Source organism: Paramormyrops kingsleyae, chromosome 8 (assembly GCF_048594095.1).
Source record: "Paramormyrops kingsleyae isolate MSU_618 chromosome 8, PKINGS_0.4, whole genome shotgun sequence".
NCBI classification, from domain to species: Eukaryota; Metazoa; Chordata; class Actinopteri; order Osteoglossiformes; family Mormyridae; genus Paramormyrops; species Paramormyrops kingsleyae.
In genome coordinates, this window is record NC_132804.1 from 35,804,265 (window position 1) to 35,876,353 (window position 72,089).

A 72,089-nucleotide genomic window follows, 5' to 3' on the forward strand; every position below is an offset into this window, starting at 1 on the left:
TGAAAAGCATGTCTGTTGCCAAGACTACAGCTCGTGTCTTGAGCCGTACATACTTTGACCCCAGCCACCTGGGGTCATACGGGGTGCCTCCAGACTGCAGAGAGCCGTGGAGGATGATACGGGGAAAAAAGTGGCTACCGATGATATCAGAGAGTGGCTGTCTACGCAAGACAGTTATACTTTACATAAGCCGGCTAAAAAGAATAGTGTTTGTACCGAGAGCCATGTATCAGTGGCAGGCCGATTTATGTGACATGCAAGGGCTGGCCACGTACAACGACGAGTTAAAATACCTCCTTACGGTTATTGATGTTTTTTCTAAAAAGGCCTACGCGCGTGCGATAAGAAACAAGACGGGTGTGGCCGTAACGGAGGCCTTTCATTCTATTTTAATCGAGGGGGGTGTGCCCCTCAAGTTACAGACGGATGCCGGTAAGGAGTTTTTAAATGGGACTTTTCAGAAACTTTTAAAAAGTCATAAAATCACCCATTTCACCACGGGTAGTGAACTAAAAGCTTCAGTCGTAGAGAGATTTAACCGAACGTTAAAAGAGAGGATGTACAGGTACTTTACGCCTAAAAACACTCGACGATACGTGGATGTGTTAGACGATCTAATAAAGGGGTACAACCAGTCATTTCACAGCGCTATTAAAATGAAACCTTCCGAGGTCATGACCGATAATGCTCATCTAGTATTTGATAATCTATACGGTCCTCTGAAGAAGAAAAAAAGCAGACGGCCAAGTTTTAAGTTTAACATAGGGGACACTGTGAAAGTCTCCAAGCACAGTCAGATATTTGACAAAAAGTACGAGCAGACATTTACTGACAAGTACTTTGTCATATGCGAACTTGTACCCAGATTGCCGCCGGTGTATAAATTGAGGGATGTGCGCGGTGAAATACTCGAGGGGACATTCTATGAAGCTGAGCTGCAGAAAGTCAAAATATCTCCGAAACGTGCGTTCAAGGTCGAGAAGGTTATAGGCTCAAAGAACGACGAAAAGGGGAAAAAGTGGATTTTAGTACGCTGGCAGGGTTGGCCCTCGAGGTTTGATTCATGGATACAGCGGTCGGACTTGATACGGATTTAATTTTTTATTTTTAAAAGAAAAGGAAAAAAAAATGGAGGATCGCCCCTCTTTTTACCTCACGCTACCGTCAAACTCTTGTCTCTCCATCTTCCCCGATAACCAGAGTTCGGATTACACCGTGATGCTCTCGCGACCTATAGAGCTACGGGGGCCTTACGGAGTAGGACTGGCTGAAATCATGTATTGTTACACGTGGCGAAATATTACATACCCCGAAAATACTTTTGAATTGCGGAGGTGGAGGCAAAAAGAGACGCCGATCCTCTAGTGGATTTGCCTTACCTGTTCCCTCTGAAAATTAAAGTCGGATATTATGAATCCGTTTCACAGATTGTGTCAGAAATCAACGCTTCATTAAAAAAATTAGGTACGGATGTTTTCTTCGCATACAACGAGATTACGCGAAGGGTTAATATAACCGGACATCAGAAATACAAGATCAAATTTAAACCTACTTTGGCCTACATGCTGGGCTTTGAGCCGGGTGGCTGGTATAACGTAGGAGGTACCATGCCAACCTCACCCTACCCGGCCGACATTCACGCGGGATTCTATAATATGTACGTCTACTGTAACATCGTGGATCTGCAGCACGTGGGGGAATTTGTAGTGCCGCTCCTGAAAACCGTTAAAATAGACGGTGGGTTCAGCGACGTAGTCACTTTGCTGTTCCACAAGCTGCACTACGTACCGGTGAACAAGCAGAGCCTCCAGAATTTGCATATTGAGATAAAGAACGATCAGAATACTCTGATTAATTTCTTCTACAGAAAAACGATCGTCAAGCTACACTTTCGCCCTGTGCCAAAGATCCCCGTTTAAAAAAGAGAGAAAGCGGAGGGGGTGGGGGAGCATGGTGTACCACAATTCGCAGAGATTTATTCAGTATTACACCAGTCTAGCTCACCGCCTCTCGGCCGAATGCACCAAATCTGAGCTGGACCTGTTTGCGGCTCCTATGACGCAATTATCCATAGATCAGACCAATTATGTAGAAATCGACCCATTAAATTCCATTACCGATCAGGATGTTTTGGATTTCATAATACCGGGGTCGAGCAATTTCTATCTGGACCTCAACTCTACATTGCTATATCTAAGGCTCAGGATCATTAGGGCGGACGGCGCCCCCCTGGTTGACGCTGACCCCTGCGGTATTATACAGTACCCACTAAACTATATTCTCTCAGCTGGACGTGAGTCTGAACGACGTCCTGATCAGTTCCTCATCGGCCACGCACCCCTATAGGTCATTCATAGAGACGCTGCTCAATTTTTCTACGGATACGCTAGAGAGTCAGTTTTCGGCAGGGCTCTGGTACAAAGACGTCGGAGCCGACTTGGATAGCGTGGACATCACCCCCCAGGCCCTAACGTGGGGTTGCAGAAGTGAGTTGCCTTCTGTAGAAACTCTTGGGAATTCTCTTTGATAGGCCCTATACACGCTGATATTTTTTTCAGCGAACGAATGCTGTTAAACAATGTGGATATACGCTTAAAGTTTGTAAAGGCTAAAAGCGATTTTAGTCTCGTGTAGAAATGACGCCGATTATGAACTGAAAATACTGAGGGCCAGCCTGTTTGTGAAAAAAGTGGACGTCTCCCCGGTGGTGTCACTGGGTCACTCGGCCGCTCTCATGAAAGCAAACGCCCTGTACCCTATAAGCAGGGCCCTTTAAAGGCCATAAACGATATTCAGGGGAGGAATCACGCGGCGTGTGAGGGGTACCCACAAGCGGAGAGTCGTCCGTACTAAATTTTGCACGTCTCTTGTGCTTCTTTTTCACAGGAGGGGAGGAGGGTGGCGGGGGACCCCTCGCCGTGGCGTTTCCACCGCCGTAATCTTTAAGATGGCTTAGGGCTTTCCTAGCTTGAATGTTACCGACGGTCGTGAGGGGGATGTTTAATTCGGATATTACGTTTAAAAAGGGTTCCAAGCCTTTAGGATATCCGACGGCCTGGGATTTCGGCTGGGATAAAGTTTTCATCAAATCCAAAATATGGGAACCTTCAATGGGTCTATCTCTGATGATGAGTTCACCCGACTGGGTCCAACGTACTGCCCCGTCGGAATCGAGCAGTTTCTGCATGATGTCCCCCACGTCCTTTCTAGCCCTGGGCGCCACTTGCTGGACAACTTCCTGTACAGATTTGTCCCTAGTCGCACCGCCGGGCTGTCTCTCCTCCTCCTCCCCCGGCACATCTCTCTTTTCCTCATCCGTTTTTTCTTTCCGCTCGGTAAGGATAATTTCTCGCCCCTGATTTTCCTCTTTTCGGACTAAATTCAGATACCTCTGTAGCAATTGGTTGTATCTCTTTACTTTTTCGTGCGAGTTCATACCCGGCTGATTTAATAAACTGTGCATCTGGTTTTCAAGTTCACCCAGGGCCGATTCCCCGATGGTGGTATGCGGGGTCGCCCTCTGGGTCAGCATACGGAGTTGTTGGGGGTTCAACAGGAACATTTTTTTTACCTCGCTCATGCTGGTGGTGGAAAAAACAAAAAAAGCTAGTTAGCCGTCTTACTGGTGAACAGGCTTGTGATGAATGGCAGAGCCACTGACAGCAGCGGTAATAAAAATCCTCCTTTCTGAAGCACGGCCTTATGTTTCCTCGCGACGCTGTTTTTCTTACAGGCGAAAAGCTTAATCAGCCTTTTCTGCTTCTTAAGCTTATTAAATTGAGCTACGGATAAAGGCATACGACCTCTTATAAGATTGAGACAGATTTCGGAGAGAGCCAAAATTATGTTATTAGATGGGTCCGATAGAATCTTTTTACGTTTCACCCCCCTCATCCTCTGTAAAACTTTAAGGGTCGGCAGGTGTTTCCTGAGATGCTCGGACATGGCTCAGTAATGTTAAATCAATCAATCAATGGCTCGCTGGTACAAAGAAGACGAGGAGCGACCCTGGTAATAAACCGGTCCTGAGTCGGAACTCTTCTGGGCACGTGGCTCTTAAATCGACCAATAAATACCCGTGCGCGGGTCGGGTTGCCTCTTCATAGGCATCTAGAAAAAACTTTTTCTGCCAAGGAAACATTTGCTGAGCTAAAACTTTGATTTGCATTCTGTCCCGCACATTCTTAAACAGACAATAATAAGTAGTATTTAGGGCTATAGTCCTACTGTACTTGCCCTGATGAAATACGTTCTGCACTAGGTATATGACCGAGATTTGACGGTGACGTCTGAACCTCGTGAACGCTTCTGCCACGAGTTTATTTTCGGACGCACTGTCCATCAAATCATCGATGATTATCAAGGAGCCGGAGGGGAACCGCTCCTCATCTTCCCAGCTTTTAGGCAGCCCTTGTATAAATTCAATTTCGCTGATCCAATCACGCAATTCATCATAAAGCGGCTGATGGGAAGCGTAACACCACACAATTTTTTTAACGGGTGCCCCTATGAAACAGTGACTTTGATTTAAAAGCAATTCTTTAGTAAAATAGGTTTTCCCCAAAGAACTTGCCCCTGCGATTATCGCCGTAAACGGCAATTCTAAACAGTGATCAAAGTCGACCTCTCTCACGCCGCTACCCATCATCTTCCAAAAAACACTGATGAAACGGTAAACACTACCCTAATCTTTTAAATCTTTTCCACAAACACACACAATCCCAAAATGCGTGTGTAAAAGTTTTTATAAACTCTTGTGATAAATGTACAAAACATTTTCATACAAGTTACATTTTAAAACAAATGTACATCTTTGAAAACAAAACTTTCATTTCAAAACATCTTACTTTCATGATACATTTAAAAAACATCTTACTTTGAAAAACTTTCATTTTAAAACATCTTTGAAAAAAAATGTTACATTTTAAAACAAATGTACATCTTTGAAAAAACTTTAATTTTAAAAACATCTTACTTTCATGATACATTAACAAATTCATTTGATTAAATATTTTTAAAGACACCCACAACACCCTTTTGCGATGCTGCTAGTTTTTACATTTCAGTACCCAAAAGGCAGAGTTTCCCCACTAGTCAACAGTCTGCGTTTGTCGTAGACGACCCTGACTTTTTTATCGAGAGGCCTATTAAACAGGCGAAAACTTTTCATGTCGCGTTTGATTTTGTTGTAGTGCGTCATTATAGGGGGATCATTCCTACATCCACCGATGTAATTTTCAATCAATCCGATCATACTGTCAAAGTTTACCTTTTGACAGGTTTCGTAATTTAGAGTTATACCCTTACATTTCAACTGTGTTTTCCCGTTGTTGAGTCGGTAACAGAAAATTTTTGGCCCGAGCGCACCCCACGAAGCGATGTATTCGTCGGGGGCTAATTCGGACGTGAGCTCCCCCAGGTAATTGCCTAATGTCGGCTCATATTCACCCGGCCTGCTTATGTACACGATGCTGTCTGTGTCATGATACAGGACCCGCCGGCCCAATTTTTCCAGTTCTTTGTAAAGCGTCAACCGCCCCCACGCGGTAGTTTGACAGGCTATGAATACGTTAGTCTTTCCGGGCGGCACTTTGTAGGAAGACTTGTAACGCCAGCGGATGAGGGCGACCTCGTCGTTGACAAACGCGAAACTGGAAATCTCATACAGCTCCGAGCATAAAAAATTAAAAAACACCCCCGGGTCAGACACTATAGATGTCTGGAGCATGTTGTTCCTCTGCGCCAGTTTACCACACAGAGAGTTAAGCAGAAGCTTGGCCACCTTATCGGGCTCCAATTGGGTCCCCTCGCGCTCGAGATAGTTTTTAATGTAGTCCCTGCGACCCGCGTCATCAGTCGCGTCGTCGGGGTACCCCGAAGCCTGTTGCTTCACTTTGAGAAAGGTTTTAATGTAGCCTCTATAACAGGTCGCCGCTGGTCTGGGGAAAATGCCACACTTTGTGCACCTTCAAGACCGAATAACCCCTGTCTAAAGCCAGATTGAGCTCCACAGAGACCCACACACCGGTCAGCGCACGCTCTGCATCAGAATGACCACAGACCCCCTCTTGCCTGTTCTCGATCGCACACGTCCTGCACAGTGTAAACACGAGTTTCCCATTTGGCAGTCTGCTGGGTAGGACGGGGAAAAACAGCTCGCACGGGAGGTTCACCGTGGCTTTGATCAGACCAAAGTATTCATTCAGAGGTTTAAAATTTGAATGAATGATTACCGGGTGCCCCACGGGGAATTCACATTTAGCCAGAGTGAACGGGTACAGCGACATGAAATCCACGTAGCGGACGTGCTCTTCCCCCATGACGTCGTAACGCAGGCGAATCGCCGACTTCCGACCCCCAAACAGCGCTTCTCGCGGCCTAAGGGGGTCAGGGGGCTGAAAGTCTGACAGGAAATGCTGCACTTGTGGGTCGTGAGTTTTAGCGTGAGCCCATTCGTGTTCCCAGATGGATTCTACGTTCATATTAAACTCTTGGCGCAACGCCTCAAGTTTTTCCCTTATTTTAACGTACAGGGCACCGAAGGTCAGGGGGCAGACATCGTGTTCATTGTTGCACGTAGGACAGCCATGAAACTGGCAGCCTAGAAACTTGAAAGCCCATTTCTCTCCCTCTATCTCCGCGTATCCATCTACGTGAAAGCGCCCCACGCGCACTTCACCCCCGCGCAGCGCGTGTCGAATTTCTATGCCACACGTGCGGCCCACGAATTCCAGCCACTGGATCGAGACGTTGGAATAACTTTTGTATTGCCTCCTGTAATCCCATACGTCCGGGATCGCGATCGTATCTCTGGGCAGGAAATTTGTCCTGTAAACCAGCAACGCGGCTGAAGCGATGGTCGCCGTGGAGAAGGGATCGCAACCCGTGAGCGTTTTAAACTCCCGCAGGAAGCGCAAGCAGCCCTCTCTCAGAATCTCCACGTCGTTCTTACAGTAAGCGATCATCTCTTTGTGAAAATTAAAGGTCTGATGCTTTACACCGTCGTACCATCGATAAAACTTTCGCATCTGAGTTGAGCATCCCATTGCATCGGGGATTTTTCTCAACGGCATGCTTAGAAAGGAGTGACTGTCGATGTACCTTTGCTCAAACACGCTGTCCACGATGAGAATTATTTTATTCCCCTGTGACACCACATGCGGTTCCACCCCTTCCTTCACTATAGCGTTCAGTATTATGTAATTATCAAACGCCTTTCCATAGTGACTAATGAAACACGTCCCTGTATAGTAGGGCGTCCTGAAATGTCTGAGGAAGTGCAGCGCACAGTCAGGCCCCTCGGCGGTCATTTTCTCATTCTGATTGGAGATGGCACACACGTAAACGGGGATATGGGTACCCGAGCTCTGGGATGTTTCAAAGTCAAAAAACACATATTTGGGGGGCTTTTTACTGCCCTCACCGCTTTGGGCGACCCGTTTCCCTTTGTTAGGCTTCTCCGGTGGATTTAAATAGCAGAGATGTGGGGTGGATATGTCGGATTCTGTTGACTGCAACTTAGCCTCGCATATATTACATTTTACTGTTTTACACGAGTGCGGTTTTGGGTTCTCGGGACTTAGGTAGTAGTTGAGCCCGCAAGCTTTGCATTTTCTGAACTTGTCACAGGGGCTAGCAATCTCCCCCCTAACGGGGCAGACCCTCGGCGTACGGTGACGCTCGAAGCACATGTTATTTAAGCATCTGAGATTACACCGCTTACACACTATCCCCGGTGTGGTTTCACCTTCTCTACAATTAGTCTGACAGACGTTGCAGAATTTTTTGCAGCAATGAGAGTGAGGCGAGTCGTACCCTTTGAAACAGCTTGTGCAAACGTAGCTGGCCCCTAAGAAGCCCTTGACGCTTTTAATGGCGTAAAAATGCTGGTTGTGTAAAAAGAAATACACCACCCGTCTACTGCCGGTAGGTGTGGGTGTCTGGTAAATCTGGAGATTGTTTGAATACGGTTGTTGATAATACACCACTGCTTTGCAATCAATGAATTTCTCAAAATTGATTATGTCATTTAAACAGACAGCATGATCGTGGGTGAAACCCGCTTTCTCCTGTAACTCCAGGCCGAGCTTTTCACCCTCGGCGTCAGTGAGGTTTCCGTGGAGCAGATGCGCCAAGTTAATGGCGAAACACGCTCTGCTGTCGTTTTGAATGATAAACATGTGTTTGGCTTTTTTAGAAATTATTTCTGAAGCTAGCATGGTCTGTAGTTCTGTTTCACTCAAGAAAGGCTGCCAGACGGCTAGCCCAGAGGGCTGGAATATAATCCGCGCATGCGCGAGTTCTGAGGTAGACCTATAACAAAACATTACTTACATGTGAGTGTGCACGTCACTGGATATAACTGTGAGCGTGGCACACGATCGTCCTCTTTTAATCCCTCACGCGATCTGATAAGGTAAGACTTGATCTCTGCTAGCGAGGTGCCTATTGACAGTCTACTGTCTGAGAGCCGGTAACTGTTGTTACTCCTCTCCAGGCTATAGTTCGCTACTTTGATCGCACTACCTTATAAGTTAGCTATCGCCGCTTAGTAAGGTAAAGTTCATTCTCCCGTAACGGAGGATATTTTGCTCGGCTATTCGGTGCGTACATGTCTCCTCGAACGGAGATCTAATGGTACGTTTCTGCGTAAGTTGATTTATGTTTTTGGACGTTTTTGCATAGAAGGGAGAAAAGACAACCCAGAAGCGTTTTCTGGCTGTGTCTCTTGAAATTGCTGCTGGCACCATGTCTGGTGCCATTATGTGGCTTGCTGGTACCGCTGTGGGGCTAATTCTCCCGTAGAGTGGACTGCCGCGATTCTCACTCTGTCGAGTGAGTCATTCGCCTGGCTTGTTAGCCCATTTGACAAAGAAGAGAACCTAGAGAAATCTCTCTGGCTGCATCTCTTGTCACTCTTGTTGCTAGCACCACACCTGGTGCCATTGTGTGGCGTGCTGGTACAGTCTCTGGTACCATTGCATTGTAGCTCTGTTGGTACCATATCTGGTACCATTCTAGCGGTGCTACTGGCTTAATATCTGGAATCATTCTGCATTCAGATATATATATATATATATACATTATATGAAGAATTGTTGTTTGCCATTAGGCTATCATGCCTGGATTTCACAACTGCTCTAACTGCAAAAGCAGAATGCCAGTGGAAGATGGTCATACTCTTTGTGTGACATGTCTGGGCCCGGAGCATGCGATTGCTTCGAAGGCAGACCCTTCCAGCTGCCCAAACTGTCTTCCTTTCTCTGCACGTACTCTATTGAGTAGGGTAAATAAAGTTAGGGGGGACAAGGTGTCTACATCTTCCCGGGAGTCGTCCGAGATGAGTTCACAGCCGCCGTCTCAGCCCGCTTCTCAGGAGTCGCGTGCCCACGAAGTGACGGGCACTGATCCGCCAACTTCAGGCAAAAAACACAGAAAGAGGAAACATGAGGCCTATGGCGCTCTCGCCAATACAATGGCCTCTCTGGTGAAAGAGGTTTCATCTTTGGCATCTAGCCAGCAGTGGATGATGCAGCAACTCACTGACACACAGTCCCATCAGGGCACTCTGGTGAAGCATCTTCATCTCGGCAGCTGGTTTCCCAGGCTGCTGATGATGACGCGGAGCTGCTATCAGTGATGGCATCTGGTAACCTGGATGGTGAATATATGGGCGACTTAGCAACATCTCCTCACCCTTCTGATCTGAGCTCAGGTCATGGCTCTTCCCTGCGGTCTGCTCCACCTGAGACATCTGGTGCTCTCTCTGGGGACGAATTCTTTGCCCTGATGTGTAGGGCCACTAAACATCTCCATGTACTGTAGATATGCCTACGGCAACTGAAACCCAGCCTTCTCGGTTCGATAGGAAGAGAGAGGCAATGAATAAGCCATGTTCTCTCCCTGTTCTCCCAGACTTTGCTAGAGAAATGACATCCGTATGGGAGCACCCGGAGGTAGCTAACCCGCCTATGAGACAGTGGGCGCAGTTTGCCTACATCCAGGGATGTTGCGGATGAGATAGGTTTTGGTGCTTATCCGGCGATGGATGACTCTATTGCTGCTCTCGTTCTCCCTCCCACAGCTCTTGTGGGGAAGGATCCTTCATGCCCAAATAAACAGTGTCGCGCCACTGATAAATGGTTAAAGAAAACGTTCTACAATACAGCCTTCGGAGCACGCCTCATGAACACAACATCCGTGCTCACGCCGTATCAAATGGAGCTCATTGATGACCTCTCTGCTGCTCCCGCTCAGGAAGTGGTAGAGGAGCTAAGAAAGGTATCTGAGATCCTGGTGCACCTCGCCAGGGGTGCGGCGCACTCCAGTGGAAGGTCCATTGCATCACTGTGGATGGCTCAGTCAAAGCTTCCTGAGCTGGACAGGAACACGCTCATGAAGCTGCCTCTTACCCCTGGTTTCACCTTTGGCCCTGGAGCGGTTGACATGCTTCGCCGGGCCAAGGAATCTAGGGAATCCAAGAGGGAATGGGAACAGTTGATGCCAAGACCTCCGCCACCAAAACGCCAACGACCAGGCTGGGGCTATACACATAACCCCACATTGCCCTCTTCAAGGGGCCGTCCCAATATGCCGGTGAATGTGCAGAGACAACCTGTGCATGCCTCTGCTACGGTAAGCCGCCGCCCTGGGACTCTTGCTAGGCCTCGACAGCGTGGCAGCCACAGACCTCGCGCTGCTCATCCGACTGCTCCGCAGCCCTCTTCCTGACATTCGAGGGGCTCATCCTCATGCCTTCTCCCACACTCAGATACTGGTGTGGGAAACTTGTTCTCCCGGTCCTTGGGTACTTTCAACAATAAAGTTTGGTTACCGGCTGCAGTTCAGGCGCCGTCCGCCCTTGTTCAAGGGCACTTTGGTTTCTCAACAGCCAGACCCAAAGCAGCAGCTGGCCCTCCAAGAGGAGATAAACACTCTGTTAATGAAAGGGGCAATAAGGGAGGTAAATCACAGCGAACGGCTGAGTGGCTTTTATTCGAGCTATTTTCTGGTTCCAAAACGGGATGGTGGGTTTCGCCCAATACTGGACCTGAGGCCACTGAACCTTTACTTAAGACCACTGCGTTTCAAGATGTTATCACTGACGCAGATCCTTCAGTCTATCCAGGCGGGGGATTGGTTCACAAGCATAGACCTCAGAGATGCCTACTTTCACATCTCAGTCCACCCCGATCATCGACAATTTCTCTGGTTTGCGCTAAAGGACAGAGCCTTCGAGTTCAATGTTCTTCCCTTTGGCCTGTCTCTATCGCCACGCACTTTTACAAAGTGCATGGACGCAGCCTTGAGCCCGCTGCGCCAGAAGGGCATCAGGGTGCTCAATTATTTGGACGACTGGCTGATATGTTCGCCGTCGAGACAGCAAGCGGTGCTGGTCACATCGGTGGTGGTAGACCACTTACAGCAGTTGGGCCTGTCTCTCAATTCAGAGAAGGGCCAGCTGACTCCATCGCAACAAATCACCTTCCTTGGAGTAAAGCTGGACTCGGCTGCCATGTTAGCAGGTCTTTCAGACCACTGAGTTGTCAACCTACGGCATTGCCTCTCACAGTTTCTGGGACGGAGCAGTGTTCGGGCCTACCAGTGTCAAAGGCTTTTGGGCCTAATGGCTGCTGCTTCCCAGGTGGTGCGCCTTGGCCTTCTACACATGAGGCCAGTGCAGAAATGGTATCTGTCCAGGACGCTCCACCCTGTGTGGGACAGGAACAAATATGTCGCTCTAACACCTGTGTGCTTAAGAGCTCTCCGATGGTGGAACATGTCCCGGAATCTGTACACAGGTGTGCGGTTAGGCAGAATCTACACTGCCCGCTTTGGTTCTCCTTAAGCCAAGACGACGCACCTCTAGGGGTGGACGCTCTGGCACACGAATGGCCCAAGGGTCTTCTGTATGCCTTCCCCCCCCTTTCCCTGATTCCAGCGGTGCTGGAGAAGACAAGGAGGGAGAACCTGGATGTTCTGTTGGTGGCTCCACACCGCCCTCAGGCGACTTGGTTTGCGGAAGTTCAGATCCTCCTTTCAGGCAAGCCGTGGCAAATCCCGCTGAGAGAGGATCTATTGTCTCAAGCAGGGGGGGAGCTGTGGCACCCGACACCATCCGTTCTCAATCTGTGGGTTTGGCCGTTGAGAGGGACACTCTCCTCGCTCAAGGGTTATCCATTGCAGTGGTAAAGACTTTGCAGTGCGCTAGGGCCCCGTCGACAAGGGCACTATATTCTTACAGATGGGAAGTTTTCAAGGCTTGGTGTGAACAGTGGCATGAGCGCCCCCGGTCCTGCCCCCTGAGTTCAGTTCTGGAGTTTTTACAGGAACGGTTGGACCAGGGCAAGTCCCCTTCAACTTTGAAGGTCTTTCTTGCAGCGATATCAGCTTGCCATGAGAGAGTGGATGGGAAGGCACTCGGTGCTAACCCCTTGTCTATTCAGTTCATAAAAGGGGTTCAACGGCTTCGCCCCAGGAGGCTTCCCTCTGTGCCTGCATGGCAACTTAATGTTGTCCTTGATGCACTGCTGAAGCCTCCATTTGAGCCCATTGCAAACATTGACCTCAAGTGGCTTTCTCAGAAGGTGGCTTTCTTGCTGGCCATCACCTCGGCCAAGCGCGTTGGGGAGCTTCATGCACTGTCTGTGCATGCTGATTGCTTCCGTGTGAACCCGGATGGGGCTGGCGTTGTGCTACGTCCTAACCCGGCTTTCATGCCTAAGGTTCTTTCGGTGCGGAACCTGAATCAGGTGATTGTTTTGGACCCTTTTCACCCTCCTCCCTTTGAGTCAGAGGAGGATCGGACACTTCATGCTCTGTGTCCTGTGCGGGCTCTCCTCTGTTATGTTGATCGAACAAAAAGTTTTCGTTTGACAGATCAGCTCTTTGTCTGCTATGGTGCTGGGCAGAGGGGTAAGGCCCTTTCTAAACAGGCTGTCACACTGGGTAGTTGACACTATAGAGCAGGCTTACCAGCTTTCTGGTCTCCCATCTCCAGTGGCCACGGTTGCACACTCTACCCGGGGCGTTGCTACTTCTTGGGCTCTCCTTAAAGGGGTCCCCTTGCAGGATATTTGCCAGGCAGCCTGTTGGTCCTCGCCTTTGACCTTTGCACGGTTTTACAACCTGAATGTGGTATCTCCTTTGTCCTTCGGGAATGCTGTCTTGAGTTCCTGAGTTCAATCCTACGAAGTTTCATCTGACTTCATACAGTTAGCCAATTCAGTCTTGTTGGCATGTTTGTATTTCAATGAAGGTCTTGAAGGCACTTTGTGTATTGTGTTGTTTGTACATCTGCTGAAATGATTGTCCTCCGCGACGTTGGGGTATACATATATTCCAGCCCTCTGGGCTAGCCGTCTGGCAGCCTTTCTTGAGTGAAACAGAACGTTGGGTTACGGTTGTAACCTTGGTTCTGTGAAGGAAAGAAAGGCTGCCAGACTTAGTCGTCGCTCTGGTCTTCGCGTTCAGGATTTTATGAGGACGATCGTGTGCCACGCTCACAGTTATATCCAGTGACGTGCACACTCACATGTAAGTAATGTTTTGTTATAGGTCTACCTCAGAACTCGCGCATGCGCGGATTATATTCCAGCCCTCTGGGCTAGCCGTCTGGCAGCCTTTCTTTCCTTCACAGAACCAAGGTTACAACCGTAACCCAACGTTTTCGTTTGTTCCCACTGCCGCCGCATGGGATATTTATTACATCTACGATTACTTCTAGGTTGGAATCGTTTAAAATCTCTTGATTAGACTGAACCAGGCGATCCAGCAGTTGCTGCAAGTCTGTCAGTTCCCCCTCCCCATACCGTACAATTTGTGACAGCTCGTCGTTTAAAAAGTCACCGCACAGGGTGACCTGTATATAAGCTCCCCATGCGGCGTAAGGTATCGCCTCATTCACAATATTTTGAAACCCCCTGATTACATTTTCGTAGTACTCGCGGAAATTGGCTTTGTTTCTAGGTTGTGGAATATTTAGAATCCGCCTAATCTGTACATTATTGAATCTGCAGCGATGCACGACCCCGTCAGGCTGGGGATCCAAGTCACCACCACCTTCCTGTTCAACATCGGCATTTTCAAATTGCCCCAGTCCCGAGTCATTTTCAATCTCCTCGGCATTGAGAAGAAATTCTACGTCTGACAAGGCTTCCCACAATTCCCACATGCGGCCTCGTTGTCGGGCAGCACCGCTTCTGGTTCAAAGCTCCTTTCATTTAACATGCTTATTAATGTCTCAAACGATGGTAGGAAACAGGGCTCTTGGGCCGTCGCTTCACCAGACGCTGCGGGTGGCGAGTCGTGTTGAGCAAAGTAAACCGCATAATTTTCATCATTATTAGCATTGTTGATGTTGTCTATTTCATTTAATAGCGCTTCGGGTATAGGAGGGGGTGTTGCTCCGTCCATACAGTACCTGCTGATTCAGGTCTTGCGTAGATTTTCTCTTGACCGGTCCGCGCCGTCTCTCTTGTACATAAAAAACAGAGAATACCTATTATTAGAATAAGTTATTTTTAATGTATAGCGTTTATCACATGTATAAAAGAAATAATATACTCACTATATGCAGTTTTCTATCCGCAGCGTCTCCCGTAAAAAAAAAAAAAAGATAGTTATTTTAATGTATAGCGTTTATCATAAAACGTGTATAAAAGAAATAATATAGGGGAGACCGGGTATGGTTGTAACACATTTTGCTTTACCACCTATAACTCACTGAATTTTTGAGCTAGAGTTTTGAAACTTTTATATACAGTAGCCACATTTGCTTGCTACAAACTGCACCAAGTCAAACCTCTGCAAGAATTGTGAGTTCATGACAAATACATGGTGCTCCTTTGTTACAACCTGCCCCACTACCGGGGTAGGATGTAACACATGCTGTGGTAAGCTACACTGGGAAGATCACTGGACCCCTGGTCTCTCAGCTTCTGCAGTGATTTGCAGTATCTGCTCACTGTGCTCAGTGTTACATGGCAGATCCCATGTGCCTTCGCAGCTGACCTGACTGACTTGCCCTTCCTCGTGACCTCATCAGATGCTTTTTTTAAAACACTGGCAGACACACCTCTTTCAGTCTTTCTTTTTCACTGTCTAGACATTCTGTAAAATTATTAAAATCAAGAAAGTGTCCTTAGTTGTACTTAAGGGGATGGTTGTCACACTTTTTAAAGATGTGTTACAACCCACCCCACCCCTCTTAGCTATTGTTTAACTAGCTGTAATAGGATAGTGGTTTGAAATTAGCAGGGGAAAAATACATCACAGTTTACCTGAGAAACTACAATTTAATCTTATTTAAGTCATATGATTTTATCTGCAATAGTATAAATGCTAAACAAAATATAGTCTTGGTTAAAAAAATTACTTTCTTACCTCAAAATCTGTTTTTTCTGCATGTACCTGTTTCCAGCCTTGATATCCATCATGTGGGTTTAGGGAGGGAGTATGTAAACACTGAAATGATCACATAACTCTCATCCTATTCCTGATTGCTGGAATTGGTGGTGTTACGACTCTCCCCATGTTACAACCATACCCGGTCTCCCCTACTCACTATATGCAAGTCCCGTGTAGTTTTCTCTTTCCAGTGGGGTACTTGTGTCTCTTTTACCAAAGGAGGGAAACCCTGCTTGGCCTAATAAAAATTTCTGCGGTTGGTTACTTCTTAGCATTCTTTAAGGAGAAACATACGGCCTGTCAAGGTTTATCTGATTTTCTTAAGTCTATTTCGATGTACGTTTTTTCTTTTCACTGCGCAGACAATGTACATAACGGGCGAGTCGGGGAAAAACAAAAACTTCAAACAAAATTTACTGTAAGACAAAATGTCCAATTTGATGTGTGGCCCAAATTACAGTTTGACCGGGATTTGACCTAGGCTGATGTAATACAACGGCTGCATGACGAAAAACACAAACTTGAAAACCACTACCACACAAGGCCAAACTGTTGCTGCTGCTGCAGGGGGTGTCAACACACACCCCCAAACTGCCGCTAAGTGTTCATTGGAGGAGGATAGCGTCAGACCCATTTTCCCAGACCATTCTCACAGGGTTTCTTTCAGTCTCGCGCAGCACAACTCTCAGCTCACAGCTCTCCAGCATCGCTCTCTTGCGGATTCTCCAAAGCCCGGGACCTTCCCAAGGTACCGCTCCACAGGCGCCCCCTCCGAGTCCTTTGCGGATTCTCCAAAGCCCGGGACCTTCCCAAGGTACCGCTCCGCAGGCACCGTACGCTCACACTCCATCAGGTAACCGACCCGCTCAGCCCCCGTGCTCAGCTCCGTCCTCGGCAGCCTCGTAGCACGGGGCTATTCCCACAAAAAAACCACACTGATAAGCACACAATTCACTCTCCTCAAAATACAATAATAATAAATAATAAAAATAGTGAATAAATAATTAAAAATAAAATAATAAATATTATAATAATAATAAATAATTAATAAACAATAAAAATATTAATTAATAATTAAACCTCTCCCAACGTCACTAGTCGTGACGTCACCTGGCTTACAGCCCAGACCTGTCATTTTTTTGATTTATGTTACCTTTAATTAACACTAGTTGCGTCACATGGCTCACTTCAAAGACCTGTCATTTTTGATTTATGTGACCTTTGTGACCTTTGACCGAAACTGTCATTTTGACAAAAGCGGCATTCTCCATCTCTCTTCCATGTATATACACTCACCTAAAGGATTATTAGGAACACGTGTTCAATTTTTCATTAATGCAATTATCTAATCAAACAATCACATGGCAGTTGCTTCAATGCATTTAGGGGTGTGGTCCTGGTCAAGACAATCTCCTGAACTCCAAACTGAATGTCAGAATGGGAAAGAAAGGTGATTTAAGCAATTTTGAGCGTGGCATGGTTGTTGGTGCCAGACGGGCCGGTCTGAGTATTTTACAATCTGCTCAGTTACTGGGATTTTCACGCACAACCATTTCTAGGGTTTACAAAGAATGGTGTGCAAAGGGAAAAACATCCAGTATGCAGCAGTCCTGTGGGCGAAAATGCCTTGTTGATGCTAGAGGTCAGAGGAGAATGGGCCGACTGATTCAAGCTGATAGAAGAGCAACTTTGACTGAAATAACCACTTGTTACAAGCGAGGTATGCAGCAAAGCATTTGTGAAGCCACAACACGCACAACCTTGAGGCGGATGGGCTACAACAGCAGAAGACCCCACCGGGTACCACTCATCTCCACTACAAATAGGAAAAAGAGGCTACAATTTGCTCACCAAAATTGGACAGTTGAAGACTGGAAAAATGTTGCCTGGTCTGATGAGTCTCGATTTCTGTTGAGACATTGAAATGGTAGAGTCAGAATTTGGCGTAAACAGAATGAGAACATGGATCCATCATGCCTTGTTACCACTGTGCAGGCTGGTGGTGGTGGTGGTGTAATGGTGTAGGGGATGTTTTCTTGGCAGTCTTTAGGCCCCTTAGTGCCAATTGGGCATCGTTTAAATGCCACGGCCTACCTGAGCATTGTTTCTCACCATGTCCATCCCTTTATGACCACCATGTACCCATCCTCTGATGGCTACTTCCAGCAGGATAATGCACCATGTCACAAAGCTCGAATCATTTCAAATTGGTTTCTTGAACATGACAATGAGTTCACTGTACTAAAATGGCCCCCACAGTCACCAGATCTCAACCCAATAGAGCATCTTTGGGATGTGGTGGAACGGGAGCTTCGTGCCCTGGATGTGCATCCCACAAATCTCCATCAACTGCAAGATGCTATCCTATCAATATGGGCCAACATTTCTAAAGAATGTTTTCAGCACCTTGTTGAATCAATGCCACGTAGAATTAAGGCAGTTCTGAAGGCGAAAGGGGGTCAAACACCGTATTAGTATGGTGTTCCTAATAATCCTTTAGGTGAGTGTATATTTATATATTAACTCCTCATCTCTCAAAGTCTGGCACCAACCACCAAAGCAAATTCCTTGTATGTGTGAACATACTTGGCAATAAACTCGATTCTTATTTGATCTTCTGATTGGCATGGAACTGGGTGATTCACGAGGGATCCAAAATGTCAGAGGCCAGAACCCAGCATCATTCCTTGGGGCAATATCCCTCCCAATCCACGAGATATTGTAAACCTCCTCAGCAGCGGCGGGAGTCAAGGAGGGATTTCCCGGTAAATGCTTCGCCGACGGCCAGGAGGATTGGGGGAGGCGGATCTCGAATATCAGAGGGGGCGTGAGTTAGACTGCAGAGATCGAATTTATCGACGGCATCAACGGCAAAAGCCGCCGTGCCTTAGCAATTTGCCGTGCTGCCCTGAATATTTACAAGTTCTTGCCGACAGATACTTGCAGTGCCCTCTTCCTCAGTTGCCTTTGTGCCCTATTGTGTATGTTTAGATCATAATAAAGTCAATAAACTTATGAAATCAAGAACAAGTTCTTCCGTTTTTTACTTCTCTGTCGCCATGTCCATGATGTCTGGGTTGATAAGCGCATCCCATAATTTTACGTTAGTCACGCCTCCATGGTTAAATTATTCAGAGCAGCTATTCTAGCCGATGCTTACCTCCCTCCGAAACTAATAGCTACATGTTCATAGAATAGGGAGGGTGAGAAGTTTTAGAAGTTCTTTTGAAAATAACCACATTTTTTAGGTAATTTCCCAATTATACCGCATCTATTGTTATGGAAATTATCTGTCATTACTTGACGTTGTAATAATTTATAATAGACTGTAATAATTCATAGGAGATTGAAATAATTGATACCAGATGTGCATTGAATTGAAGTGAAAACGGAGAAGGAGTTAGAGCATAAACTGTACTGTCCTGCATCTGCTGTCACGGGACAGTTCATAGTGGCTCGCGGAAGTGTTGCGGGACAGTTCGTAGTGGTTTGCGGAAGTGTTGCGGGACAGTTCGTAGTGGCTCGCGGAAGTGTTGCGGGACAGTTCGTAGTGGCTCGGGACAGTCGGTCTAGTTAGTTTTAAAAAGTTAGTTGGCTTGAACATGGTCACTCATGCATTATTTTGAAGTTCTGTTAGTCATGTTAGTGTTCAATGTCTCAGTAAAAAAAAATGTTCATTAAATTAAAGTTTTTATCACTGACAATAGCTGGTTCTGTTTTTTTTCATAAAACATTTCGTCATTACTGAGTAGGTGAATGAAGGCAACAGCATCTTTTTTTCAATAGCTAGTCTAACACTATTTCACAGGGTGCTAATGCATTTATTGCCCTTGAAAATGTCAGAATGCTAAATATTTCATGTGTCCGGCTATATACCTTTTTGCCTCAGTGCCCTGGCCAGTAATTGTTGATTGCCTTGGTGCCCTCCGAACCTACGGGAAAATGCCTTAGTGCCCTCCTATATTTGAGGGGATAAAAGGCAAACATTGCTGTGCCCCCCGAACAAAGTAATTCTACCCCTGAGACTGTAGTGAACATGTTTCAGGAGAGATACATGGAAGACTGGGTGGATGCGGTACAACCTGGGGAGCTGCAGACGGTAGGAAACAGGACCTACTCGGGCTGTCACCTTAATTGGACCGATGTACTTTGGGCCAAGCTTACGACCTCGGGGTAGTTGGAGATGTCGCATCAATAACCATACGCGATCCCCTAGATTATACACCGGTGCTGGGTGCCGTCGTCTGTCTGCTTCTGCTTTGGTCAGCGCAGCTACCGATGCGCCAGGCTCCACACTCGATCGCACCGCCTATACCACTGCCCCACAGCAGGGACCTCTGTAGGGGAGGGATTCCATGGAAACAGAGGAGGTTGCAAACCCAGCACACATTAAAAAGGTGTTAACCCCGTGGTAGGGTTAACCAGGGAATTCTGGGTGTACTACGCCTACAGGTATGGCAGATAACGGGACCATTCTTGTGGCTGTGAGGAGCAGAGGGTTCGTAAGACCTTACTGATCTCCTGATTCAGTTGCTCAGCCTGTCCGTTTGCCTGGGGGTGATAAGCCGTGGTCAGACTTACCCAGATGTTCATTTTGGAGCAGAGAGCCCAGAATGCTCGGGAGGTGACCTGGGGTTCTCGATCTGAAACAATGTCTTCAGGTAAGCCGTAGTAACTGGACATCCACCGGAAGAGCAGCTCTCCAAGCTCTAGAGTGGATGCCAACTTGGAGAGGGGAATGAGACGACACATTTTCAAAAAGTGATCAACTGTGGTCAGGATGGAAGTATGTTGACATGAAGGTGGCAGGTCTGTAATGAAGTCCATTGTTAAGTGAGACCAAGGTCATGAGGGAACCGGTAGCGGGTGAAGCAGTCCACACGGGGGCTGAGTCAATGATTTGCTTTGAGTATAAATGGGGCAGGATAAGACATAATGTTCGGTCTCTTGTCTCCAACTGGGCCACCAATAGTCTTTGGCTACGAGACGAGTCGTCACATCCACATCGGGATGTCCAGAAACTAGGGAGGTGTGGACCCATTGGAGGACGGAATTTCTCAATTGGGAAGGTACATATATGCGTCCATGCGGTCAGTCTGATGGGGGGGCTTGTTCCTCATTGTGCTGTTTGAGCTGGTGCTCCAGATCCCACTGAATAGGTCAGACGAAGCAGGTGGGAGGTAGAACCGGAGTTGGATCCTCGGACACTTTGTGATGAGGAAAGCATTGGGATAGAGCATCCGCCTTCACGTTCTTAGACTTGGGAATGAAGGACACCTGGAAATGAATCCGGGTGAAGAACAGAGCCCATCTGGCTTGACGGGAATTGATACGTGTAGCAGACTGCAGGTACTGTAGATTACAATGGTCGGTAAGCACTCAGAATGGGTGTTTCGCTCCCTGTAGCTAATGTCACCACTATCCTAAGGCATTTTTTATGGCTAGTAATTTGTGACTCCCAACGTCATAATTGCACTTGGCAGGGAAAAGTTTCTTGGAGAGAAAAGCACAGGGATGAGTTTTACCTGACTGGGGGTCTCTTTGTGAAAGCACGGCTCTGATCCCGATCTCGGAGGCGTCTACTTCAATAATGAAGGGTTCTTCTGGGTCTGGCTGTCTTATAACTGGAGTCATGCAGAACCTCTCCTTCAACTAGGAGAAGGCGTGCAACACCGCCTCTGACCAGACAAGCTTCTTCACCCCTCCTCTCAGAAGGTTAGTCAAGGGAGCTGCCACCATACTAATTCCCCTAATGAAGCGGCGGTAGAAATTTGCGAACCCCAAACATCTCTGAAGTTCCTTAATAGTTCTGGGTTGTGGCCACTCGAGGATGCCCTTGATCTTACCTGGGTCCATGGCCACCTCTCCTGGCCGGATGTGGTAGCCCAGAAAGTGAATGGACGTGTGGTGGAACACTTCTCTCCCTTGACGTAAAGGTGGTGATCAGCTAATCTCTGAAGAACCTGTCAAACGTGTGTGACATGTTGGGCAGCATTGTATGAATAGATGAGGATGTCATCGATGTAGGTAATTACAAATCGATTCAACATATCCTGGAAGATACCATTGATAAAGGCCTGGAAAATAGATGAACTGTTAGCCAAACCATAAGGCATCACGAGGTATGCGTACTGACCGGTATTGGTTAGGAAATATGTCTTCCATTTATCTCCCTCTTCGGACGAGATTGTAGGTACTCCGGCAGTCTAACTTAGAGAAGATTTTGGCTTGTCGAAGCTGTTCCAGAGCTGAGGGGATAAGAGGGAGAGGTTCTCATCGTCTTTTTGTGATAGCATTGAGAGCTCGGTAGTCGATACATAGGCTTTTACCTTTTTAAAGTGCCTATACTCCTCGGGGATTGCCGAGAGATCCTCCAGAAGTAGACTTTTTAGGGACAACACTCAACACGGGAGAGACAGGCAGGAATTGAAACAGTTCGGGGACCAAGCTTGGATTTCTCCGGTTCTCCACCCTATCCAAGGATCATGTTCCCTTAACCAGGAGAACCCAAAAATTATGGGATCTCTTGGAGAAGAAATAACTAAAAATCAGATAGTTTCACTATGGGACTCTGAAGTCAGAGGTTCTCCATCTATGCCCCGTACACACAAGGCTTGTTGTAGTGATTCTATCGGGAGGTTGTTTGTCAGGGCGAATTCTCTATCAATGAAATTCCCGGCTGCTCCTGAATCCACCAAGGCGGGGCTGTGAACCCTGCAGTTCTCCCAAATAAGCTCCCCTGGGACTACCATCTGGGTCTGGGTTAAGGAGGGAAGAGGAAGGGTTCTTACCTGTGTCTCTCCAGAACTGCGTCGAGGTGGTTAGATTGGGTAGTTTTGAAGAACGTGTCTCGTCTTTCCACAATAAACACATAAACCCTTTTGCATCCTGCGTTCTCGTTCTTCCGCGGACAGGGGTGCTTGTCCCACTGCCATAGGCTCCGGATCCTCCGGGCATGATGGAGGGGTTGCCAGTGCCTTTTCAGAATGGGGAGATGGCCGTCGCTGTTCTCGGATAATGGTGTCGAGGGTGATGGACAGCTTTACGTACTCATCAAATGTACGCGTGGCTCCTCGGCAGGCTAGGGCTGCTTGCAGCTCCGGTCGGAGGGTGTGTCGGTAGATTACTTGGAGGTAGTCTGTAGGCCAACACAGTCCGGCGGCCAGAGTACGGAATTCCAGGGAAAAGTCTGAGGCTGTTTGGTTTTCTTGCCGCAGGTCGAGGAGTCGGTCACCAAGGCTTCGTTCAACGGTGATGTGATCAAAGATCGCTCTAAAGGCTTCTTGGAAATCACTGGATGATCGTAGTATGGAACTCTGCTCTGCTCATAGAGCCGTGGCCCATGTCAAGGCTCACCCTCCAAGGAGGGATATAACAAAATGTACACGGTCCTTCTCTGGGTGGTGGGTGATGTACAACCCACACTGCATGAGAAAAGAGTCAGAAAAGAGTCCGGCTAGAGTCGGAATTGCCCTCATAATGGTGGGGAAGGGCTACAGGAACCAGCGATTGGGGTGGTGAGCTTGGCAGGGGAACGGGAGAAGCCTGTGCCTGAAGGAGCAGCCTGACTATCTCCGTCATAGACCGGACCTGTTCCTGCAGTTAGCTCACCTGCTCCTGCATTTCCATTGTTGCGGCGAGGTATTCTGTTATCACAGAATACTTGGGGAAGTTCAAACAGCCTCTATTGGGGATATCCAGAATGAAGTCCAAACAACAAGCGGGGTTCAAGCCAGAAGCCAAAAGGTAAACCGAAGGAGGAGTGGTAGAGCCAGGTGCAGCTGAGTCGGGGAGCCAGGAGGTCAGTCCGATGACAAAGATGGGATGCACAAGCAGCAGCCATGGGGGAAGATCAGGACTGGGATGGATGGGAGCAGGAAGGTTCAGGAGGCGCAGGAAGAGGGAGTAGGGAGAGTTGGGCGGAGTGGAGCTGAAACAAAGACACAGGAGTAAAGCACTCGGAAATTGCATGACAAACAATACCTCACATTGAGTGATCTTTGTGCGGGGTTTAAGTAGCTAAGTGGGCATGTCACTGATTAGTTGCTGCCACACCACCTGCCGGTATGACAATATTAAACATGATTATATTTTTTCTTACATATGACATATTCTTCAATCTAGGGTGAGAAATGGTGAAGAATGGTTCATAAAAATATAACAATGTCACATTCCAAGACACAAAGGAGACAGGAGCAGGCATAAGGACAAACCACTAAGTAATTTATTGAAAGGAATAGGATCAAGGCAAACTAAACATACCGTGTGGGGTAAAACGAAAGGCACAACTAGCTAAAGGGAAGGCAGTGGAGACTGGACTGGGGAGTACATGACTGGGAGGCACTCATATATCACTAATGAGGGAGTAGACGAGGGGCAGCTGGAGTAAGGCATACAAGAGCTGAAATGAGAGGTAAGACAAATTAGCAACAGGTTTGGCTCTTTAGAGCCACATTAGGGAAAGAACAAGGGTGCAGGAATGCAGGACATGACAGTACCCCCACACCCCCACCCCAACACGCGCACTCCAAGTGCACAACGCAGACCAGGGAGGGGAACCTCAGGGACCAAACAGGCTAAGGAACAAGAGGGACCCAAAACCAGGGCAAATGACAGACAAAACACAGGACCAGACATGGCAGAACAGGGCCAAACATCACATAGGGACCCACACACAAGACATGTGACTAAACAGGACCCAGGATGGACAAGGGAGTAGGGAAAATCGACACAAACAGGGCCAGGGACTGCAAGGACAGCAAACAAGACAGACATTGAGACAAGAACAAGGCTGACAGGTGGAGGGACAACCAGGACAGGACACCAGGATGAGACCAGACAGGACAGGATGAGACATCAGACAAGCACCCACACAAGACAAGACCGAGCAGATGACCAACATGATGAGATGCTGGGTGGGTGTAGGCAGGATCAGGGAATAGCAGGGCAAGACAGGGGACGAAAGACAGCACAGAAACCATGGAACACAACAAGGACCAGAACTGGAAGGACAAGTGAAGGGTCACCATAGTCTGAAATAGAAAACCAGGGGAAGGTATGGCTGGGCCTGAGAGGCACTGTGGGAGCTACATGGCAGGGAAAAGGGGGTTCTGCAGGGAAATGGGGTGCCACTGGGCAAAGGAGCGCTGCTGGGACCACAGGGCAGGAAGCTGAGCAAAAAGGGGAAACTAAAGGGTGAGAATAGGGAAGGGACAGGAACAGGAGGGGTCCAAGGGGCCTGTGGGAAGGAGGGACCTGAGGGACCACCTCAGCAGCCACAGATGGTGTGCCCCATCTTCCTCTCTGGGAGACCGAGACACAGCCGGCCTTTCTGTTGGACCACCATTAACATCAGAGTTGATCCTGGGACAGGGGTGGTTCCGGTTCGGGATGGGATTTAGGGTCCAAGGTGTGAGACTCAGGGTCAGACCCAAAGGGCCCCACTCTAGGTCCTTAAGTGAGATCTCCTCTGGGTCCACTCTTTCAGAGTCAGGGTTCCAGGTCCAGGACTGACAGTGGTCAGGATGTCAGGTGCAGGTGAGGGACAGGGTGCTGAGACAGGGGCCGACAGGTGAAACCAGACATGGGTTGAGATTGGTGTACACTTCCTACATCAGATCAGGATCTACGGGTACCTCTGGGGACAGTTGGAGCACCTCCGGGGATGGGCAGAGCTCAGACGGGACCTCAGGAGAAAAACGGGTTTACTGATGTCAGGTGGAGCTCAACTGGGATGGCATCGTGGATGGAGATGAACCGGGGTCAGAGCAGGAGCTGGCGAGGTGAGCAATGGCCACAGGAGAGCAGGCAGATAAACAGGTCAGATCCAGTGAGACGGCAGCCACAGGTGAGCAGCAGGCAGCAGCCAATGTGGCGACGCCCGCAGGCGAGCAGCAGGCTGGAGCTAACATGGTGATGGCCGCTGGCAGGCAGTGCCCTGCTGGTACACCAACAGGCGACCAGAACTTGAATGGCGCTTCTGGAGACAAGCAGAGCAGAACCGGTGCTTCCAGGGACAAGCAAAGCGGAACCGGGGCTTCCAGGAACACACAGAGCAGAGCACTCTTGGGAAGGCGGCGGCCTTACCAGGGTCAGACATTAGTGGCCGAGCCGCCTCTTCTGTGCAGGGTGTGGGCTCAGGCCTACCTCTTAGTCTCCGCTGTCTGGAACTGGAAGTAACGGAGGGCTTCAGGTAGCCAGTGGGCAGTTTGCCAGGCAACTATGGGGATCCAGCAGGCAGATCAGTGGGCGGCAGCTGGGAACCAGCAGGCAGATCAGCGGCCTTCTCCTCCCTGAGGGCCCCGAGGACTTCCTGGATTGCCATCACCTCCCTGGTATCTGCTTCTGAGGTGAGGTATCTGCTTCCCTGGTATCTGCTTCCATTAGGTCATCTTCGGATATTTTGGAGGTGGGCCATTCTTTCTCTCGAGAGGTAAGCTGCTGGCTGGGCGAGCACCGCCAGGTATGCCTGGAATGCATAGCAGTGATCGGTTGTAACCTTGGGAAAAGGGCGGGGCTTGAACACCTCAGGACACAGGTGGGGATCGGACAACTCAGGACACTGGCGGGACTGAGACACCTTGGCGCTAGGAGAGGGAACTTTGAGTGCTTCAGGAAGCAAGAGACATTCGGACAATTAAGGAAGCGGGGTGAAGGAAGCCTTACCGGTATCAAGCACAGACCCAGTCCGCTGATTGTACCTCAGATGTCGGTGGCGGGAGCTCGGGGAGCATCGATGTGTGTCTGCCAGAGTGTCAGGGACGAGCAGCCAGGCTTCCACCCACTTCTCAGTGTCAAACAGGTAGTTCTCCACCAGCTCCATCTCCTTTGTCTCTGCTGTATAAACAAGCTCCCATAGCCAATCCTCCAGCTGCTCGAGTGCATCCTCCAGCTCCAGATTGCTTCCGTCTCTCATCCTTTGGTGCAGGTCCTGACACCTGCCCTAGAGAGCACACCAGGTAGGAGTGGGACACCTCACCTGGAGCACTACTGGAGATGCTGTCCTGGATGGAAGTTGGAGCTGGGACAGGTTCAGGATGAGTTTGGCAGGGATCACACCGGGAACAGGTGGAGGAAACATCAGGTCAAGGCAGTTGGATGCCCGCACTGGATCAGCCTGCCTCCACAGTCTCTGCTTCCTATGGCGGGCACTGGTAGAAAGTGCCAGGGTGGCAGCGGGCATCTCCCCTTCTCACTGCAGGAAACTGATGGGCGTGTCCGTTGTGGTTTGAGCTACCTCGTGCACAATCAGCGCTAGCACCTCCATCAACACGCGCTGGATTCCCACCGCCTCCTGGGGGTCTGCACCTGGGGCGAGTCCTGCAAGCCGCCTCACTCGCCGACTGGAAAAGTGCTGCCGCCTCTGGGTTCCTCCAGACTGTGGGGTTAGTATTATGCAAAATGCACCCTTCTCAGAGAAACATCCTTATATATTTCTATATATAGCCATGGCCAAAAGTTTTGAGATTTACACAAATATTGATTTTCACAAAGTCTGATGCCTTAGTTTTTATGATGGCAATTTGCATATACTCCAGAATAGTATGAAGAGTGATCAGATGAATTGTAATTAATTTGCCATGAAAATGAACTTAATCCCAAAAAAAACATTTCCACTGCATTTGAGCCCTGCCACAGAAGGACCTGATGACATCATTTCAGTGATTTTCTTGTTAAAATAGGTGAGAGCGTTAACGGGCTGGAAATCACGCTGTTATGCTGATTGAGTTATAATAGCAGACTGGATGCTTTAAAACAAGGGTGGTGCTTGAAATAATTGTTCTTCCTCTGTTAACAATGGTTACCTGTAAGGAAACGTGCAGTCATCATTGCTTTGCACAAAAAGGGTTTCACAAGCCAGGATATTGCTGCTAGTAAGATTGTACCTAAATCAACCATTTATCAAATAATGAAAAACTTCAAGGAGAGAGGTTCAATTGTGCCCAAGAAAATCTTGCAAGCGTCAGGACTGTGTCATGCCCTGATAGTCCACTTCTCTCGCGTGCCACGCCCCCTCATTAACCTCATGTGGATTCCCCGTGTTTATCAGCTGTTTCCGGTTACTGTCATTAGTGCAATGTATTTATTTTGTTTCCCCAGTCCGGTCATTGTAATGTCGATCTGTGTGTTGACTACTCCTTCGTGTTTTATCGCTCATTAAACCACATATTCCCCTTATCCTACGTCTCCTCGCCTCTGCTTCCCTGGTCATCATGTGACAGAATGACCGGACTCGCAAAACAGGTAACCCCCCTGACCGAGGACGCTCACCTCGGTCTGGTGGATGAAATCACCCACTGGATCGCCCAGCCCGAAGTCCAGGAGGATCCCCTGCTTCAGACTATAGCCAGCCGGAGCAGAGACGTGTTAGAGACGATGTCCCTACCCGGTGACGCGCACCTCGCAGGGGAAGTACGGAATAACTTGAGGCGGCTAAGAAGTGGGGTGGCTGAAGCAAAAATGCTGAAGGTAGCCCTTGCCAGCGGACTGCCTTTTGGTCCGCTCTCTGAGCTGCCAGAGGTACCCCAAATGCCGCTGCCCGCTGCAGGAAGGCAGCAAAAGAAAAATCGGAAGAAAAGCGGACAGTAAGATGTGCAGGAGGTATGTCTGGGGGCTGTTTCTTTCTCCGTTGCTGCCTTTGCTGGGTATCGGGAGGACCCCCTTCCTGTTCTGAACCTAGCAGTGTTTGCTGCTACAACCCAGGCCCCTGTGCAGCCCCCTCAGCTCCCCGCGGCCTCTGCAGTGTCCCCTGCGGCTCCAACGGCCCCTGCAGTGTCCCAGTCAGCTCCTGCTCTGGCGCCCCCTTCTGAGGAGCTGGTCTGCCCGCAGCTGCACCCACGCCCGAGGTCCAGGCTCCGCCGCCCATGCCCGAGGTCCCGGCTCCGCCCACGCCCGAGGTCCCAGCCCTGGCTCCGCCCACGCCCGAGGTCCCAGCCCTGGCTCCGCCCACGCCCGAGGTCTCAGCCCTGGCTCCGCCCATGCCAGAGGTCCCAGCCCTGGCTCCGCTCATGCCACGCCAGTCGGCTCCAGACTCCTCGACCCCGGAGGCCAGCCCGCCTACCCAGGAGGGTCCAGTCTTCCCGGTCCCTGCTCCCTCGGCCCCAGTCTCCCCGGTCCCTGCTCCCTCGGCCCCAGTCTCCCCGGTCCCTGCTCCCTCGGCTCCAGTCTCCGAGGTGGTCCCTGACGACCTGACCCCCGCTCCTTCCTCCACAATGCAGTTGGAGGAGGAGCTGGAGTGGGACCCCTCGGGGATCACCCTGACTGTGCCCCCCCAGGGGGTCACCCCAAACACCTGCACCTCATCGAGGTGGTTCATGATGAGGTGGGTTCCCGCTTCTCGGTCTCCCGGAAAGGGAGGGGACACCGACGGTCTCATCCAGGGCTCCTGGGCAGCCGGCCACGGCCCGACCGCCACCGTCCCCTCGACGGCCTGCGGGTCCCTCACCCACGGCTCTCCCCACGGCTCTCTCCTTGCCACCTCCAACAGCCCCTTTACCTGCATCCTTGCCACCCTCAGCCCCTGTTCCGGCCCCGCAGAGACCTGCTTCCCCAGTGCGCCCTACTTCTCGTCCCCTGAAGGTCCCCGCTGCTCCACGTTGCCCCTTGCCCTTAGATCCCTTGGCCCCTGTGTTCACTCCCCGTCCTGTGCCACCGTCATTCCCTTCTAGTTCCTTTGTGCCCTCCATGTTTGCTCCTCATCCCTCCGTGCCATTGCTCCACTCTGGTCCCTTCAGGCCCTCCATGTGTCCCCTCGGCCCTCAGTGCCTTCGTCTTTGATTGGTCCCTTTGTGCCTCCTATGTCTCTTCCGTGTCCTTCTGAGCCTTTACTCCCCTCTGGTTCCTTTGTGCCCCCTGTGGTTCCACCTCGTCCCTCGGTGTCCTCTAGTCCCTTTGTGGCCCCAAGTTTTCTCCTCGTCCTTTTGTGTCTTTGTCCCCTTTTGGTTCCTTTGTGCCTCCTGTGTGTCCTTCCCCTCCATTTGTGCCCACGCCCCCTGTTCGTCCCTGTGTGCCCCCTGGTGTGGTCCCTCCATTGTCCCCTTTAGTGTCCCCGGGTCCCATGTTTCTGTCATTGGTGTCTTTGTGTTTGTCTGCGTTGCCCGTGATTTGTGGCTTATTGTTTGAGTTGTCCACCTTGTGCCAGTTCTGTGTGTCCATACTGTTCCTTGTGCCCCGTTGAGGTTGTTGTTCTTTTTTGTCTACCCAGGTACCATCGTGTCCCCGGTCCCCATCGCTCTGCTCCCCTTAGGCGCATCCCAGAGTGTGTGGCTTTTGGGGGGGGGTCCTGTCATGCCCCGATCGTCCACTCCTCTCGTGTGCCACGCCCCCTCGTTAACCTCATGTGGATTCCCCGTGTTTATCAGCTGTTTCCGGTTACTGTCATTAGTGAAATGTATTTAGTCCGCCTTTCAGTGTTATTGTAATGTCGATCTGTGTGTTGCCTACTCCTTCGTGTTTTATCGCTCATTAAACCCCGTATTTCCCTTATCCCACGTCTCCTCGCCTCTGCTTCCCTGGTCATTGTGTGACAGATCGTCTCCTAAAGTTGATTCAGCTGCAGGATCGGGGCACCACCATTGCAGAGCTTGCGCAGGAATGGCAGCAGACAGGTGTGAGTGTATCTGTACACACAGTTGGCAAAAACTTTTGGACGATGGCCTGGTGTCAAGAAGGGCAGCAAAGAAGCCACTTCTCTCCGAGAAAAACATCAGGCATAGACTGATATTTTGCAAAAGAGGGATTGGACTGCTGAGAACTAGGGTAAAGTCATTTTCTCTGATGCATCCCCTTTCCAATTTTTTGGGGTATCCGGAAAAAAGATTGTCCAGATAAGAAAAGGTACTACCAGTCCTGTGTCATGCCCACATTACAGCATGGTAAGACAATTCATGTGTGGGGTTGTTTCTCAGCCAAGGGACTGGGCTCACTCACAATTCTACCAAAGAACACAGCCATGAATAAAGAATGGTACCAAAACTTCCTCTGAGAGAACTTCTCCGAACTATCCAAGAACAGTTTAGTGACGAACAATGCCTTTTCCAGCATGATGGATAAGGCAAAAGTGATAACTAAGTGGCTTGGGGAATAAAACATCGACATTTTAGGTCCATGGCCAGGAAACTCCCCAGTCAGGATTTGGCCCTGAAGATGATTGACAGCTTGCCAGGGCAAATTGCAGAGGTCTTGAAAAAGAAGGGCCAGCACTGCAAATATTGACTCTTTGCATAAACTTAATGTAATTGTCAATAAAAGCCTTTGACACATATGAAATGCTTGTAATTATACTTCAGTATACCATAGAAACATCTGAACAAAAAATTCTACTAACACTGAAGCATCAAACTTTGTGAAAACCAATACTTAAGTCATTCACAAAAGTTTTGGCCACAACTGTACTAGTGTTATAAATTTTTTTATATAATTATATGAATTGTTCACATGCATTTATTCACATTGTTTCTAAATGTATGATACATTTCATTTTGTTACATATTCAACTTTCTAAAAACTGCATATTGCGTTTGGCCGTATAGAGGCTCGTGACTTAATACAACCATAAAGAGCATATAGTGAAAAATGCACTTAAGTGCCACTAAGTCAGGAACACACTCAGTTTGAAATTAGATTTCTCACATTAACAAATGAATTGACTATCCGAAATATACTGTGTATTATGTCTGTTTATGGCCGCATAGATGTACACATTTTTTAGGCACAAGGTGCTACTCCAACATTTTCTTCAAGGTTGGAAAGTCTGCTATGGATTATTTTATCAAGTGGCCCAAGGTGTTCCTGACTGTAGAGCAGTGACCCCAGCCAAGAAGCTCATGGAGGAGCTATTTCTGCCGCTTTGGTGTGCCAGAATGCATAGAGACCAGGGGCGGAACTTCAGGATGCAGGTGTTTGGTGAGGTCTGTAAGTGGCTTTGTGAAGACCTGTACCATTGCTATTCACCCACAAAGTGATGACTAGTGGAGTGGTTTATTCACACACTCACTGTGCAGCTTGCTATTCTTGTCGCCAACCACCAGTGCGACTGGGACCTTCACCTGCAGCTGGTCCTGTGGTTATACTGAGTGGCGGTGCAAAAGAGCACTTGGTGCATGCTGGCTGCGGTTATTACTTGAGTGGAAGCTGTGCACGCCATAGGAACGGGGTGGAAACCTCCACATGCCACCCTCCCCCAGAGCAGCAGGTACTGAAGTCGGGTATGGAATACATGTGGTACCTCTGAGAGTGTCAGCGGGATATGCACAAGCTGGCCTGACAGCACCAGAATGAAGTGATTGCCTGGTAGAAGCTCCTACAAAACAGGAGGCTGTAGGCAGAAACTTAACATCAGAGACCTGGTTTTGGTATACTGCCCTATTCAAAAAAAGGGGTGGTTGCCCAAACTGGACAGTTACTGGAGGGGACCGGAGAAGATCCTTGAGCACCTCTCCGATGTTGTCTACCACCTACAGCTACCTGAGTGATAAAAGGCTGTGGTCCTGCACAGGGATCACCTGGCACAGAATCACCCCTTGGCCTGAACCAACCCCCCTGCAGCAGCTGACGACAAGGATATGCTGGAAGACAAAGGTATGATGGGGACTCTGGAGACTGTGACATGCCAGTCGCAGTGGCAGCACTGGCCTCCACAGCATTTACGGTACTTTGTGTTGGACTTGAGGGATGGCTGAGCCCTAAGGTGAGAGCAATGTGATGCTGCGGGACCTTGCATCATACTATCACTGTAAATAACTGTAAGTAATGTGTGTAATTGTGTATTTTTATTGTAAATAGAAAATGTTGTCACATTGTGTTTAAATGTTGAATGTAATGTGTTTACTGTGGTGTGCTTCAATTTGTGTGGTATCACCCAAGTTGAGTTCTTCAGTGTTCCTTTCACCAGCCTCAAAGAAATGGATAAACAGACCCATAGTTATATCTTTTTCCTTTTGATTAATTTACAAAGTTCATTTTATGATACCACAGTTTGATTGGTGAACATTTGGTGGTACTTTCAACTGATCATGTATACTGTAAGTACATTGACAAAATATAATTTTCTATTTTCAGTTGAGTATTGAAAGTGATTAGCTATATATTACATTGTACTTTTAATTTAATATAAATTCCATACATTTTCCAACTACTTATCCAACCCAGTCTTGCAGAGTAATTATTTTTCTGTACACATTGAGGAATTTGAATCTTGACACCTGTTTTCATGTGGATCATTGTTTTTTCTTGGAAACTGATATCAGCATAAAGTTTAGCAAACTTTTTGGTGCAAATATGACATTTTCATTATTTTATGTATATATCAATTTTTATATCAGACAGCCTTTCGTTACAATCTGACGTTGAAAAGATTTTTCAAATAAGTTTTATTTTGTGTAATATTTACATCAGCTGTCAAAAGGCATATTTTTCTATATATATATAAATATATATATATATATCTACACTTTCAGAATGTAATAGGTGTAAAAAAATTCATAACAATCTCAAACTATATGGGAATTAGAGTTTTCATACTCTGTTTCACCTCGAGTAAAATATCACACTTTTCCTGTTGTTTATACAAATTTATTTTGCAATTCTGTAAGCTTGGCCATTGAAAAACTGCAATGTGTGTAAATAACTAAACTCAGTAATTGTTTTTAAGGAGACTACCTCAGTCATTAGGTTTTTGACATATGCACATTTGGATGCTATTCTCAAACACAATACTTCCAGAAGCATTCAGAGGCATTTCCTCTCTTCCTAAATTGCCTCCTGGTTCCTAGGAAATGGGCGAAGGGGTTCAGTCTGCTTTGATTCTTGAAAACAACCTAAAAAGACAGAATTTAGACCTAGGTATACAACTCTTGTCCAATAGCAACAATGGATTTACTTGCACTTACGAATGAATTTTACCTTCTTTACTGCTCCCTCTGGAAGAATTCCAGCTGCTAGGAGACCTAAGGGGAAACATCATATAGGTTTGGCACAGGGAAGGTAGTGTTTAAAGCATTTACAATTAGCAGCAACTATTATTGTTATCATCGTGTAGCATAGAATAGTGATACTTTATTGATCCCTGTGGGGAAATTGTCTTTTTGCATACCCCATCCTGGTCTCCATGGGGCACACAGACCGGTGAGAGCTATTTTTGAGGTCACAGCACAGGGTCAGCCAGTATGCAGCACCCTTGGAGCTGGGGGTTAAGGGCCTTGCTCATGGGCATCAGTTTACCACCCTCATGATTTAAACCAGTGACCTTCCAATCATTGGCACAAGTTCTGAACCATTGAGCCAAACGCTATCCCCTCTAGCATGTTACCTATTGCCTCCACGACCCCCCCCCCCCCCCCCCCCCTCCGAAAAAACCCCCCAAGATATCTTGCCTAACCTGCTACCTGTGACACCCTTACTACCTGTGATGTCCTTCTGGCCTGCCTGCACTCCTACCTGTGACGTTTCTCCTGCCTACTTTGCTGCTGTACCACCGTTCTTCCTCCCGTCAGAAGCAGCACCATCACCTGCCTGTCATCATCATCTGCCCTCTACATTTAGACTCAAATACAGTGGTACCTTGGTATATGGCCGCTTTGGAATAAGTCCAACTTGGTATACGTCCTATTTGGATGCAAAAAATTTTGCCTGATGTACGACCTTTGTTTGGAATACGACTCATGTGCTAGAACTTGTATGGGTCAAAATGAGTCATGACACCGTGAGCTACCCTTGTTTACCTCTCTCAAGACAAAGCCATGACTGCCCACGAGCGTCAGTACGCCAGTTGCTACCATTCAGTGAACAACCCACGCTATAATTCTCTTTTCATTTATTTCTTCTAATTGCTTTTGTATTTATGTATTTTACTATTAAGCACTATTTAAATTATTTTATATAACCCCAACTATCATGCCCCGCTCGTCCGCTACTTCCGTGCACCATATCCCCTTATCTACCTTGTGTGGAATCCCGGTGTTTACCAGGTGTTTCTTGTTGCTGTCATTAGTCCAATGTATTTAAGTCTGCGTTTAGGTATGTTTTCCCCAGTCCGGTCATTAACGTCTAACGACCATTTTACGGTGTATTGCGTTTGTTCGCCTGATTTTCTGGCTCCTGTGCTGCTTCCCCTTTCCGTGCCCGAGCAAGTACAGGACATCATCAATGTATAATATAATGTGGGTGGTGGTGGCTTAATAGTTAGGGAAGAACACTTATAATTGAAAGATTGCAGGTTTGAATCCCCAACCAACAAGGTGCTACTGAGGCACCCTGAACAAGATACCACCCCCAAGCACTACTCCCCAGGTTCTGAATTAGCTGCCCCCTGCTATGTAACAACGTCACATATGGGTTAAATGCAGAGGACACATTTCATTGTGTGCTGTGGTGTGTCAACAATGATCATTGATTGCAACTGATTTGATGTAAGTCCAACGATCTGGAACGGATTAAGGACGTATACTGAGGTTTACTGTATTAAAATTTTGACTCTGTAAATGAGGATTTTGTCATGTTGTTCATTTGACTTCCTCTGCTGGCCCCTGAAGGATGAGCCCCCCCTTTGAATCTGGTCCCTATCAATGTTTCTTCCTTCCTGGGAGTTTTTCCTTGCCACTGTCATCTCTGGTTTGCTCACTGGAGGCGGGGGAGATGTTTGAGACAATGTAATGTGAAAATGCACTATATAAATAAAGTTCAATTGAATTGAAAATTGAATTACTGTAAATTTACTCTAGGGTCGTCACCTAATTTTTTTTTCAGTTAGATGGGTGCAAAGTTAATATAAGTCAATTGAAATTGAAGTTAGGTTTTTTTTTATTTTTAAAAATCAAAATCCAGATGTTGTGTCTCTCTATTCCTTCCCTAATATGCTCACAGGGAGAAGCAGTTATGGATACAAAAATTTTTCCAAAATTAAAGACAGAGGCTGGTCATTATTTTAATATGTGTTCATCCTGTCCAGGTTATTCTCCTTAGCCTTGTGTCCTATGCTGCCTAGGAACGACGCTTGGAAGATAAATAGATGTTGTGTTATTTTGTCAGTTACATAAGAACATAAGAACTATACAAACGAGAGGAGGCCATTCGGCCCATCGAGCTCGCTTGGGGAGAACTTAACTAATAGCTCAGAGTTGTTAAAATCTTATCTAGCTCTGATTTAAAGGAACCCAAGGATTCAGCTTGCACTACGTTATCAGGAAGACTATTCCATACTCTGACTACACGCTGTGTAAAGAAGTGCTTCCTTAAATCCAGTTTGAAATGTTCTCCCGCTAATTTCCACCTATGGCCACAAGTTCTTGTATTTGAACTAATGCTGAAGTAACTATTCGGTTGAACAGCATCCAAACCTGTTAGAATCTTATAGACCTGGATCATGTCCCCCCTCAGTCTCCTTTGCTTGAGGCTGAACAGATTTAGCTCAAATAACCTTTCCTCGTATAACATTCCTCTAAGACCAGGAATCATTCTTGTGGCCCTACGCTGCACCTTTTCTAAGGCTGCTATGTCCTTTTTAAGATATGGTGACCAAACCTGTACACGATATTCTAGGTGAGGTCTCACCAAGGAATTGTATAATCTTAGCATTACCTCCCTTGACTTAAACTCCACACACCTGGAGATATACCCCAACATCCTATTGGCCTTTTTTATTGCTTCCCCGCACTGGCGAGAATGAGACATGGAAGCATCAACATACATACCGAGATCTTTCTCGTAATCAGCTACCTTTATATCAGTAGGTCCCATAAAATACCTGTACTTTATATTTCTGCTCCCTACATGGAGTACCTTACATTTGTCTATGTTAAATTTCATCTGCCAGGTGTCAGCCCAGTCACTAATTAAATTAACTACATGTCTTCTACCAGTGTGTTATTGCCAGTACAGTCATTTATGCAGTGATGTGTTGGGGCAATGGCATCTATATGGTATTTAATATTTATACAATTAACAGAGGCCTAGTGATTTACAATGAATACATTGAGGGGGTGACCTTGGCTGACCCTGTGCTTTTACCCTCCATGCTTGCTCTCAACTGTATGTGTGTCTCAGGGAGAGCAGGATGGGGTAGGTCAAAAGAGAACTTCTCCACAGGGATTAATAAAGTATCAATAATAATAATTACAATAACTCCATCTCAAACCTGGGGACTGTTTCATGAAGCAGGATTTCTTGCTTAGCTGGATTACTTGTTGGATTTAAGGTAGTCTGGGCTAAATGTAAGGGAATGGGAAAAAAAGTCCATTTAGTCAAGACTAAATCCAAGAACTTCTGGCTAAGCAAGAAATCCTCCTTCATGGAATACCCCACAAATCTGATAAAATAACACCAGTGTTACTGTCTCATGTGGTGACGCAAAAATTCTCTTTAGTTACCAAATTTGCACTTCAGGCACTGAGGCACCAAAAATTATGGAGAAGAAAAAGGTTCTGAAAGATGTTTCTGAATTTTTATGAATTATGTAATGAAAAACATTTTGTTTCAGTTAATCATTATACTACTTAATCTAGCACTCTGGTATTACTTCATGTTCCATTTATCTGATTAAGACAGATTGACAATACTTTCATAGAGTTCTCTTTTTCAATTACTGACTAAAATCTTACTACTTCATATTAGCCAGCAATGTAATGATGAGTAATTTAATAACCTCTCTGGTGGAAAACAGATTTAAAATTCATAACATGGTTTCCAGGACCAGGATTGGGTGATCTTGTATTACACCTTGATACCTGCTCCCTCTTTTACACATCTTATATAAAGTGATTAATTACTGTACTTGGATTTTTCCTAAAGCTTTGCACCACAAATTTTGTAATTATTTTTACACCTTATGCTAAAAACTCAACCTGCTTGTTCAGTTCCAAATTAAAGCTTTTTTATTTGAGGGAAGGTCTTACCATCTTTGCTGAACTCCCCTGTCTCCATTGCAGGGTAGCTCAAGTACATGCCACTCGGAGACAAGTAGGCCTGGTAAGTGAGAGGCAATTCATCATGACTAGCTGTTTGGCCTTCCTCTAGTGATCCTGCAACAAGATCCATTTATAGTCAGAAATTGCCCATATAACTGACGGATCTAGTTCTTGACTCTGCACCATCTATAAATTCAACAGTGCATTAACTTATCATAATACATGATACAAGATTGCAATCAATTAATTTTATTTAGCACAAAGGAGTATTATAAAGATATTACATTACCTGCACATACCAAAAATATACTTAATCTGTCTTTATTCTGCTGCACAGAAAATTGCACAGGAGATGCACCAAAGTCTCATTTTTCATGGCCATAGTCCCTAGCAACTATAACCTTTGAGACCGCATGTTAATCTGCGACACCAAATCTGTGAAATGGCTCTCTGAAGGGAGTCAAACAATGAAATTCACTTACCCGAAGGTAACTTTTGCCTCCTAGAGTAGTAACTCACCTGGCAGGGAGTAGGACATCTCAGCAGAATCTACAATTGGGTGTGAGAGAAGGGGACCAGAAGCAATAAGCAGAAGAGTCCAGGACAGAAGCATTTTGCACATCATTTCTGATGGGGGAGAGCCGAGCAGTGTTTCTTTTGAGATTGACTGGCAGGAGGTTTAAGTCAACTTTGCTCTCTTTGCTTCTGCCTTTTGCTTTATATACAGATTTGTCCTGGGTGTGACACATTTCCTGACCCCCACCACCTGTCATCTCCTTTAAATCTTGTCTTGGTAATATATTGAGCCCAAGCACCCAGGATGGATAAATGGGTGTAACCATAAAAAGAGAATCTTGTGTGCTTCTCTGTGCGTCAGGAGTGGAATAGGGTTATATAATACTAGCTATAATTCAGATCTTTACTGAGCTCATAAATTGAATGAACTCAGGTGTGCAAACTGTTGCAGCATTATTATACAGGGTGGTTATTTGGATAGCATTTCAACAACATTTCAGATTCAACAGTTCAGCTGTTTTACTGTGTCTGTAGATGTTTAACAGAATACACAGTATAGAGAGTATATGTAAAGATTCATGAACATATTTACATATTCTTATTTATATATTTACATATCTTTATGGGAATTTTTGACCATTCTTCCAGGAAAGCATTTGTAAGGTCAGGCACTGATGTGGTACGAGAAGGCCTGGCTCGCAGTCTCTGCTTGAATTCATCTCAAAGGTGTTGTATCGGGTTGAGGTCAGGGCTCTGTGCAGACCAGTCAAGTTCCTCCATACTAGACTTGCTCATCCATGTCCTTCTGGACCTTGGTTTGTGCACTGGTGCGCAGTCATGTTGGAACAGGATGGGGCCATCCCCAAACTGTTCCCAAAAACTTGCTAGCATGAAATTGTCCAAAATGGCTTTGAATGCTGCGGCATTAACAGTTCCTTTCATTGTAACTAAGGGGCCAATCCCAATTCAGATCTTTACTGAGCTCATAAATTGAATGAACTCAGGTGTGCAAACAACCCGACACCATAATCCCCCCTTCACCAAACTTTACACTTGGTACAATGCAGTCAGGCAAGTACCGTTCTCCTGGCAACCACCAGACCCAGACTCATCCATTGGATTTCCAGACAGAGAAGCATGATTCATCACTCCAGACAACATGTCTCCACTGCTCTAGGGTCCAGTGGTGGCATGCTTTACACCACTGCATCCGATGCTTTGCATTGCACTTGGTGATGTAAGGCTTGGATGCAGCTACTCAGCCAAGGAAACCCATTCCCTGAAGTTGTCTATGCACTAGGGGTGTAACGGTTCATATGGATGTATTGAACCGTTTCGGTTTTGCATGTTCTGTTCGGTCCACTTGCGTACCGTTTCGGTTATATTTTATGCATTTTTTCTCATTAAATCTATTACTAGCGCGATCTAAGCACCCCATGCGGAACTAAAGTCTTGGGTGAGTTTCCGCACATACGCCTCTGAGTGTCGGACACTGGATGAGGGGGAGGCGCGCCAGTAGCTCGCAGGCGTGACAAATGGGGTTATGGCAAATGCAAGCGAGAAGCCTGAGCTGGAAGACCCTCCCAGCTCATTACATTCTCCTGTCTGGGAACACTTTGGCTTCCCCGTTAAAGTTACCGATGGACAATGGCAAGTGGATAAATCCAAAGTTGTTTGTCGACATTGTTCCACCACGGAGATCAGGTACGCTGCAGGAAACACGTCTAATATGTTAACGCACTTAAAACGGCACAATCCATCTGTGAATGTTTCCTCTACAAGAAAGAAAACCAGCTTGGTGCAAACACCGATAACTTCAGCTTTTAAACAACCTCTAGCAAGCAACTCTGACCAAAAGCAATAACAAATGGTATTGGAGTCTTCATAGCTACGGGATTACGTCCATATTCAGTTGTTGAGAACGCTGGCTTTAAGTATATGATTAAAGGTCTTGAGCCTCACTACGAAATACTATGACGTCCTCACTTTAGTCAGAAAGTTGTACTAGCACTTTATGAAAAAACTAGAAGTGATGTCGTCAGCGAGCTATCGCGTGTACCCTCTCTTTCACTTATGACAGATAGTTGGACTTCACGCGCAACAGAGAGCTATTTAACAGTAACTGTCCACTACATTTCGCCACAATGGGAGATGAGGAATCACGTTCTGCAAACGAGACCTGTTTATGAACAGCACACTAGCACAAATCTTGCAGAGCACCTGAAGGAGGCTGTGAATGAATGGAAGCTGGAGAGACCTGGGACCACAACTCCTGTAACCACAGACAATGCTAAAAACATTGTCAATGCTGTAAAAGAAGCAGGACTGGGCCCTCAGATTGGTTGTTTTGCACACACCATTAATCTAGCCTCTCAAAAAGTAACAAGCATCAACCAGATATCTAGATTATTGGGAAAAGTAAGAAAGATTGTGACATTTTTTCACAAAAGCACCATAGCAGCGCACATCCTGGAAAGCAAACAAGAAATGCTGAATATTCCAAAGCATTCTCTCATTCAAGATGTCCCCACATGATGGAATTCAAGTTATGACATGCTTCAGAGATACCTTGAACAGCAAGCAGCTATGTATTCAGCACTAACTGAGAAACCTCTCAAGAACAAAGATATATACACACTCAATGACGAAGAAGTGGCAATGGCAGAGGAAGTGATTGAAGCACTTAAACCTCTAAAAACAATCACAACCCTGATGAGCACTGAATCCAGAGCGTCTGTGTCCATGATAATCCCCTTGAAAACTACTGTTCTCCACTCTATGGCACCAAAACAAGAAGACAGTTCTGCTGTGAGAGAGGTCAAGCTAGCAGTCACAAGAAGCCTGCAGGAAAGATACTCTGTGTGCTATGACTTTTTGCACAAATGGACAGCCCTGGACCCCCGATTCAAAGCCTTGCCTCACATAGAAGATAATGAGGGACAGAAGATATTCAGCGACATCATAACAGAAATGATGACAACCACAGAAGAAGAGGTATTAAATTATGATCTAATACCCTTTTTATTTTTAATTACATTATTAATTAGCCCCAAAACATTACTTTTTCTTTTGCAGACTGAGGATGCCACAGAGATAGGAGCTGGATCTTCATCATCTCCAGAGGCATCATCCACCAGATCACCTCCAGCTTAGAAGTCTGTAATGACTGAACTTTTTGGTGAACTTTTCCAGAGACAGGTGGGAAGTAGTAAACCAATCCTTTTGGAGCAGGTCCAAGAAGAAGTCAGTAAGTACAGAGCTTCAGGGTGCCTTTCCCTTGAAGCTGATCCTCTTCTTTGGTGGAAAGGCAATGAGGCTACATACCCACACATAGCAAAACTCACAAAGCGTTACCTCTGTATTCCAGCTACCTCTGTTGCTAGTGAGCGGGTCTTCTCCACTGCTGGAGATATTGTCACTGCAACCAGATCTGTGCTTTCTGCGGAAAATGTGGATAAATTAATCTTTCTAGACAAAAACTTTAAGCTTGAATAGTTTTATTTGTCATATTCAGGCTGTTGCTGCTATGTGTTCAAAGTTTACATTTGTTACTTGTTTATTTATAATTTTAAAAAAAAAATTAAATTGTTAAAATAGTTTTAAAAACTCAGAGTCTAATTTATTTGAAATATCACACAAATGGGTCGCTTTAATTTATTTATACAAATTCTACTGTTTGTATTTTTTTTTTAAATAAAAGCATTTAAAGTAATTTATTTCCTGCCTTTTTTGTACCGAAAATTGACCGAACCAAGCACCTCAAGAAAGTGAACCGAACCGAAATTACATTTTAGTGTACCGTTACACCCCTACTATGCACTGTTCTTGAGCTAATCTGAATGCCACATGAAGTTTGGAGGTGTGTAGCTATTAAATCTGCAGACAGTTTGCGATTTCTGCACACTGTGTGCCTCAGCATGCTTCCACTTTGTTATAATATCACTAACAGTTGACCGTGGAATATTTAGTAGTGAGGAAATTTCACAAATGGACTAATTGTATAGGTGGCATCCTATCATAGTACCATGGTTGAATTCACTGAGCTCCTGAGAGTGACCCATTCTTTCGCAAAATGTTTGTAGAAGCAGTCTGCATGCCTAGGTGCTTTATTTTATACACCTGTGGTTAATTCAATGATATGGAGGGGTGTCCCAATATTTATGGCAATATAGTGTATTTTAACCATCGCAAGATATATAAATATATAAGTGGACTCCCAATAATGGGCGCAGGATGTGCTTTCACAACTCACAGGATTTCATTATGATGGGCAATAGAATTCTTAAACTTAAATTTAAATGTTTCTGAATTTCACATACAAAAAATTTATACATTTTGGTCACAGGGGGTGCTTACACACCTATTGTCACGTTCGGGAGCCGGAAAGCAGGCGAATTGCAGCCAGGACTTCAGGTAAACGAGAGGGAGGAGGGAGCAGGAGGGGACCACCCAGGGGCCAAGGGAACGGGACGAGGGAGTGACGGAGGGGACACGGAGGGAGCAGGAGGGAACACCGGTGCAGGCAGGCAGAAGGGGGAAGCCGCGGCTGGCGGAGGCGTAGCCGGAGCCGGGGAAGGCACTGTCCGACGCCAAGCCGGAGCAGGGGGGCCCGGAGGCGGCCGACACGGAGCCGAAGGCGGGACCGAGGACCGGCACCGAGGAACCAGGGGGGGGCCCGGTGGAGACCGCCGACCCCGAGCCGGAGGACCCGCAGGCATCCACCGAGCCACAGCCAGGGGCCGAACGGGCGAGCCAGGGGGCAGGGCAGGCGGGACCCGGGCCCGACGCCTGTGTCCCTGTCCCTTGCGGGACACTGAAAGGCGGGGTCCCGGGGGCTGTTGACCTCGCCGGGGCAAGGGTGAGGGAGGTCAGTGCTGGGCGGACAGGAGTCAGGGCCTGGGCAACAGGCGGGGCAGCCGGAGCCTCGGGCATGGCCGCAGGCGGGGCAGCCAGAGCCTCGGGCATGGCAGCCAGAGCCTCGGGCGTGGCCGCAGGCGGGGCAGCCAGAGCCTCGGGCGTGGCCGCAGGGGGCGCCTCGGCGGGTGCCGCCCTCACTTGGCCAGCAGGGGGCACCTTGGCAGGCGCCTTGGGCATGTGGCCAGCCGGGGGCACCTCGGCAGGTACTGCAGTCAAGTGGCCAACAGGATGCGCCTCAGTAGGCACCTCGGGTGTGCGACCAGCAGGGGGCGCCGCCGTCACGTGGCCAGCAGGGGGCGCTTCAGTAGGCACCTCTGCAGGCACCTCGGGCGTGCGACCAGCAGGGGGCGCCAGCGTCACGTGGTCAGCAGGGGCCGGGACCTCGGGCTGAGCTGCAGCGGGCATCCTCAGTTCCTGGCCAGCAGGGGGCGCCGCGGCGGGCGCCGCCATCACGCGGCCAGCAGGGGGCGCCGCAGCGGTCTTCGCCATCACGCGGCCAGCAGGGGGCGCAACCGCGGCCAGCAGGGGGCGCAACCGTGGCCACCTCGGGCAGTGCCGCAGGCAGAGCGGTGGCAGCTGCAGGGACTGCATACAGAACGGGCAGGACTGGCGGGTCAGGCAGGACAGGTGGGTCAGGCGGAACAGGCAGGACAGGCGGTGCCGCGGGCAGATCGGCGGCAAGAGCAGCAGATGGTGCCGCGGACAGGTCCGGAGCCGGCAGATCCGGCACGGGCGGCAGGAGGGGCGCCGAGCAACTAAGCGCTGCCCCTTTAAGGGCTCTCGGGACCCGAGGAATAGCATCCCACACGGCGCGTATCCCGCCTAGACCCAGGCGCGCCGGCCGGTAAAAGTAAGCCTCCACCGGAGGTGGCTTCTCCGGGTGGGGGCTGGTCAGGCGGGTAGCGGCGGGGTCATCCCAGGCGGGGAGCAGAGAGCACGCTCCCAGGAAGAGCGTCGGGGGCGGCTTCTTCCCCTTTTCCCCTTCGCCTCCTCTTTTTCGCCTTCCGGGACCGGTAGGTGGGGGCGGAGTTACCTCCGTGCTAGCGAGCGGCTGGAGCCGCTTCTCCCTTACCTGACGGACGAGCTGCTTCAGGAGGGAGCGCGCTTCCTCCATGTAGCGCCCCTCTGTCCGAGGGTTTACACCCTGGAGGAGCTCCTCGCTATGTTCGACGAGGGTGTAGCAGCCGGGATCCTCTTGGATCTCCGGCAGCTCTCGCCAATACGCTACCTCTTGCAGCAGGACGAGCCAGAGATCCTCGCCCTGCTGCGGTGCATCTTTCGGGAGACTCAACATTCTGTCACGTTCAGGATCAGGCGAGCCGGAAAGCAGGCGAATTGCAGCCAGGACTTCAGGTAAACGTGGTTTTATTTGATGAAAGATGGACATCTACGGACAATACAATGACGAGTCTGGGGAAGACTGACTCAGACGAGGACTAAATACAAAAGACAAGCTAGACATAACAGGACACAGGTGATCACAATCAGGGCTGAACACGAGGTAACGAGGTGGGCGTGGCACACATCAGGAGTGGACGGAGCGGGGTGTGACACCTATGGCTACACAACTCCATTAAGCTAATGTTATATTACTTGTTGAATCTTAATTAATAAGTTGTTATAATGTCACAAATACTCTGTATACCCTTTGTAGGCGGACTATCCAAATAAAGTGTTACCAAATACAGTGGTACCTCAGAACTCAAATTTAATCCGTTCAGAACTCCGGATCGAGTTCTGATCGAATTTTCCCCATAAGAAATAATGGAAAACCAATAAATTGGTTCCCGGCCCCAAAAAATTACACCTAAATATGTTTTAATTTAGCAGTTAAACACAAAATGAACAGGATAAAACAAGAGCATATACTGTACTAAACATATCTAAGCACATTTATCAAAACAGTACTTTGTAAAGTAAGAAAATAAATTTATTCAAACAATGTGTAAAGTTAAAAAAAAACAATGTGTCCTGCCCCGATCGTCCGCTCCTTCTGTGAGCCATGTCCTGTGGAATCCCCTTGTGATCAGCTGCTTCTGGTTGTTGTCATTAGTCCTCTGTAATTAGTCCATATTTCAGTTTGTTTCCTCAGTGCGGTCATTGTATTGTCCATCTGTGTTTTGCCTGCCTTACCTGTAATTAAACCCCGTATTCTTCGATATCCTGAAGTCTGCGCCTTTGTCTCTGTTCCGTCCCCGCTTGGCATGACAATATTATTAAGGGTCCAAAGCACGTAGTGCTATGGAACCTTATTGTTTTTGTTAGGATTATTATTATTTTTATTATTATTTTTCTTCCCTAAAACTGAATGCCCAGCCTAAACCGTAAGTCCTAGGCCGACCAAATTTGGTAGGATGATTGGAATTCCTACCCACTACTCAGGTTGTCCGACCCGTCCGACTCAGCCGTAGCGCCCCCCAACACGTTTCGGTCGATATCTCCTGTCCTGTTTGTCCTACAACCGAAATTGTTTTTTCTGCTGATACAGACGGCCATGCCCTACCAAAAAGTCAATGGGACCATTAAGCTCCGCCTACTTAGATTTTTTGCTAATTTGCATATTTTGCAAATACTACTTATCTCTTAAAGTCATAGCTTCTCCTACCTAATCAGACAAATGAGGTGTCAAACGAATCAGAACTCTGAGCACATCAAGAATTTCTAAAAAAATTGAGACATTTTTGTATTGTACGGCCATTAGCCACGCCAAAACAATGTCCAAATTTGTCCCATTTTGGTCTGATGGCTATAACTTGGCCGTGCCTTGGTCTACATTGACCAAATTTGAAGTGCCAGCTCCGTACAGCATTCTGGGGAAACGGTCCAAGGCGGGCCGCATTTCATCCATAGGGGGCGCTACAACTAAAAACTGCCAATATCTCCTGACTGCCTTGGCCAATCCAACTGAAATTTGGAAGGTATGTACTAGGACGCAGCCTGAGGTCAGTCACGTACAATGGTAGTCATGAGTCTTGAAACAGTGGCCGCCATCGGCCAATCAAAATCAAGCAGCAATTTGACTGGCTTAATGATGACCAATCCAAATCAAATTTAACTGGTACATTTGTCCTCCGACCCTTAGCCCACCCTGTATAGGACATCTCATTAGGCCAGATGGGGGCGTGACAGCACCCGCATCTGCATTTCTGCCTATTTCTCCAGAACTGCCAAGCCTACACTTAAATTTTATTGCCAGTCCAATTCACTATGTCCCGAAGAATCGAACTGCATATAGAACTTGGTTCTGCATCTTTGTGTTTTTACATGATTTATATTTCTCTGAAAACAGGTCATTTCATTCACCTCCTAGGATTTTCACCACACCTACATAAGTCTGTTGTCATTTAAATCAAGAGACAGTCCTTTTAAAGGCTAAGGGAAAAAACATAAACTTTCAGTAAGTTACGGCCACCAGGCACACCCTGACTGTACTGCTGCCTTTCCCATTTCGATCAGACAGCTATATCTTAGGGATGCTTCAGCCAATCATTACCAAATATCTCTCATTAATAAAGGGCTGTACCGCAGAGATACCCTGCAAATTTCGTGTCAATCGGTCAAATTGTTGTGCTACTTTCACTGTCTATATGTGTCTAAGACTCACCTATGCTCATAGAGCTAAAATGAGTAACCAGATCAGGTAAGAATGTGTCTACCGATCTCACCTGTTTTAACAACAGCAACGGGTGGCTCAGTGGGCTAAACTTGTATGCTTGTAATCAGAGGGTCGCAGGTTCGAACCCAGCTTCGGTGGGTACTCGAGCTAAGCAGCCCGATGTGCACAGCATACCCTCCGTGAAGTGAGCTGGGGAGACGTGAAGGCGTTTTCCCCACAAGGATCAATGAAACTTCTATTATTGTTAATTTAGACGTGCTCAGGCACTACTACAGAGGGTTGAACAATAATTATTTTTCTTCCCTAAAACTGAATGCCCAGCCTAAACCGTAAGTCCTAGACTGACCAAATTTGGCAACAAGATTACTATTCCTACCCACTACTCAGTAACACTGACCCGTCCCAGTCAGTCAGATGGGGGTGCTACAGCACCCCGATTTGCATTTCTGCCTATATCTCCAGACCTGTCAAGCCAACAGTTGAAATTTATTGCCAGTCCAATTTACTATGTCATGACGAATTTCAACTGCATATAGAACTTGGTTCTCCATCTTTGCCTTTTTGCATGATTTATAGTTGTTTGAAAACAGGTTGTTTTGTTAACCTCCTAAGATTTTCGCCCAACATACATAAATCTGGTGTCATTTAAACCAGGAGACAGTCCTTTTAAAGATTTAGAGAAAAAACTTAAATTTTCGGTAAGATACAGCCACCAGCCACACCTTGACTGTACTGTTGTCTTGCCCATTTCAATCAGACAGCTATATCTCAGGGATGCTTCAGCCAATCATTACAAAATTTGGCTCACTGATGTAGGACTGTACCTCAGAGAGACCCTCCAAATTTCGTGTCGATCGGTCAATTAGGAGCGCTACGCCACTGTCTATATACATCTAAGACCCACCTAGGCTCATTGAGCTAAAACGAGTTACCAGATCAGGTAAGAAGTTGTCTACCGATCTCAGTCGTCTTACCAACAGCAGCGGGTGGCTCAGTGTGCTAATCCTGTATGCCTGTAATCAGAGGATCGCCGGTTCGAACCCAGCTTAGTATTTTGGTATTTCAGCTAGGTATCCTGATGTGCACAGTGTACTCTCTGATGTTGACTGGCCTGTTACACCTGCACTAAAAGCATCTCCATCCTAATGTCTGCCTACTACTGAGACAGTCCAGCTCTGTCCTACATCTCCTATCCTGTTATGGCAGTCTAATTCTGTCTGACTTTCTACTACCCTGGCTGCCGGTTCACTGCCGTTATTCCTCTACTGTCCGACCAGTCCGATCGTCCTGCGCTTTGGACCCTTTCGTAACTGCCTGCAGTTTCTAGTTAATTTTATAATTATATAATAATAATTGTATAATTACATTAGTGCTGTCAAACGATTAAAATTTTTAATCAGATTAATCACAGGGTTGGCTGTGGATTAATTTAGATTAATCAAGATTAAATATCATTCATTTTTAATCTATATTAATCACAATTCATTTTGCATGAGCAAACGGACTCAAGAAAAAAGGTAATATATATGCACTTAACATGTTTATTGAACATCTTGAACACGAGTCGGATGCATTCCATCTGCCACAGAAGTGCAATACCATGGACCCGTATCAAAAAGCAAGATTTTTTGCTTAGCCAGACAACTTGTCGGATTTAAGGTACCTCAGTTGAAATGATCTTTATCTTCGTTCACTTACAATTAGCACGAACTACCGTAAATCCGACAAATAATCCGACTAATCATGAAATCCAGTTCTAGCCCGGTTAATTGCCATTGTTAGCAATATCAGTTAACACATTATGCGCGGTGCTTTACGTATAAAACTCCGTAGCAACACGTCCACAGATAAGTTGAACGGTATAATGTGTGCGACCGATTTAATGAGCCACAAATGAGAAGTAGTGCTTAAACAGTATAAAACTACAACTTTCCCTTCTGTTGATAAAAGGCGCAGCCATCTTGGATTCTGAACTCGGGATCCTCTGTGCTGCTCCGAGATGTTTCTCTGATCTCCGAGAAACGGGAGCGCGTATGTTGTCACTTCAAAACTCCGGAATACAACTTGGAATACGAGTTCCGAGGGCAAATGGAACGCACCAAAACTGCCCGAAATGGGTTGAGAGAGACATTTCAGGGATTTTGAGTCATTCTGCGCTGCAGATGGGTTAATTGCGTAAATTTTTTAAATTAGATTAATCATGATGATGGATTAATCCGCGTTAACCCGTTAATTTCGACAGCCCTAAATTAAATGTATTAATGGTTTATTATCAATATTAAAAAAATAAGAAATCTTTATTTTTAAATGTATTTTATTATATAGTAATAATTACTAATACTATCTATCATTGTCTAAATGTATTTTTACTATCTAAATATATGTATTCAGCTACAGTAAACATGCAGGATGCTATCACAGCGAATGCGAGGCTGAGACTGAAGCGTTACCCTTTGTTTCTGCTGAGAGATGAGCCGTGTGACTCATTTCCCCGCGCGTACAAGTTATCTTAGGTTGGTGTTCGCGGTTTGACTTCTGAGATTCAGATCGAGTTCTAGGTAATTTTTTTCAAACTGGTTGGTTCGACTTTTAAGAAATTCGAGTTCTAGAGTTCGAGAACCGAAGTACCACTGTACTTAGTGAAGTCACTCTTGAGTTTCATTGAGCTGCTCATTTTAAAATTCTAAATTCCCAAAGCAAAAAATCAACTTCCCAAAGCTTACTCCCAAACCTACCAACTACTTTTAGCTTCATTCATTCATATCACAATGCATCAACCATAACTAATCTACTCAAATACAATACATGAAAACATTAGGAATCATATGAAAATGCAGTTATGGGAACATTTTAAATTATACTTACCTCACAGAACTGCATTCAGGAAAACTGTGTTCAAAATTCTATTATTGACATCACTCAGAAGCTCTTCTGCCTGATGATCCCTGTGTCAGTTAGGGTGACTAACTAATCCATGTCAAGGGGAACACTATGAGCTACTTCAGGTTTTACAAACTACTTTAAAACTGAATGGCTTCTGTTCTTGGCTAATTAGTTAAATTCTTCTTGTGCTTTTTCTAGTTTGATTCTTTGATTGAAAGACTCTTCCAGCTGTTTCACATTAACATTAGTGACACATGCATGATTATAGGAGACTGACCAACCAGTACACAGCAAGAACTCAATGCTATAGTGAATTCCAGGTCTTTTTAATTGAAATGGTAGTTTAAAAACCCTGTCGTAGCTCATATTGTCCCCCCTGACATGGATTAGGTGATCACCCTAATTGACACAGGGATCATCAGGCAGAAGAGCCTCTTGTGATGTCTCGCTTTAGTGGCTGCCATGTCTGTTTGTGTGTTTATGTCTGGTTGAATCTTTATATACACACACACACACACACATATGTAGAGGTATTTTGAGTCTTACCATGTAAATGAGGTTTTTAAGAAGGATTATAATCTTGGAGTAAACATTGCTGAGGAAATTAACAATGAAAGCCATATTAAACATATACACATACAGTGAGGAACAGATAAAACAGGAAAGTTGAGTTGTTTGACCTTTAATGTTGAATATGAGTTGGTTTTATAGTCAGTATTGCTTTAAAAACCAATTTGATATCCAGAGAATTCATTGCCCTTGAGCAGTAAAGTTCTGCTTTGAATCATTTCATTTTGCCTCCTGTTGTAAAATCTTTTGTGCCTGTGACAAAACAGAAAGAAGTATAGCCGTATTATAAATAGAGGCATTAAAAAATGGTATGCATTTGAAATAAAGAAGCAACTGACACATTTTGAAATGACTGAAAATTCACTTTGAAGCATTTATTGAAATATTTTTAATTTGAATATTTGCCTTTAATGTTATTATGATATTAGGTTTTTGTAATACAGAGATCAATATTGTTTCTATTGCAATTATTGCAGTTATTAATTAGTGCAATTATTACTAGGGGCATGTTTAATAAAATTAAATCCTTGTAGTAGTAATAACTTTAAATTATTACATGAAAGACCAGCAACTTGTGAATAAACTAACTGGGCCAGAAGAACTATAAGCTTACAATTGGGGAAAGACCACTTGATCTTTAAAAGTATAAAGTCAGTTGGCTTATATGGGTAGCAGATGCTGCCTCATACCTCACAACTTTTTTCCAATTCTAAAATTCAAATTTGAAAAATAAATTTAATTCTTTAAGTCATCAAAGTAGGTGCCGTATGGTTTAAACTTCTTATAAAAATAGTGATTTGTATGACATTAGTTCCATGGTAAATCCTTGTGATGAGTGCAAATTTGAGATTTCATGTTTTCCTTTGTAAAAAACATTTCCAGAAGCCTTATTACACTGCCCGCTTATTTTTTTGTTCTGGTTTTGCAGTGTCCATATTAATGTCAACAGAAATGAATGCCAGGTTCTCTCTTGTTATTGCTTTATCTTCCTGTCCTCAAGGAATAATGAAGCAAAGTAATTAGATACAGTCTGACCTGCTGTTTAGTCACAGATATGTTACAGCCAACAAAGATAAATCCAGCAATGCTTAGAAGAAATATTGTGTGTGACACTAAGATCTTTGTGATGTTCTAGGTCAGTTCCTTTATTATTCTTTGAGGCAGCTTTTATTCATTGCAGGAAATGCAGGACAGGGATAGAGTTAGACTATAAATACTTCAGAACTGTATTTTGTGTAATAGTGAAACATACATTTTGTGAAAGCTTCATCTGCCTTGGGTGAGTATCAGTAACTAAGTAAAATTACTTTTTGTGATCACAGTCTTTTTCTACATTTCTTTTATATATCATTTTCTTTTGTGTATCTTTATTTCTTTTTCTATTACTGTAATATTGTAATTCCCTTTCTGCTGCAGTTTTGCAATTATAAAAATGCAATAATGGCTTTAAGTAGGATGATGGAATTATGTCATACATAGCATACATAATTCTAACTGATCCCTTGGAAATGTATTTCTGTAAATATTCCTGTTAGCATAATATTTATTTTGTTTCATCTTGTGTTTTTAGCTCATAAAGTCATTGCCACTTATACATTGGTAACCCAAGATACAAAATATGAAACACGGTTTTCATCCTGGAGTGCTCTTGCTTGTGATTTTCAAGCTGAGAGGTAAATGTGCTTTATTTAATTCCTTCCTCAGTATGTATTACCCTTGACGCTAAAATTCAATATTATGTTGAATGAACAACAAACATTTTGCATAATTAGCAATACATCTATTAAATCTCATGTAATACAGCATTTACTTAATTTAATAAATAGTCGAAGAGAATAATGACAATTGCATTTAATACTGGATCTAATTATCCAACTGAAAGTACCAAGCAGTTATATTTTGGGGATCTAGTAATGAAGATTCCCACATGTGGAAGGTGAAATGAGATAGGTCAGCAATAGCTGTGAGGACAAAGGTTGTGGATGAAGGCATCAAATGCATTGTAGCGAACTTTCTTCATAATTCCTGATTCTACAAAACAGATAGGTTACCCCATTTTGCACTAGCTGTAGTGATATTATCATAGAAATTTAAAAGTACAATGTGCTTCCATTGTTTACTTTTGGTTCAGTCCTACATTACTCTCATCTTGAACAAATCTGCCTTTATCAAGTGCATGAACAAGTAAATTAAGTAAATTGTTTTAAATTCAATTTTAAAATATTTTTTTCAGGAACATTTGAGCAAAGAATTATTGGAGGGCAAGAAGTTGATCCTTACTCCATTAAGTACCAAGCATCTATTCAGTACAACCACCGCCATTACTGTGGAGGTACACTTATCCAGACTCAGTGGGTTATTTCAGCTGCCCATTGCTGGAGACCGTGAGTACTAAATCTTGTAAGAAAGGAGAAGGAAATGATAAAGAAAAAATTGAATGCAATGCAATTGTATAAAAAACTGGAACTATTTTCTTCAGGAATTGGTCTAAAATGAGAAATAAATGGATTTTTTTCAACAGGAGTTCTCTAATCAAAGTGGTTTTAAGTGAACATAGTTTCTCCAAAGAAGAAGGATTTGAGCAAGAGTTAAATGTCACCAAAATATTTGTTCATTTCAACTACAACTACAAGACTTTCAACAATGACATTATGCTGATAAAAGTAAGAAAATGTGATCATTATAACTGATTTTTTTCTTCTTCTTTATGTCTCAGGCAGATTACCATGTAATTGACATTTGTATATTTATTACATGAATATAAGGTAATAAAATGGACAGCGCCACTATTTACTTCATTTTCTTGACGATTTCAAAATATGGTACAGCTGTTTCAAACACTTTTCAAATTACAATACTGCACAAGTTAAATTACTGAACTGTATAATTCAAATATGCTATGATGCAATACGGTATTGTACATAAATATTCAGTTCAATTTCAAATTTATTTACACAGCACATTTTCACATTACATTGTCTCAAAGCACTTATTACAGTTTTGCTGCTGCATATTGTTGGCTCATTTTTCACAGCTTATCATAAGCTTTGATGAGCCTGTATTTGTTATTGACAGAAAATGATTCTCTTTGTCCCATCATGTCTTCTGTGTTTTCTGTGCATGCTGCATTAGCCTCTGGTAGCAAAGTAAAGTAAAAAAAATAAATAGATAAAAAATAAATAAAAGACGTGAAACGATTACTATAAGCAAATTATTTAAACATTACTTGTACAGGAATGATTCTATCCCAAGCTTTTTGATCCATATAAGTGGTTGATCACTATAACTATGATCACTATAAGCGGTTTCCACTGTACATCTCTTAGTATGAACTTAAATGTGTAACAACTACTCTTGTGCATGTATATTATTAGTACTGATATAATTTGTATTAGTTTTTCTGATGAATTTTCTGTGACACTTAGCTCAGTCGTCCTGCACACCTGAATGCTAATGTTCAGCCAGCCACCCTGCCCACCACTAACACTCCCCAACTGTTTGGAAGAACCACATGCACAGTTAGTGGATGGGGAGTCACACAGATCTACAGCTACTATCTCTCCCCAGAGCTACGGGCTGTTGATGTGGAAATTATCTCTAACTGCCAAAAATATTATTATTGGAGAATTACTGATAACATGCTATGTGCTGGCTCTCCTACTGGAGGAAAAGACTCTTGTCAAGTGAGTGCATCCATTTCCATTTTGATTTTCTGCCTGTTGTATTTATGTGCACAAAATATGAATCAAAATTTAGAATAAAAAAAAAAAGATAAAGTTCCCCAACATTATTATATCCATCAAACACACAGCACATATACTGGGGATACAAAATGATGTTGAAGGCTTTATTGAGGGAAAACCCTACGTTTAAGTGTTTTGAATGTTCTATTTTTGCAGGGTGATTCAGGAGGCCCCCTTGTCTGCAATGGTCATTTTGAAGGGATTGTTTCATGGGGTGTTAGCTGTGCAAACCCATCCTTCCCAGGTGTATACACAAAAGTGAGAAACTATGTTGGGTGGATTGACTGGATGATCAATAATGACAATTCTAACTTAAGCTAAGTGTATGAATCTCATTAATGTTAGAGACTATGACCTGTATCAGTACTAGAACTCATTCTTCCTATCTGAAATTCTGCTGATATGCCATGTCTATTATATGATGCATTTGCAATCTTTATTAAAGTTGTTTAGATATCTACAACATCAAGCTTTAATTCCCTAATAAATGGAACCAATCTGCATAGCTATATTTGACTGTAATTATATTTTAGATTATGTGCTATATTTCATTGAGTGGACCAATGGTAGATTGATTCATTTAATTTGGCTGAGTTTCAATTTCATTGCTTTATAGCAATTTTTACCATTAAATGTCATTAAGTCAAATCACATGCAAATGTTTTTCTTTTTTTCCAAATTAGAAATTCATAATGTAACATCATTAACAGTCAACAAGAAAAAGCCTATGAATGTAAAGCATATGCTTAAACTAGCCCAAAAACAGCAGGAATTTGAACACAAAGGAATAGAAATGTAAATGATCAATCAAATATTTCCTCATTTTAAAACACTGAATGTCATATACTAATCATAAACACATCCATCCATCCACCAACCACTTACCCTAGTCAGGGTCATAGGCAGGCCCTGAGACTGTCCAACACATACTGATACATTAGACACAGCGGTTCGAGCTCCACGCATCCCCAAGGCTGAATTTTATTTCACCAGAGGTATGGCAGACTACTGAGGTTTTTACCATCCCCTCTCTGTAGCCAAGACGGCAGAGGAGACATCGTAAACAGAAGCGGGGCAGAAGGAGCGGCATACATGTTAGGCTACATGCTAACCCATACAGACCGGCTCTTCCCAGTCTCTTCCTCATGAACGCCAGGTCTCTCGTCAATAAGATGGACGAGATTCAGCTGAGGATTGCCTCATGTAGGGTGGACTGCTGTGTGGAAATTATTACTGAGACCTGGCTGGACAATAACATCCCAGATGTCATGCCCCGATCATCCACTCCTCTCGTGTGCCACGCCCCCTCATTACACAATTTTGGCCTGTACAACAGAATTTAAATAGGGAACATGGGTCAACAGAATAAATTTAGTGACTGTGATTTTGAAAACATCTTGCATTTAACTTCTTCAGTCACAAGTCCATATCTTTATCCACTAGGCTATTCATGGCAAGTGCCTTAATTGTTTGGCTTTTTCTTCAATGAGTTTGTCGATTTGCTCCAGTTGACCATCTGCTCTCATCCATGCATTCCTGATTTATGAGTTGTGCATCGCATATGCGACAAGAGAGCGCTGACTGTCATTATCATAAATTAATCACGCTGATTTAAACTCTTGGTGTGTAAACCTTGTAGTTGCCTGCAGGCATCTTACGTTAGCAAGATAAGTTTGGTGATAATTAATGCAGCTAGCGAATTACTTACATAAAAACCTACTACTTGGGGTTGCAATAAGTTATCGTATTGACCAGTAAACGACAAGAAACATAAATAACACAATCAACAAAAATCTGCTGCCAAGTCAATCAGTACTTGTATTGATCGCTTGCTCCATTTTGATCGCGGTTCCCGAAGAGAACTCTATCGGCAATCTATGGCTCATCCTGCTAGTCCCGGATGTAGAGGGTTGAATTTCGGATTGTATTTTAAACCACAGAAATTGTGGCAGCGTATTTGAAACAGCGAAAATAACGGGACTGAATATTGTAAAGCAGAAATAAGAGGTCTGAATGTTACTGCTTGAATAATAAAGATGCGAATGAAATACATGGAATATTTTCAACTGAATTTGTTCTTTTGAAATTTATTTTGAGGCGAAATTAAATTAACTGAATTCATGTGGTTGAATTATAAACATGCACTTTAAAATACGTATCTTTTGGAACTGAATTTTGGAAGCCGAATATTTTTGTACTGAATATTTAAGCAATGAAATTACGATTGAAATGTTTTCAGCTGAAATGTTCAATGTTTAAATGTATGCACATATTAAATTACAGTCCCCAAAAATTCAAAGCGTCATTAATGCAATGCGTTTTTATTCGATAAGTGTAATTCAACGTGTTTTTTTTCATCAACGACTTTTGTCATTAATTTACTTCCATAGTCCTTAAACGCTGCATGGGTCCTCTAACCACTTACGTGCAAACTTGCACTTACCCATGATGACTATTATATGACTTAGCTTTTCTGAGTGTAAGCAGCCAACATGTACTTCAGAGCGCAAACTGTTTAAGACGTCGCTCGACCACCGAATATGACGTCAGCATCACAGAGATCATCTATGAATGCAGGAATGAGCTACTTAAGACGAATTATCATTCAATCAAACTACCTTTGTCAAATATTAAGAAATAAATTAGATCACACATTTGATAAAAATACTGTTAAGTACTTTAGAACAGCCTATTTGAAACTCCCTATTCTCCCCAAGGTAAAAGAAATGCAATTTAAAATACTAAATGATATATATCCCTCCAATATCTTTTTGCATTCAAAATTTAATTTTGAAAATATACCTTGTTACCTATGCAAACATTTATATGAAGATACAGAACATATATACTTTACATGTAGTTCGTCCCATGCAGTCTTTTTGGAAAGCTTGGCAAGAATGGATGGTAGAGAAGCGTGTGATTACTGATAGTTTCACTTTAACTTTAAAAGATGTATAATATACGGGATAACCAAAGAGTGTGCTGTTTTCTATGATTTGATTAATATTATTCTGTTATTAGCGAAATACTTTATACATAAATGCCGATATTTTAAAACTACCCCTTTGTTTTTTGTGTTTAAAAAAGTTTTCAGATGCCCTTAGTAAATTGAAAAATTCAAAGGCAGTAAACTTGCTTGATCTGTTTGTATTATATAAGCTGTGATCCCTTTTTTTTATTACTATTCTCGTTTAGTCTCTATTTCCTATCTGTATACTTGATTCTCCTTCTTGGAATATTTTGTTATACAAATTGCATGGAATCTAATATGGTTGGATTGTGTTGAGCCTTCCATGCTGTAATTTTTTTTTGTTCACGAACTAATGACAACTTGCTGTATTCAATTCTTTTTGTACTCAATAAAAAATAAATAAATAAATAAATAAAAACGCAGGAATGAGCTAATCCACATTTAAAATAATTTGCGAGAAATGTAGCAGATAAACTTTAAAACACAAATGGACAATTTGTAGTTAAAAAAAATCTAAAATTTAATACCTCGTAAATTTGCGTGTAATACTTTTTAATGGCTTTAATTTTTGCTTATGTGATTTACTACCTTTTAATACTTTTTAAAACCCCGCGGACACCCTGTCTTATTAAACCCCGTGTTTGCCACGACTTTGGCTTCTTGCGTCTTTTCTGCGCTTCATGCGTCGCTGTGCAGGACACCAGATGCTGTGGTGGAGCTAGACGGGCGCGCTCTGTTTCGGGCAGACAGGACTGCAGCTTCCGCTAAATGTAAAGGTGGAGGGCTGGCGCTGTACATTAATAAATCGTGGTCTACAACTACAAACATTATTGGAACATACTACTCCCCTGGCTGTGATTGTGGCTGGTGACTTTAATCATGTAGAATTAAAAGCAGTGCTTCCCAAAATTCGAGGATTTATAAACTTTCCAACTAGGGACAACAGCATTCTGTATCAAGTTTATTGCAATATCCCAGTAGCATACATGGCTGGAGCAGCCCCTAATCTGGGTATGTCGGACCATATCACAGTGGAGCTGATCCCAGCCTCTACTCCCATGATCTGTAAAATGAAACCGATCACCAGAACAGTACAGGTATGGAATGAGGAGGCATCTTCAGCATTACAGGACTGTTTTGAGTATACTGAGTGGGGAGTGTTCAAAGAAGAGGGCTTAGATATAGAGGGATATACATCATCTGTCCTATCCTATGTGCAGTTCTGTACTGATGCTATCCTGCCCACGAAGACTTTTAGGGTGTTTCCAAATCAGAAACCGTGGCTGGGCAGTATGGTGAGGTCCCTGCTTAAAGCCCGGGACGCTGCATATAGGTCAGGCGACAGGCTGGCATATAGCAAAGCCTGAAAAGAACTAAAAAATGGAATAAACCTGGTAAAGTATGGATACATACCGTGTACTGAGTAGTATTTTGATAACAACGACCCACGAAACATGTGGAGAGGCTTAAGGACCATAACGGATTATAAGCACAGTAATCAGCAGGTCAGCTATGACCCTAGTCTCCCTGACACCTTGAACAGTTTCTTTGCACGCTTTGATGCATCTAGCAGCAGGGAGACTGTACATCTCCCTTAGTTGGAGGAGCAGCATCAGCCTCTAGTCCTGCAACTACACCAAATGAGGTCCACCTTGAGGAGGATCAACAAAACAAGAGCTGCAGGACCGGATAACCAGATAAGGTGTCAGGTAAGACATTGAAAACATGTGCTGATCAATTGGCAGGAGTCTTTTTGGACATTTTCAACTGTTCTCTACAACTTGCAATGGTCCCTGTCTGCCTCAAATCCTCCACTGTTGTGCCAGTGCCAAAAAAATCAACGTTCACCTGCCTTAATGATTACCGCCCGGTGGCTCTGACCCCAGGTATAATGAAGTGCTTTGAGAGAATCCTCCTATAGTACATCAAGGATGCCATCCCTGTTGGATTTGACAACATCAGTTGGCCTACAGGAAGAACAGATCTATAGAGGATGCCGTCTCAATAGTACTTCACACAGCCCTGACTTATCTGCAGTGCCCTAACACTTATGTTAGGATGCTATTCGTCAATTTTAGTTCAGCGTTTAACACTGTAATCCTGGACAAAAGCTTTATAATCTGGGTCTGCCCACATTGCTGTGTCTCTGGATCAGGGACTTTCTTACCAACAGGCCTCAGGTGGTTAGAATTGGAGATTGTACATCAGCCACACTGGTTTTGAACACAGGCACACCACAGGGTTGTGTGCTCAGCCCAGCACTCTTTACGTTATTTACGCATGATTGCTCTGCCATCCATGCCACAAATATGGTTGTGAAGTTTGCGGATGATACGACCGTGGTGGGTCTCATATCAGACAATGATGAGACTCACTACAACACCTAGCACTATGGTGCTCAGTTAACAACCTCATCTTGAACACCAGTAACACCAAAGAGGTCATTGTGGGCTATAGGAGGTCCAGAATAACAAAACATGCTCCTATACTTATACATGAGGAGGCTGTAATGTGTGTGGACAATATCAAGTTCTTGGTTATCCACATCACATTGGATCTGACCTCTCATTTGGTAAAGAAGGCCCAAGACAGACTTCTTCCTCAGGAAGATGAGACGTGCTGGATTTTCCTCTCAGTTGTTCGCAAACTTCTACAGATCCGCCATTAGAAGCATTCTTTGTCACAGTATGACAGTGTGGTACGGCAACTGCACAGCACAGGACAGGAAGGACTTGCACAGGTGGTGAGAACAGCACAGGAGATCGTGGGAAGTCCTCTCCCGGACCTGGACTCTGTATATGCTGGAAGGGTGCAGAAGAGGGCCAAATGTATAGCTGCGGATCTCACCCATCCACACTCTAAAAAATAAAAAGTTGGGAAAACTTAAAAATTGAAGGCAACCTGCTGCGAAGCATTTTTAAGTTTTCTCAACTTCACGTACATGTAGTTGTGCTGACTTAATTTCTTAAGTTACACTGAGTTCACACAGGGCAGTGCTTTAAGTTACCTCAACTTCATTTTCCAAGCACAATCAAATAATAAGTGTTATTTTGCTGAGATTGAAATGATAAGTTGGGTGAACTTATAACCTGAAGAAAAGCAGGTTAGCACAACTGCATGGTGATTGAAGTTCAGAAAACTTAGAAATGCTTTGCAGCTGGTTGCCTTACATTTCTAAGTCTGCTCAAATCCCACTAAACTTACTTTGTGAGTTTAACAAAATACATAATGAATTAAAGGCAATAAATTACACGACAGACACAATGAATTAACTATTAAATACAGCTTTTTATTTCACTGTCCTTTTTGAACATTGATCTTAAGGATACAAAAAAGGTACAGAAATCCAGTAATATCAATCTCTGACAGTCATACAGGTCCAAATAACAATGCATACTGCAATCATGAATATAAGCTGTTAGATTACTCAAACATGGCTGACTGCCATATAATTAGAACCCTTAAACAGAAAATTTCTTCGAACACTGTGACAGCCTATGACCTAAAAGAATACACACTGTCCATCTCTAAGATTTCTGAAAAACAAATAACACGCTCCATCAAAGAAAAGCTGTATATGCCAACATAAGTGTGTGTACCTCAAACATAACTGTAGCTTACTAAGCTAATCAAGCAACTCCCAGTTTTCTGAATGTCCGTTGTGACATTCCATCATGACACATACACAACATACACATATCACCAATGTTCAAATTCCTTGCACCTCAGCACCTCAGTAATTTGTTTCTGAAAGACTGCACCCTTGCAGAAAGATTGGTATCAAGGTGCATGAAAACCTTCTGAATGGCTTCGAACATGTACTTCAGTCCTGTTGGATACTTTATGTTCAAAGCATAAATCTGTCCAAAAAGGAGGGCCATTGAAGTGGGAAGGTCAGGGAGGTCATCAAGTACGATCTGCTCCTCAAAAATCAAAGCAAAACACCGTACATTTGCGTCTGTCTCCGTGGTGGCAACATCGTCCTCAATGACAGTTAAAATCCCTATCTGGACTCCATGAGTAGTGCCACCATTCACATCCACAGTATCCTGCAGGGCAATAACACATCAAACAAATACCACTTAGGATAAAAGAAACTTGGAAAGTTCCAACAATCAACATGTTCAGGGACGTCCTCCCACCACAATTCTGGAACCAATTTAAGTACAAAGTTTAAAAAAGTCCCTATGATCATTACAGTTTTAAGAAAGTGAGTGATTATTTGTCATTGTGAATACAGCACAGTACAATGTGCACCACAACGACATGTGAGCTCTGCATTTAACCCATCCGTGAATAAGCAGTTTATCAATAACCAAAGGGGTTGGCTTACTGAAACCACAATGATACCTATATTTTAACTTCATAACAATTCAAGTACAACTGGGTTACATACCAGACAAGATTTGAAGAAGGAATCTGTGTTCTCCCTGAAAAACAATGGTAGGCCTTGCAGGGCTGCCGTTTTCCTGTGCAACATCAACAACAACAACAAATTAATTTTTGTATAGCGCATTATCACAACATTACATTGTCCCAAAGCGCTTTACAGCATCCCCACCCAAAGCCCCCAGTGAGTAAGCCATAGGCTACAGTGGCAAGGAAAAACTCCCCAGAAGGAAGAAACCTTGGGAGGGACCAGACTCAAAGGGGGAGCCCATCCTCCAGGGGCCGGCAGGGAGAGTCAAATACAGTTAAATCTGAAACACAAACGGGGAGCAGGGGGGAGATGACAAGCCGGTGCCACCACTCCCTCCAATCGGCAGGCAGCCAGAAGGCAGGGAGCGGGTCATACAAGGAAGATGACAAAGGCAGAACGGCGAGCTGGATGCACGGACGTCATTGGTATTGGTATTTACATCACATTGGTTGTCTGGAACATGCAGCAAAGCAGTGAACAAATATCTTCAGGAATGGAACATTCAGATTTAGTCTTACGCATGTGTGATTTTGTATTTGTAAGTGAGGCAATGTTAGGGCTGTACGCAAAACGTATGTACTGTACAAAAAATATTGAGTATACATTCAGGATACATTTCACTGCATGCTGTACTTGTATAGCTATGTATGTGACAAATAAAGCATCTTGAATCTTGAATTGATAGTTTTTTCCTCAGGAGAGCAAATTCAAGTGTGTAACACTAATAATTAGCAAGAGATAGAGCAATGTAGCGTTTAGAAACATTGTCAAAATAGAGACCCAATGTTAGATATTTACCTTGTTATCCATTTTGTCCAGAAGAATCTTCAGTTCCTCTCCAAATGATCTATTTTGTAATCTGTACAGTTTAATGATCTTTGGTGCATACTCATCCAGTGAAGAGAAGAATGTCTGCTTGAGAGGAACTCCAGTGAGTCTATAAAACTCTGTGTCGACCTATTACAGAGAACATAATACAGTATTTGGGCACATTCAAATCATATGAAGATAAAATGCTTCAAAATGAACGTATGCCAAACCTTTTCAAATCTATGCACTTACTTGCTCTTCCATAAATAACGCCGGCCACTGTATCATAATGTCAGCCACTAGGGGTGCTTCCTCCACGATCTCTTTCCTTCGTAAGGCAAAAGTCAGTTCCATTTTAGAATGAATGAGTGCAAGGTTGTTATGTCTCTTCTTCATTTCTTCCTGCAAAAAAGCTTTTTCATTTTGCAGAGTTACATCAGTCTGCCCAGTTGGAATGTCAGGGAGGAAATTCACTTCACACCTTTTTGCCTTCTTCAAACGATTCCTGCAGTTTCCCCCAGTTCTTTTCCGATTAACACAAACTTCACTGCAACCTGCTGCTCCTAGTTTGTGGCGGTAATTTCCAACTTTATAGTAGATGCTTGTGGTCCAGCTATCATAACTCGTACCTATGCTTGGGTCCTTCAGACAGGGATACTTACTGACTAATGCAGCAGCCACAAACTCTAAATGTTTCTTTGTTGGATATGCTTTATAAGAAAAAATAGACTGAGCAATGGAATTTAAGATGTCTGTTTTCATATCCCTAGTAACATCAAGCAGTGTCCCATGTTCTCTGAACATCTCATTCTCTTTAGCAAGTCTCAATTCCACATCATATGAAAATGTAGGTATAGGGAAAGGAGAAGGCCACTGCTCTGAATTTTCACGTTATCTAAGAGGAACGCTAACTGAACTGGGGTTTGAACAGGATGATGAAGAGGATGCCATACTGGCAGTATCCAGGGACGATATGGTGACATCATCTGACTCCTCAGAGACTTTGGTGATGATTTTCAATACAGCTCTATCTGGCGGGAGTTCAGATATGTCAGTCAGATTACATAATTCATTACCAAATTCTGGATCCTCAAACTGAATGACAAAGTCCTGCACAAGTTGGAGCCTGTCCTGCAGAATCTTTTTCAAGTGATTGACTGAGTTGAGGGCTTCAGTGACATTGAGTCTTCTGTTATCAGGACCCAGCACAATACGAAACAACATACTCTGTGAGAGCAAAATGACAGATACAATTAGGTTGAAGCCAATGCTCTACAATTAACCCAAAATATAACAAATCACAATACCTAAGAGCAACACTAGGTTAGATCTTGACTGTTCCACCAAATATTCAACAAATATTCTTTAAGTATTATTAGAGACAATCAGTGCAGAAGAAACCTCTTTAAAGAGATCATAGCCTTTCCCTGAACTTTGTATGAGAACAGAGGGTGAGGATCATTAAGGTCCTCTGGTTCAAGAATTTCAGTTGTACACATTTCAGACACCTCATAGCATCTGTAGTGTTCAACATACCACAAGACAAGTTTTCTACAAATGAAAGACACTGTGTTACCATTCACATGTATTCTGAAGAACTCTGGCAACCCACTGAGTTCTCCAGAGGATAAAATCATACCCTCACTATAGTGAATTCCATTCAGATGCACATCTGAAGTGAGGCTCACGACTTCTCTGTAAGGATATTTCTGCAGCACTGCAGTCTTTTGTTGCACATCTAGTGTGCATGTCGTGACGTGGTTTATCTTCTGCACAGATAGAACAGGAGGAAAGACACTTGGGCCGTTCAGGATATTTGCCATCATGAGCTGGTGTTTAGTCGCCAAGGTGAGGAGAATATTTTTTAAATTGTGCACATCACTTACAACCCTTTTGAAGTAGCTGTGTTTGGCCTCAAAACGCATGGTCCATAGTTCGATCAATGGGCCAAAGCACTGAATCAAGTAAGCATAGTGCTCAATATAGTGATGCTTTGGTTTGAATTTGAAGTCTGGGAATGTTTCTTTAATTTAACTGCCTGTGATCAACTAATTTTCTCTGCAACCAGGCTAGAGATGCAGATGTGAACTCTGATGAAACGACCAGCTCAACTATCTCTTTCAGGTCCATTAAAATCTCCCACGATGGCTCCTGCTCTGGCACATACCTACCAATCATTAATGGCAAAAGACGCAATGCCCAGTTTTCGTGTCCGTTTCCACCTATGGTTTTCTTTGCAAAGCTAGACTGAGCAATGACCTTGGGTCGGTTCACCTTATCTGAGTACTTGTAAGGGAAGGACTTGATACACTTATTAAGAATATCAAGTGTGAAGTATCCCTTTCTAATAAGCTCCTTCAAGCAAACAGACAACTCATAAGGTACAACTCCCTCAAAGAGGTCATGTAACAGATCCGGAGGAAACCCTGTTACTGGATGGAAGTAGGATAGGTGTTTTGCAAGGACACACTCTTTTTTCACACCCAGCTTACTGCCAAGTTGACCATTATCTCTCAGCTCTTCTATGATGGTATTGTGCTGTTCAACAGTTCTTAGTGGAAAAGAACCAGCATCCCTACTCTGTATTTCATCTTTACAGGCTAGACAAAATCTACAGATATTTTCTATCTGAAAGCTTTCTTGGAAGCCAGCAAGGCTGTGGGCACCAAGATTGTCAGCACTAGTGATGCTCCGATTGATCGGCCACCGATCATGATCGGCCGATATTGGCTAAAAATAGCTTGATCGGCGAACCCCAAAAGCGCCGATCAAAAAAGCCGATCACTTGACGTAAATTACTTGCGCGACTTTTTCACACGGGCATGCACGGCGCACAGGTAAACAACAGCGGAGCGGAGCTTACTAGTGGCAACATGAGTTCTCCCGTCTGGAAGTTTTTCAAAGTGTCCGATAAAGACGTAAAGTTAGCCGTTTGCAATGTATGTCGTGATGAAATCCCTCGAGGTGGAAGCAAGCAACGGCATTTTAACACCACTAACATGATTAGGCATCTTAGAACACGCCATACAACTGAATATGCCGAGTATGAAAAACTAAACCACTCTGCTCTCGGGGAACATTTCATGTGTTGACCCTGGAGGTGTCAGGCAACAGTGCTGACCAAAGTGTCACTGCCCCTCCTTCAGTGTGGGGCGCCAAGTGTCAAGCGCTTGATTCTTCAAGATCTTGACTGTAGCCTATTTCTACAGTTTTTTTTTTTTCAATATAGTTAATTTAGAGTTAGTTTCATTTCTACAAATGGTGCAAACTCTGCTAGATTATAGATAAAAGATTCCCATTCCACTGCCATTCTGTGATTGGCAGTGATCGGCAATCGGCAGATCATGATCTTGGTGATCGGTAATCGGTGATCGGCCCCAAAAATGCTGATCGGAGCATCTCTAGTCAGCACATACACAATACACAGTTCCCTTGAGGTTAGAATTGAGACGTTTGACAAACACACCTTGCTGTTCAAGAAAACCTATGTCTTTCACCAGTGGATTAAAAAATTTGTCATATCCAAATCTCTTCACATCACAGCGTTTCCCAAGCAAGGCAAGTTGTATTGATGTAAGCGTGGAGCGGAACATTGCAGGCAAATTCAGTAGCACCCAATACACAGCCGTTATTTTATGAATCTTCCGCGATGTTCCCAATGGATTACAGATGTCAAATTCATCAATGTAGACACCAATCGAAATAGCATCACTTTGAAAACCTAAAAGTGGGTTTTCTTTGAAATACTGCCCACTACATGTCGACTTGTACATTCCAGGCAATTCCTGCTCAGTGAAAACAAATCTTTCCAAAACATCTTCTCTGTTCAACAACACCTCAATAACTTCAATAACTGAGATATAGACAAAGCTATTTTGATGCAATCTATCATACAGATACTTTAACTGGGTCAATCACTTGAAAATGTTTCTTGTAATATCCTAATCTTCTATGTTCTGTTGAAAGGATGCCTTTTTCTGAAGTGCTGAGATGTAAAGGATTTGTATTGTGTACAGCATCTGATATCAGTTCTGACAGCTCCTCTTTCAATGAATCATCAATATTACCGTGCCTCTTTAAAATATCTTTGATTGCTCCCTTAGCGGCAAGTCTTGTGAGAGACAAAATGTCATTAAATCCAGTTAATATTTCCTGAGTTGCACTTTTTGAAATGTGCAATATACTCTGCATGTAAAGTATCAGTGCAGCAAGCTTGTGTTCAAGGGTGACATAGTCCACTGGCTCTGAGTAAGACATTTCAAATACAGGGGAAAGTACTGAAAAATGGTCATTGTCTGTGGGTTGTGGATCAGGCACAGGATCATCTTCAGCAGACAACAGTGATTCAACATTCCCTTGCTGAGATGTCATAGATAAGCTAAACTCTTCAAGTGAATGTGACTTATGCTTCCTAGATATGTGGCTTGTGAAAGTTGAAAGAATTTTTGTGCTAACCAGGCAGTTCCTAAAAGGACACTTCACCATTTCATGTTTCCTCAAATGGCTTTTGATGTGGTTTAAAAAGGTTTTTGGCTGACAAATATTTCTATAATCACAGGCTTCGCACAAAAAATTAAAATGGGGTGCTTGTTGAGGAATTTTTCTATGTGCTCGAGATAGATGTGCCTTCAATGCACCTGGAGTTCTGTAAGTGCAAACACACTCAGGATAGAGACAAGGTAATGTCCAAAAGCGTCCTCGATAGTGACACAACCTGTAGTGCTTCAGCAGTATATCAGGAGAGGGATTCTCAAATTTGCACAGTTTGCATTGCATTCCAAACCTGAAAGCACACTATTTAAAATGAGAAATTCTTACATTCAATTCGTCCAAAAATAACATATAGCTTACCACTGCTTCAATAATCATAAAGACATATCTTTGTAAGAAATATTTTAGCATAAATTTTAGGTATATAGTTTGTAGCTGTAATAATATTGTATAGAGCATAAGAATATGTATTCACACCTTACCCGTAAAATTCTACTGACAAGATCAGACGCATAGAAACAATGAATTTTAAATGTACACAACTGCTACGATATGTTTTGGCGCTTTCCATAGAACATGTTTAGGCGTGGATGTGGCGCCATCCTCAGAGTAGCATTGCTCGCTAGTGGTAACGGACTTATATTTAAGTTAGTCTACACAACAACACATGCAACGTTGGAATAATATTACAAATAATATCTGCTAGGTCTAATAGGCAAATGTCGATGCTCAACTTCAGTAAAAATAGGCTGAGCCATCTTCTTTATCTTTCCATTACTGTTAAATACTGCTATTGAGATCATGATCCCTTATCAGAAATACATCCCAACATCTCAAATACTTGTATTACACGTCAAGCAGCTAACATCAGAATATTTCTGTTATAAAATGTTGAGAAATACGATAGCTAAATGTTAATTGACTGAAGTTAACCTTAATGCTAACATTACCGCGTCATATCTCCCGCCAAAATCACCGTGGCCACTTCAATTAAAAACAATGTATAATGCCAGAAATTAAATTTATTCTGTAATTTCATGTAGTTAACCTGTCATATATTGGTTGCATCACTTGCCTAACACTGGAAAAAGAAATGTCGCCACGAAATTACTGAAAGACAAACTTTAACTTGCGTTTGGTATATTGTAACACTGAGTTTGTAATGTTATGTAGCCCAGATTTAGAACGGTGTGGGGCTAATAATGCACGGGAGACGAGAATATGGCGTACTTTCCCGAGTTTTATAAACCGCCTCAAGCGCTGGCACACTCGTCCACATACATGGGGAGCGAGTGAGGAGAAGGGGAAAAAGAATGTACATAAACACTCCGCTCAGGTCACAAACAGAAAAGAACCAAATAAAAGAAAGGGGTACAGAAAATAATGTTGTCGGTAGAGCAAGTTCTCGTCACCTCGTCACCTTGTACTGACGCACACAATGCCCTGCCCAGTTGTCAATCATTCACAAAATTACCATAAATGCCCTAGCGGCCGTTACAGAGTCCCCCCTGGAAGAAACTGGCTGTCCTCAGCCGACAACATTGTGAAAATCTAGGACATAAACAACCTCATACATGAATAGTTGCAAATATTCCCTTCAAAAAGAAAAGCAATGGTAAATGATGAGAAAGTCCATCATACATGACAGTTTTTACCTCACCAAACCCATTTTGTTCGAAAATATATAAAGGAAATATTAGAAGCAAACAGAAAAGAAAATAGGCATTTTAAAACCCGTGGTAAAATACATTTTACAGGATACAGTTTGTTTTTATACAAACAAAGCATAACAGTGCTGGTTAACCTAGAAACAGTCAACAAAACCCAATAACATTACACAACACTGCTATATCATTGTGGTGACTTATAGAAATATACACACCAGATACTCCAGTCACAGACTCATTTCAAATCCAAACGACCAGCATGAAATGGATTGGTCCACTTATTGGTCTCCCAACCTGAAGTAATCCTGGGTGCAAGTCTAGGTCGCAGGTTATATCCTTGATCCACACAACTGGCCTGACTCTCTGTCGAGTCAGAGAAAATGTCAGGATCACCCCCCTCACTAACACCTTCGTCAGTGACATCACCAAATAAATCAGACAAAGAAACCTTGGCGTCAGTTTCCAAGAGATCACAGACATTGTCAGTTGGACAGTCACTGGATGCCTCATCAGGACTTGCATGACAGGAGTTTTCCCCACCCAACAAAGTATCCTCCCCAATTACTGGAGGTGAATCCACAGGCACCACTTTTGGTACATTCCCCGAATTCCACGTATGAAAATTCTCCATGTTTACCACGTGAAACACTCCCATGTCCTTGCCCGTAGTCACATCAGCAAGTCTATAATTTACATCAGACAACTTCTGAGTGACACGGTAAGGACCTGTGAATAGAGGCGCAAGCTTGGCAGCGTAATTCGTAGCGGCATCAGACCTTGGATGAGTTTTGACCCGCACCAGATCATTTATGGAGAAAGAAACAAGCCGACGCCTCTTGTCATAGTAGTGTTTTTTCTTAGAGTGACTTGTGTCTAGAAAACTCCTGACATGATCAGATGCCTCCTGGAGCAAATGCTTCAGGGCATCCAAAGAAGTCACCCCTGGCTCTTCCATGCCAAAAGCATCGGGCTCCGAAAGCAGATCCAAAGGTGTGTCCAGTTCACGACCATATAACACCATTGATGGACTCAGTCCCATACTGTCATGTTGAGCTGTCCGCAGGGCAAAACAAATGTGGAGAAGAAACCGATCCCAGGAAGTGTGCTTGGTTCCCACATACGCTCTAATGGCCGTTTTCAGTGTTCGATTAACTCTCTCTGTCGCATTTGTCTGCGGGTGGTAAGCTGTTGTAAGCCTGTGCTCCGTACCCAAAGCAGAAACCGTGTGTTTGAACAGATCACTCATAAACACAGAACCTCTGTCAGATATCAAGTACTTGGGAGCACCATGCCTAGCAAACACTTCACTGAGAAGCTTACTGGCAGCCACCAAAGCCGTAGCTTCCCGCACTGCACACACCTCAATCCATTTAGAAAAGTAATCCACAAACACCAGAATGTATGCATTACCACTTGGTGTTCGGGGCAAAGGGCCCACAAAATCCACCCCAGTATACTCCCAGGGAAATTGGGGGCAGATTGGAACCATGAAACCACCAGGATTTTTCTGCGATGGCTTAGTGAATTGGCAGATGACACAAGAACCCACATAACCCCTCACATCTGATAGCATGTTGGGCCAGAAAAATCTCTGTTTAAGTCTTGTCACAGTTTTCATCACACCCAAGTGACCTGCAATGGGGTGATCATGATAATACTCCAACAGAGACTTCCTGACCGTCTGGGGAGCATAAAGCTTGAACTGTTTCATGGGGTGTAGTGTACAAGAAGATTTTGGATCTCTACGATACAGAAGGCCATCGAGAACAGCATACAGAAGATCGCCCTCCTTAGACACACTATCACCTTCCTCCAAAGCAATGAACAACTTTCCAATGTCCGGATCAGTTAGCTGCAGATTTCTCAGCTGATCCCTGTCTGTGAACAACACCGACGGCAATGAACGCAAGTCCAGACTTCCCAGAACAGCCCGATCAGGGAGAATGTCAACCGGCTGACCACAAAAAGGTAGAGGGTTCCTAGACAAACTATCCGGAACACTGTTGGACACTCCTGGTTTATGGATTATCTCAAAATCAAAGTCTTGCAACCGAAGTGACCACCTAGCCAATCTACCTGTGGGATTTGGTCGCGACATCAACCATTTCAAACTGCTGTGGTCAGAAAAAACTGTGACGTGCAAACCTTCAATGTATGGTCTGAAATACTCAAGTGCCCAAATTACAGCAAGGCACTCCTTCTCAGGAGTGGAGTAAGGACGTTCGGACTTGTGCAAAGCACGGCTGGCAAAGGCGACTGCACAGTCCCTACCCTGCTCATCCCTTTGCATTAAAGCAGCACCCAGATCAACATCACACGCATCTACGTGAATGAAAAATGGAAGTGAAAACTGCGGAAATCTCAAGATAGGTGCAGATGTCAGTTTATCCTTAAGGAACCCCATAGCACTTTCGCAGTCTTTTGTCCACACAAAAGGAACATTGTCACGTGTTAGAGCAAAAAGAGGTTCAGCATGACGGGCATAATCATGAATGAAACGTCGGTAATAGCTGGTTAAGCCTAAGAACTGTCTCACTTGCTTGGCATTTACTGGAGTAGTAAAATTTACCACAGCCTTCACCTTCTCCACATTTGGTAGAATACCATCCTTCGTAACCAAATATCTCAAAAAGGTAAGTTCCTTTCTACAGAATTGACACTTGTCCAACTTGATTGACAGGCCAGCAGATCTCAGCCTAGCCAGGACTTCCTCAAGATCTCTCAAGTGTTGTTCGAAGGTGGGTGAGGCAACCACAATGTCATCGAGATAAACTGCACATGACTTGTAGATGAGGCCTGCCAGCACCGTGTTCATGAGCCTCTGAAAAGTGGCTGGAGCGTTGCACAAACCAAAGGGGAGAACACGGAACTGGTACAACCCACGGTGAGAAACAAAAGTTTTCGGTCTAGATGATTCTTCCATGGCAACCTGCCAATAACCCCTGGCTAGGTCAATCGTGGAGACAAAATGCCCCCTGGCCAGAAAATCAAGAGACTCATCTATCCTTGGAAGTGGGTATGAGTCTTTCACTGTAAGTTTATTTAATCCTCGATAGTCAACGCAAAACCTAGGTTCACCTGAAGGGTTTTGAACGATAACAATCGGTGCGGCCCACGGTCCTAATGCCGGTTCAATGATGCCTTCTGCCAACATCATGTCAATCTGTCGCTCGATCAATTCTTTCTTTGCAGGAGACGTACGATATGGAGCAAGATGGATAGGTTGGGCCTGACCAGTGTCAATTTTGTGTTCAACTATGGATGTATGGCCTAGATGTCCATCAAACAATTCAGCAAAAGACCTCAACAACTCAGCCAGCTTGAATTTCTCACACTCATTCAAAACAGCTCCATCAACTTTCATGTCCAAACAAGAAGAACCATCTTGCAAGCCAAGCAGACCGTGATTCAATACATCAACACCCTCCAGTTCAACCTCAGGCACATCACCCAGAACAACAGTTCTGGAAGGAACCTGGATGACGACCGAAGCTCTCATCATAAAATCCATGCCCAAAACAAGCGGGGTTGAAAGATTTTGAATGACTGCAAAGCGATGGTAAAAGCGTTGACCCATGAACCCAAACTGTAACCAAACTAAACCGGTTGGACAACACATTCCCCCATCAGCAAGCTGCAATGGCGAAGCAGACCATGCTGTTGTTTTGAAAGTCCCCCCTGGAAGAAATCGTGACACATCAGCACGCACGGCCGAAACAGAAGCCCCCGTATCCAGGGTAGTGTCCAGAACCTGACCATGAAAATTGACCTGAACACGAAAAGGTGTGTTCCAATAAGAAGATGATGTGCGGTCTTCCACATGGCCAAGAGCAAGTTGAGTGGTCTGGGATGAGTCAGGTGAGTGAGGCACAATTATTGTCTCGGGGGGGAAGGATTGCCCCTCTGAAAAGTCCTCCCCCCTCTGAAGTTTCCCGACCTGGGCCTAACTGAAACACCCAGGCCTTCCCGAGATCTGTTACTCAGGACTACAGAACCAGGTGTTCCGATAGTTTGATCAGACTGACGATTGGTTAAATCCCCAGAGTGCACATTTTGGCTAATCTGCTGCCTGCAGTTTGGGCAGTTACGGGAAGTGAACCCTGGCGTCATACACTTAAAACAATTAATTTCTCTTGCAACTGGATTTTCCAGTGGAACCTCGGGCACATATTTACCAC

General features: G+C 44.7%; 2 protein-coding genes and 1 long non-coding RNA gene across 3 annotated transcripts in view; 1 reads left to right on the plus strand and 2 right to left on the minus strand.

Moving 5' to 3' along the window:
• Positions 1-32,973: 32,973 nt before the first annotated feature.
• LOC111838329 (prepro-urotensin II-beta-like) lies at positions 32,974-38,033 on the minus strand. The gene is made up of 4 exons (XM_023801177.2): positions 37,827-38,033; positions 37,296-37,421; positions 33,310-33,353; positions 32,974-33,224 (listed from the first exon to the last, which is right to left on the minus strand). Exons 1-4 carry the CDS (start codon positions 37,930-37,932, stop codon positions 33,111-33,113), a joined length of 390 nt encoding a protein of 129 aa, XP_023656945.1. The 5' UTR covers positions 37,933-38,033; the 3' UTR covers positions 32,974-33,110.
• Positions 38,034-51,010: 12,977 nt separating this feature from the next.
• On the plus strand, positions 51,011-53,873 carry LOC111838324 (trypsin). The gene is made up of 6 exons (XM_023801176.1): positions 51,011-51,088; positions 51,380-51,482; positions 52,043-52,193; positions 52,331-52,472; positions 53,235-53,492; positions 53,709-53,873. Exons 2-6 carry the CDS (start codon positions 51,428-51,430, stop codon positions 53,871-53,873), a joined length of 771 nt encoding a protein of 256 aa, XP_023656944.1. The 5' UTR covers positions 51,011-51,088; positions 51,380-51,427.
• Positions 53,874-59,877: 6,004 nt separating this feature from the next.
• Positions 59,878-72,089, minus strand: part of LOC140592330 (uncharacterized) — a 13,190-nt gene continuing 978 nt past the window's right edge. The window contains exons 1-3 of the long non-coding RNA XR_011992700.1: positions 62,006-72,089; positions 60,920-61,900; positions 59,878-60,572 (exon numbers count right to left, since the gene is read on the minus strand). The exon at positions 62,006-72,089 is cut by the window's right edge and continues 978 nt beyond it. This is a non-coding gene — a long non-coding RNA (uncharacterized lncRNA). The remainder of the gene's footprint in view (positions 60,573-60,919; positions 61,901-62,005) is intronic.

Bases quoted from the DNA above. Each gene is read 5' to 3' on its own strand.
- LOC111838324 (XM_023801176.1), top strand. From the start codon at position 51,428: ATGAAACACGGTTTTCATCCTGGAGTGCTCTTGCTTGTGATTTTCAAG. The intron at 51,483-52,042 runs GTAAATGTGCTT...TATTTTTTTCAG, and splicing joins TGTGATTTTCAAGCTGAGAG to GAACATTTGAGCAAAGAATT. The intron at 52,194-52,330 runs GTGAGTACTAAA...TTTTTTCAACAG, and splicing joins GCTGCCCATTGCTGGAGACC to GAGTTCTCTAATCAAAGTGG.
- LOC111838329 (XM_023801177.2), bottom strand. From the start codon at position 37,932: ATGATGTGCAAAATGCTTCTGTCCTGGACTCTTCTGCTTATTGCTTCT. The intron at 37,422-37,826 runs GTGAGTTACTAC...ATCTTGTTGCAG, and splicing joins GATGTCCTACTCCCTGCCAG to GATCACTAGAGGAAGGCCAA. The intron at 33,225-33,309 runs GTAAAATTCATT...CTGTCTTTTTAG, and splicing joins CAGAGGGAGCAGTAAAGAAG to GTTGTTTTCAAGAATCAAAG.